This window comes from Piliocolobus tephrosceles, chromosome 1 (assembly GCF_002776525.5).
Source record: "Piliocolobus tephrosceles isolate RC106 chromosome 1, ASM277652v3, whole genome shotgun sequence".
Classification (NCBI taxonomy): domain Eukaryota; kingdom Metazoa; phylum Chordata; class Mammalia; order Primates; family Cercopithecidae; genus Piliocolobus; species Piliocolobus tephrosceles.
In genome coordinates, this window is record NC_045434.1 from 197,445,126 (window position 1) to 197,515,079 (window position 69,954).

A 69,954-nucleotide genomic window follows, 5' to 3' on the forward strand; every position below is an offset into this window, starting at 1 on the left:
GCATTTGTCTTAGTGATAGTTTAAGCCCCTGTACCTGGAACTGTTTATTTTTTGTAACTGCTTCTATAACCAATTAATTTTTTAAAACTTTTTGGCCGGGCGCGGTGGCTCAAGCCTGTAATCCCAGCACTTTGGGAGGCGGAGACGGGCGGATCATGAGGTCAGGAGATCTAAACCATCCTGGTTAACACGGTGAAACCCCGTCTCTACTAAAAAATTTGAAAAACTAGCCGGGCGAGGTGGCGGGCGCCTGTAGTCCCAGCTACTCGGGAGGCTGAGGCAGGAGAATGGCGTGAACCCGGGAGGCGGAGCTTGCAGTGAGCCGAGATCACGCCACAGCACTCCAGCCTGGGCGACAGAGCGAGACTCTGTCTCAAAAAAACAAAACCAAAAAAACAAAAAAAAACTTTTTGCCTATTCTGCTTCTGTAAAATTGCTTCAGTTAACCCCCCCTCCCCTATTTAGACCTTAGTATAAAAGAAAATCTAGCCCCTTCTTCGGGACCAAGAGAATTTTGAGCGCTAGCTGTCTCTCGGTCACCGGCTAATAAAGGACTCCATAATTTTTCTCAAAATGTGACGTTTCTCTATAACTCGCTTGGTTACAACATTGTCACATTCTTAGATGGGAAGATTTGCTATTGTAAAGATGTTATTTCTACCTAAATTAGCCTACAAATTCAGTGCTAGATGTTCTAATAACTAAAGTTGAATTTTTTTAATTAGGTGAGTGGATAGACGCTCAGAGAATAGTGTTTAGAGAAATAAAGGAAGGTGACATCCTTTGCAGACTTTAACTCAGGTAGACCACATATGTTTTTGAGACAAATACACCAGCATTCTGCACCAGGGCTAAGTCATATTTCCCACTGTTTCCAAAATCCTGTTAATATCCAGGATTTGCTGGGCACAGTGGCTCATGCCTGTAATCCCAGCACTTTGGGAGGCCAAGGCAGGCAGATCACTTGAGGTCAGGATTTCTAGACCAGCCTGGCCAACATGGCGAAACCCGATCTCTACTAAAAATACAAAAAAAGTTAGCCGGCGTGATGATGCATGTCTATAAACCCAGATGCTCGGGAGACTGAGGCACAAGAATCGTGTGAACCCGGTACGCAGAGGCTGCAGTGAGTCCAAGATCGCACCACTGCATTCCAGCCTGGGCGCTAGAGCGAGACTGTCTTAAAAAAAAAAAAAATTAGGATTTTTCTGGTCACCATTTTTTAGGCACACATTGACTGATACAATGAACTGTCTACAGAGACTCGTTCCATCCTTTCCTATTCATAACCAAGAGCGCAAGACTGTATCATAAGCATAGTTTAACTTCAGTTCCCCTAACACAGCATTTTTATACTTGTCAAATGTGAAACTCGTGTTATTATTATTATTTGTTTTGAGATGGAGTTTTGCTTTTATTGCCCAAGCTGGAGTGCAATAGCACCATCTCGACTCACTGCAACCTCCGCCTCTCAGGTTCAAGCAATTCTCCTGCCTCAGCCTCCTGAGTAGCTGGGATTACGGGCGCCTGCCACCATGCCCGGCTAATTTTCGCATTTTTAGTAGAGATAGGGTTTTGCCATGTTGGCCAGGTTGGTCTGGAACTCCTGACCTTAGGTGATCCACCCGCTTCGGCCTCCCAAAGTGCTGGGATTACAAGCGTGAGCCACCGCGCCCAGCCTCGTGTTATTTTTCTGTCCACTCACACAGCTTTATGAGAACTTTCGGCAAAAGTTTCTGATGGATGGGCACTGTATCTTTACTGTCTTGAGATTTAGAAAGAAACGGTTAAGAACTACTTCCATCATGATGCATCCTCAGGAGATGTGGATGAACTGCGGACATGTGGGATGAAGATGAATAAGAGATGAGTGAGTTTGTATCTCCCTCTAAAGAAAGTAGCTTTTGTCAAAATGTACTTGTAAAGAAATGTATAGGCTGGGCAAAGTGGCTCACGCCTGTAATCCCAGCACTTTGGGAGACTGAGGCAGGAGACTCGCTTGAGCCCAGGAGTTGGAGACCAGCCTGGACAACACAGATTCCGTGGCTAAAAAATTTAAAAAAATTAGCGTGGTGGTGCATGCCTGTAGTTCAGCTCTTCGGGAGCCTGGGCTGCAGTGAGCCGTGAGGGTCCCACCACACTCCAGCCTGGGCGAGTGAGACCTCGTCTCAAAAAAAAAAAAACCAAAACAAAAAAAAAATTAACCCACAATTTTCAAGGCAATTGATATGCTTTATTACAACAAGAAGTGTTTGAAATGCATCCCATTTGTAGATCCCTAGAAGTAAAATAGTCACCTTTGTTTACACTCTTACACCAAACACAGTTTTTGGAAGAGGTATCTCAGACTTCATACTTATCCCCAGATTAAAGGTCAATTGTGAGTCCTTTTATTTTGTCTCGATCTTATTACCTTCCTAGCCAAAACATGGAAGTAAAACACCTTTTCTACGTTAATACTGCATTTCCAGGGATCTTGGGGTGTCCCGGGGGAGGGCGCGGTCCCCTCTCCGTCATGGCGGGGTGTGGACTCGGTCGCCTTCTCCCGGCGCCGCAGTAACCAGGACAGGAGGAAGAGGCCAGGAAGGGTCCAGGGAGGCTCAGACCGGGTCTGCGACTTCCCGGCGGGTGGCTGCAACGACCCTGTGGGCACCTGCCTGTCAGACGGCACCCGCGCCCAGCCCTCTCCAGCCTGCGGCCGCTCCCCACCACCCCCGGCCCTACTCCAGCCCCGCCCGTGCAGTAAGGCCAGAGTCTGGTGTAGCGCCAGGCAGGACCGTCCCAATCTTTGAAGTTTTCTGCCCCGCAATTATCTCAGACAGGGGAGAGACAGAAGGGGCAAAAAAAAAAAAAAGCCAATGGCAACGGGACACCCGGATGTACCAAGCACCGCCCCCTGGAGCCCCATCGCGCATGAGCACCGTGGGGGCAAGGGCGCGGCTTGGGGGAGGGAGGAGGCAGGGCGGTGGTTGGGCGAAAGGAGAACCACGCCCGCCAGGGAATGTCTCTGCGCATGCGCCAGGGGCCAGCTTCTAGTACTTTCGACGCGTCTGCTGACGCACGCTCTCAGTGCGCGTCGGGACGTTGGAGGTAAAGGTTGTGGAGTTCGCTGTTCGAGAGTGGGTACGAAAAGCCCCTCTTAATCCTACGTTCCGAAGGGAGGGTGTCTGTTGGGCATTTTCTCTCAGTCGTGAGGGAGGCGTCGACGGCCTGCGGTAAGTTTTCTGCTGACGGGGTCTCTCAGGACCGCCGCAGTGGTCTCTCGGGAGTGAGGGACGGGAAACGTGCCGGGCTCGCGTTTGGGGAACGCAGCGTTTCGCTTCGAGGTCGCGGCCTCAGGGCGCCGAGCAGAGTTTTTAGGGCTGATTCCCTTCGCCGCGGCCGCCGCCCGCGCCGTGGCTCCGCCTCCCGGAGGGCCCCAGACTGTGGCTTCCGGGTGGCCAGGCGCCCTCTTCCGAGACTCGACTTGTTTTTCTCCCTGGGATTTTTAGGAAGTCGTGAGTTGAGGCTTGCGGGATCCTTTCCGGAGAAAGCGCAGGCTAAAGCCGCAGCTGAAGATGTCCAACTACGTGAACGACATGTGGCCGGGCTCGCCGCAGGAGAAGGATTCACCCTCCGCCTCGCGATCGGGCGGGTCCAGCCGGCTCTCGTCGCGGTCTAGGAGCCGTTCTTTTTCCAGAAGTTCTCGGTCCCATTCCCACGTCTCCAGTCGGTTTTCGTCCAGGAGTCGGAGCCGGAGGAGCAGGTCAAGGTCCCGTTCCCGAAGGCGCCACCAGCGGAAGTACAGGCGCTACTCTCGGTCATACTCGCGGAGCCGGTCGCGATCTCGCAGCCGCCGTTACCGAGAGAGGCGCTACGGCTTCTCCAGGAGATACTACCGGTCTCCTTCGCGGTCCCGGTCCCGGTCCCGTAGCAGGTCGCGCTCTCGGGAAAGGTCGTACTACGGAAGGGCGTATGCGATGGCGCGGGGGCGGCGCTACTACGGCTTTGCTCGCACAGTGAACCCGGAGGAGCACGGCAGATGGAGGGACAGATCCAGGACGAGGTCGCGGAGCAGAACCCCCTTTCGCTTAAGTGAAAAAGGTGGGTGGGTCATTTACCTTTCTAGTTTTGGTAATGTGTGGTGACAGTGCACGAGGAGGTTAGGGAACCAAAGTTGCTGTGTAGTTTCAATATTAGTTCCTTTGGTGCGGGAAATCTTTTTCGTTGGAGGAAAGAGGGAGGACATTACTTGTAGTTAGTGGACAGCATTCTTTTTCTTCAGGGTTAAAGGTCAATTGGATGTTAAATGGTTCAGGATGTAGGGAACTTTTTTTCCTATTGGCTGACTGTTCTTGGTGGTGGAGCCTTTTAAATGTTATGATTAAGTTAAAGGTTTTAAGTTTATAGATTGGGAAGAACAATATCAAAACACGCTGCCTTTTAGTTGACATTATTACTGAATACAGTTGAATTGTCGAGTATCTTAAATGACGTAGGAGGCCGGCGCGGTGGCTCACGCCTGCGATCCCAGCACTTTGGGAGCCCCAGCACTTTGGGAGCCGGAGGCGGGCGGGTCACTTGAGGCCAGGCTTTTCATACCAGCCTGGCTGACGTAGCTCACTACCTCTTGTAAAAATACAAAAATTAGCCAGGGGTGGTGGTAGAAATACACTTAAGTGTATCAGTATTGGTTCAGTGGTTGTGATAATTGTACCATATAAAGAATGTATTGCAGAAAACCCTGGTTTTCAGAAATAAATCTTTGAAGAAAAAGCAAAATAATACTGCTATTAACTAGAGAAAATTAGCTACAACAAAAAGACAAAATAGTAGGATGCTCAGGCCTTTAGTCAGAAAAACTGAAAACTAATTAAGATTATTTAAGAATTTTATTTCCTATAGCAAGAAGTGAGCTGGAGAATGGTTTTCGCTGAATAAAGTTACACAGTTGTGCCTCTGTTCACTCGGGGGATTGGTGCCAGGACGCATATGGAACCCTCACGCACACTTGGGGTTTACAGTCTCTCAAATACTGTGGTACTTTCTATCTGTATTTAGTAGGGAGAAAAAAATCCAACTATAAAGTCGACCAGCGCAGCTCAAACCAGTGTTAAAGGGCAACCTTACTTTACGTATTATAAACAAGTGACTTAATACATTTAATACCACAAAATAACATGCTTATTTTGTAATTCTGAGTTCTCTTGGGAAAAAACTACCAGATTAATGAATAAATTTTTTTTTTTTCAGATCGAATGGAACTGTTAGAAATAGCAAAAGCCAATGCAGCAAAAGCTTTAGGAACAACCAACATTGACTTGCCAGCTAGTCTCAGAACCGTACATGTAGCCAAAGAAACAAGCCATGGAATAGGTGTATCAAGTAATGGTGCAAAGCCTGAAGTAAGTATTCTAGGTTTGTCCCAACAAAATGTTCAGAAAGCCAACTGTCAAATCTGATAAGCCACTTACTATTTACCTTAGACTATACCTTTTGGGAAGTCTAGCTATGTATATAATGTGCTAAATTCAGAGTAGCACATCTGAAGATAAGCAAGGTCATACCCATGAAAATGGGAGATTAATGAACTTTAGTAGATCTGAAGATAAGCAAGGTCATACCCATGAAAATGGGAGATTAATGAACTTTATTTGGCCGTGCATGGTGCCTCTTGCCTGTAATGAGGCAGATGGCTTGAGTCCAGGAGTTCAAGACCAGCCTGGGCAACGTGGCAAAACCGCGTGTTTATAAAAAATACAAAAATTAGCCAGGCATGGTGGCGCATGCCCGTAGTGCCAGCTTTTTGGGAGGCTGAGGCAGGAGGATCTTTGAGCCCAGGATGCTAAGGTTGCAGTGAGCCAAGATTGCACCATTGTACTCCAGCCTGGGCAGCAGAGTGAGACCCTGACTCAAAAAATACATTTAATTTTTCATTTTCAGTTTTATACTTTTATAACACCGTTAATATATTGTAGCTGGTACTTTGGTGATTTCTATTACCAGATTTTCTAAGCTATTTACAGAGTGTGTGTAGCTTTCATTTGCAGCATTATGTTCCCACAAATCTGTACTCAGCATATACAGTATAGTTTATCTGCTTTATTTCTGTCTTATAGAAATCATGAATGTGGTCTGCAGACATTGATGAAGAAAATCTGTTGGTAATTGATACATGGGCTAAAGCATCAGAGGTTTAATTTGAAGTTTATGTTCACACACTGAAAACTTAGTTTTCTTTGTTGGTAGATACATGTGCATGCTAGAATTTGGGACAGGTACTATTTGCATAAAGTATTAAAGTCAATTTTTGAAGTAAGCAAAGGTACACGTTGTAATGGTGGGGCATCTGTGAAAAAGATGTCCCTTTCATAATATATGCAATATATTCCAGATGTTTTGAGAGATTACAGAAGAGGAGGCCTGCTTCACTTGCAGATAAGTTTATTATAATTCTCCAGAAATGTGCAGGATGTGCGTTAGCAAATTGCACTGTACTTTTCACTCCAGCCTGGGTGACAGAGCGAGACTCCGTCTCAAGGAAAAAAAAAAAAAAAAAAAGATGCTGTATCTAAATGAATCTGTGTAGTTGGGCCCAGATGTGGGTTTGCTCAGTATTAGTAGACGAGGTCTATGTTCAGACGATTAGGTGCCTAACTGGCAAATGCCTTAGCTTCTTAAAGCTAGGTATTTCTGATGTGGCTTTACTTTTCAAAAGTTAACTTGATTCAACCTGAGAAAACGGATTAAAAAACTAGTTTAAAAATTACTTAAATTTGCCAACAGGGAAGTAAAATAATTATGAGAAGAACGTCTTAAGCCTAATATTAAATCACTTTTGTTAAGGGGAAAACTCAATAATTCTGTTACTTCAGCTGTTGAATATATGGTTAGATCCAAGTTGATTTTTGTGTCTACAACTAAATTTTGTATACATTAGATTATTTTTTAATATAGAATTTAGAAACCAAGGGTATGTGTTTTAAAATTACACTTTTTCTTGACCTGTCTAGCTGTCGGAAAAGGTAACAGAAGATGGAACTAGAAATCCTAGTGAAAAACCTTCCCAGCAAAGAAGCATAGCTTTTAGCTCTAATGTAAGTATGTCCAGGCATTGATCACTCAAAAATTGGATTTAGGATGTGTTTGCATCTTTGTGTTTTTATCTTCTTGGTGATAATTGGGGGCCTACTGACACAGTTTTTAAATAGAATTAAAATCGTTTGTTTTTGAGCCACGTTTACAAGTGGCCATATAATGGGTTCATAACCTATCTGACATTCACATTAGTTTTGATATTTTGCCTTTCTTTTAAGTGTCTCCCTTTTTTTATTGAAATATTTTAAAGGGAAATCTTTAGAATATTCCTTAATCACAATGTTTTAAAATACGGTTTCAAAAATGAAGCCCCCAAATCATTATACCTTGTGTATGTCCAGTGTTTCCCTGCTGCCCCAGTATCTTCACTTTACATTTTGAATCAAGCTACAGTTAAGGTTCACACTATGTTTGGTTGATAATATCTTTTTTTTTTTTTTGAGACGGAGTCTCGCTCTGTTGCCCAGTCTGGAGTGCAGTGGCCCAATCTCTGCTCACTGCAAGCTCTGCCTCCGGGTTCATGCCATTCTCCTGCCTCAGCCTCCCAAGTAGCTGAGACTACAGGCGCCCGCCACCACGCCTGGCTAATTTTTTGTATTTTTAGTAGAGACGGGATTTCACCGTGTTAGCCAGGATGGTCTTGATCTCCTGACCTCGTGATCCGCCTGCCTTGGCCTCCCAAAGTGCTGGGATTTACAGGTGTGAGCCTCCGTGCCCGGCCTCTTTTTTTTTTTTTTTTTTGAGACAGTCTTGCTCTGTTGCCTAGGCTGGAGTGCAGTGGCGTGATCTTGGCTCACTGCAGCCTCTGCCTCCTGGGTTCAAGCGATTCTCCTGCCTCAACCTCCCGAGTAGCTGAGACTATAGGCGCATGCCACCACACCCAGCTAATTTTTGTATTTTTAGTAGAGACAGGGTTTCACTGTGTTTGCCAGGATGGTCTCCATCTCCTGACCTTGTGATCCGCTCGCCTCAGTCTCCCAAAGTGTTGGGATTACAGGCATGAGCCACCACGCCCAACGGTTGATATCTCTTAAGGCTCATACACGGGATTATGTAATGTACTTTTTTGTGTAGAAGTGTGTAATTACATGTTTGGGAAGCTGACTGAATTTGTTCTTTTACAGAATTCTGTAGCAAAACCAATACAAAAATCAGCTAAAGCTGGCACAGAAGAGACATCTTCAAGATCACCAAAAATAGATAAGAAAAAAAGTCCATATGGACTGTGGATACCTGTCTGAAAGGAGAAAACTAATGGCTAAGTTTGCATGAAAACTGCACTTTATTGCAAGTTAGTGTTTCTAGCATTATCCTATCCCTTTGAGCCTAGCATTTATCCTATCCCTTTGAGCCATTCAGGGGTACTTGGGCATTTAAAAACCAACACAAAAAGATGTAAATACTTAATACTCAAATATTAACATTTTAGGTTTCTCTTGCAGATATGAGAAATAGCACAGATGGACCAAAGGTTATACACAGGTGGGAGTCTTTTGTATATAGTTGTAAATATTTTCTTGGTTATGTAAAAATGAAATTTTTTAGACACAGTAATTGAACTGTATTCCTGTTTTGTATATTTAATAAATTTCTTGTTTTAATTCTTAGTCTCTATTCTATGTGTAATTACCTAATGGGTCTTTGTAGAGATACAAGGAGGCGTGTGTTGATTAAAGCCTTGTTAATCCCAAGTCCAAGGCTCACTGGCCCAACGTGGGATTTTGAGAAATGCTGAATCTCAATCAAGTCCCTACCCTAGACCTGCTGAATTAGAAACTGAATTTTAACAGGATTCCCAATTGAGGTCAATACTTCAACTTGAAAAATTGCCCTAAAAAATTTATGGAATACTGGGCTTCAAGGCAAGAAACTAAGCCAGAAAGAGGAGAAATAGAATCCCTCATTAAGCTGTAAAATCTGTGTGGTGTAGTTAACATTTATTTATGCTTTTAAAAGTATTCTAAATAATTTTTTTTTTTGAGATGGAGTGCAGTGGCGCGTTCTGGGCTCACTGCAAGCTCCACCTCCCAGGTTCACGCCATTCTCCTGCTTCAGCCTCCCGTGTAGCTGGGACTACAGGTGCCCGCGACCACACCCAGCTAATATTTTTGTGTTTTTAGTAGAGATGGGGTTTCACTGTGTTAGCCAGGGTGGTCTCAATCTGACCTTGTGATCTGCCCTCCTCGGCCTCCCAAAGTGCTGGGATTACAGGCGTGAGCCACTGTGACCCTTCAGCACATAAAATTTTAAGAAGTGGATATTACACTTTATGAACTGGAAAATCTAGACGGTTGGTCTAAATAAGTGGACTGATTTTTATGGATAGACTTTTTAATTTTTAGAGATAGGGTTTCTTGCTCCATCACCCAGGCTGGTGTGTAGTCAGTCACAGCTTGCTGCAACTCCACGGCTCAGGCAATCCTCCTGCCACAGCTTCTGCCATATAGGCTTATGCCACCGCACCTGGCTAATTTTTGGGGGTAGAGATGAGTGGGAGTTCTATGTTACCCTAGGCTGGTCTTGAACTTGTGGCTTCAAGCAGTGCTTCTCTTGTGGCGCCCCGAGAGTGTAGGAATTACAGGTTGAGCCACTGTGCCTGGCCTAAAATAATAGTTTGACCAAATGTTTTAACTTTCTTAAAAGGATATTTGGTTTTTTTGAAGGATGGCATTTTACAGAATGTTATTAGGGATCAGTCTCCATCTCCATGGTTTTGTTCCCATAAATGCACCTGGGCTGTGAAATAGAGCAGGGGACAGGAGAGCACCTGTAATTGTGACCACTTCTGGGGAAGAGGAGGGACTACGGTGAATTTCCAGTAGCCATTGTCACCTTCCTTTCACTACTTACATAGCTTGCAAGAAGAATTAGCACCCTGCTGTTGAAGCTCCCAAGGTCAACTCTAGGCTTCACATTAAACACAGAAAACACAAGTGAAGAATAAGCAGATAAACGTGGAAATAATAACCATTTCGAACATTTCTTTACAAATGTGCATGGGCCTGGCCAGGTGGCAGTCTGAGCTGGTCTCCTAGACTATGCATCAGTTTCCCTAGCAGCACCCAGGATTTGCGCAGTCTCTGCGCTTTCGCCTGAGGAGGAGCGTCTTCAGGTGGGGTTGGCTTGGCCTCGGAGGCCCTCAGCCGACGACCCAGTCCCAATGTCTGTGCCTCCCTCTCCCCCGGCATTGCTTCCGCAAATGCCCCTACCTCGCTACCCCCAGGCAAGTGCCTGCCACCCATCTGGTCAGTCACAGCCTCTGCCCTCCCCTGGCAATGCTTTCCCCCACTTCCGGTAACAACTGGAACCCCGGGCCTCACTTTTCCGGACGAAACGTAACCCGACCCTTCCTGGGGTACCTCTAGAGCGGAGAAGGTATTCCCGCCCCTGGCAGTTCTGGGGTGTGTCCGATTGGGCTAGGCCTGTGCGCAGGCGCATTGGGTGGAGAAACCTGGACATGTGTGGGAGATAGAGGATGCAGTGAGCTGTGATCTCAGCCTGGGTGACAGTGAGACCCTGTCTCAAAAACAAAAACCTAAAGGCAGACGTATCCCCTTCCTTTCTCTGATTTCCTTAGATGCCTGCCTTTAGGGAAGCCAGCTCACCACTTGAAAAGTCAGTTTCTCCTGTTACAGCTCTTCATACATTTTCATCTTTACAGCACTAACATAAATGTAATTAAATAAGTGTGTAATTGCTTGTTTAACGTAGTTAATTTTGGGTTTTTTTGAACCCAAAATTTTGAACTGATCTCGCTCTGTCACCCAGGTTGGAGTGCAGTGGCGCGATCTCAGCTCACGGCAACCTCTGCCTCCTGGGTTCAAGTGGTTCTGCCTCAGCCTCGTGAGTAGCTAGAATTACAGGTGCCTGCCACCACGCCTGGCTAAGTTTTGTATTTTTAGTAGATACGGTTGGTCAGGCTGGCCTGGAATTCCTGACCTCAAGTAATCCACCCGCCTAGGCCTTACAAAGTGGTGGGATTACAGGCATGAGCCACTGAGCCTGGCCTAATGTAGTTAATTTAAATGACATTTCTTAACCTCTATTAAAATAGCAAATATTTGGCCAGGCACTGTGGCTTACTCCTGTAATCCCAGCACTTTGGGAGGCTGAGGTGGGAGGATTACCTGAGCCCAGGAGTTCAAGACCAGCCAGGGTGACAGAGCAAGACCCTGTCTCTACCTCTGACCCTACCGCCCCCCAAAATTGAAGTATTAGCCGGGCATAGCGGCAGGTGCCTGTAGTCACAGCTACTTGGGAGGCTGAGGTGGGAGGATCCTCTAGGAGGCAGAGGTTGCAGTGAGCCAAGATTGTGCCACTGCACTCCAGGCAAGGCAACAGAGCAAGACCTTGTCTCAAAAAAAAGCAAATATGGCAGAGTAACAGGATTGTTTTCTATGTTATAGATGATTTGATAGAGCAATATTATGGGTATTACATTCTTTAAGAAAACAAGAATGTTAATTATAAATCAGGCATGGTGGCTCATGCCTGTAATCCCAGCTACTCAGAGGAAGAAGCTGAGGATGGAGGGATGACTTGAGGACAGGAGTTCGAAATCAGCCTAAATAACATAGACCCTGTCTCTTAAAAATAAAGTCAATTATAAAATTATTTTCAGTAAGATCCCTTATCAGAATTATAGGTTTTGAAAGTTATGTTACTAGCCTTATGTATGCTAAGTAATTACTGCTTACAAAGTTGTAGACTTGGTAAGAAAAACCAACCAAAGTGTGAAGCATGCCGGGGCTAGCAATAGGGGGATCCATCACTGCTACTATCCCTAAAGAGGCAAAAGAAGGGAGCAGCAAGGGGAACCCAGAAAGTGTAGGGTTAGGCCAGGCACGGTGGCTCACGCCTGTAATCCCAACACTTTAGGAGACCGAGGCAGGTGGATCACCTGAGGTCAGGTATTTGAGACCAACCTGACCAACAAGGTGAAACTCTGTCTCTACTAAAAATATAAAAATTAGCCGGGTGTGTTGGAAGGTGCCTGTAGTCCCAGCTACTCAGGAGGCTGAGACAGGAGAGTTGCTTGAACCTGGGAGGTGGAGGTTGCAGTGAGCTTAGATCATGCCATTACACTCTAGCCTGGGCAATGGAGAGAGACTCTGTCTCAAAAAGAAAAAAAAAAAAAAAAAAAAAAAAATGTAGGGATAGAAGATAGTCTTCAGACAGAAGTGGTGCCTACAGAAATATGCCAAATCCATAATCCAGCTAGGGAATAAATACCTTGACCTCAACCTTTGATTTTATGTAGGTACTATGCACTGGCAGGACCCAGGAAGGCAGAGGGCAAGAGAGTTTACTAATGCAGTCCATTCAGGCCAGCACTCAGGGACACAGAACATGGAGACCGGTGGAGAGTAGTTCTAACAGGGCAGACAGAAAATATCTAGCACAATTTTTTTTCAACAGGATATGGCAACAATTAAAAAAATTGGAGTCTTATAAGAAGTCTGTTCAAATTATATTTATACATATTTGTTAACAAAGAACAGAACAAGTGATGTGTCTAATTGAATTTTTCTAGATGCTGGAAGATCTTCCATCGTATATGCTAGTCTTTACAATGTGACATTGGCACTCCTTCAGTCTAGAAGTAGAGTCTGTTTCTCTAATCCTTGAATCTGTGACTATGGAGGGAGTGACACTGTGTGAATTCTGAGACTAAGTCATAAAAAGTGAAACACAGATTCCACCTAGTTCTCTTGGGATACTTGTTCTTAAAACCAGCCCCCATGCTTTGAGGAAGCCCAGGCCAATGGAGAGGCCAGGTGTCAGCGTTCAGGCAGACAGCCAACATCAACCACCAGACTTCTGAGTGAGGAAACCTTTGCAAGGATTCCAGCCCCAGCCCCTAATCTGACTGCAACTGCATGAGAGACCCTGTGTGAGAACCACACCAATTCTCAGAACTATGAGAGATAATAAAGTAATACTTAAGGTACCAAGTTTTGGGGTAATTTATTATGCCACAATAGAGAAATGATACAGTTCATAACAGGTTTGTTTTTGTTTTTGTTTGTTTTTTTGAGCCAGACTCCCACTCTGTCGCTCAGGCTGGAGTACAGTGGCGCGATCTCAGCTCACTGCAATCTCCGCCTTCCAGATTCAAATGATTCTCCTGCCTCAGCCTCCCGAGTAGCTGGGACTACATGTGAACGCCGCCATGCCCAGCTGTTTTTTTTGTATTTTTAGTAGAGACGGGGTTTCACCGTGTTGCCCAGGCTGGTGTCGAACTCCTGAGCTCAGGTGATCCACCCACCTCAGCCTCCCAAAGTGCTGGGATTACAGGTGTGAGCCACTGCACCCAGCCCAGTTTTTAAAAATCATACATTATCATGTTGCACAGAAAAGTAACGTTGAAAGTCCTGTGAATATTCTTAATACATCCTTATAAAATCAGAGTTGTTGAGCAATTTTTACCACACATAATCGTTCCCTTTCCTTTCTATACTGCTTTTTTATCACTTCCAGAAACTTTAATTATGAACATTTACTTTTTTTTAAGGTCAGACTTGCAGATTTTAATTTGCAGTATAAACAAATTGGTAATATAGAGCTCAGTTTTACTGGCAGGAATGGAGAAAAGAATGAAAAGGAATTTTTTTTTTTTTTTTCGAGACAGGGTCTTACTGTGTCACCCAGGCTGAAGTGCAGTGGTGCGATCAGGGTTCACTGCAGCTTCGACCTCCCAGGCTAAAGCAATCCTCTCACCTCAGCCTCCCGAGTAGCTGGGACTACAAGGGCAGGCCACCATGCTTGGCTCATTTTTTATTTTGTAGAGATGAGGTCTTGCTATGTTGCCAGGGCTGGTCTTGGACTCCTGGGCTCAACGGATTCTCCTGCCTTGGCCTCTTAAGTGCTGGGATTACAGGCTTGAGCCACCGTGCCAGCCAGGATTCTTAATAACAGTAACATAAGAAGGATACAAGCACTACTCTTCCCCAATAACTATTGGATTTCCTGGAAAATCCAAGAGTGACAAAACCACATATAATTTTTTTTTTTGTTTTTTTTTGATACAGAATCTTGCTCTGTCGCCCAGGAGTGCAGTGGCGTGATCTGGCCTCAATGCAAGGTCTGCCTCCCGGGTTCACGCCATTCTCCTGCCTCAGCCTCCCGAGTAGCTAGAACTACAGTCACCCACCACCACACCTGGCTAATTTTTTTGTATTTTTAGTAGAGACAGGGTTTCACGGTGTTAGCCAGGATGGTCTCGATCTCCTGACCTCGTGATTCGCCTGTCTTGGCCTCCCCAAATGCTGGGATTACAGGTGTGAGTCACCATGCCCAGCTTAAAACCACATTTAATTGCTTTTTCTTTTCTTTTTTTTTTGAGACGGAGTCTTGCTCTGTTGCCCGGGCTGGAGTGCAGTGGCCAGATCTCAGCTCACTGCAAGCTCCGCCTCCTGGGTTTACGCCATTCTCCTGCCTCAGCCTCCGGAGTAGCTGGGACTACAGGTGCCTGCCACCTCGCCCGGCTAGTTTTTTTGTATTTTTAGTAGAGACGGGGTTTCATCGTGTTAGCCAGGATGGTCTCGATCTCCTGACCTCGTGATCCGCCCATCTCGGCCTCCCAAAGTGCTGGGATTACAGGCTTGAGCCACTGCGCCCGACCGCTTTAATTTTCTTTTCTTTTCTTTTTTTTTTTACACAGAGTCTCGCTCTGTCACCCAGGCTGGAGTGCAGTGGCACAATCTTGGCTCACTGCAAGCTCCACCTCCTCGTTCAAGCCATTCTCCTGCCTCAGCCTCCCGAGTAGCTGGGACTACGGGCGCCCGCCACCACGCCTGGCTAATTTTTTGTATTTTTAGTAGAGACGAGGTTTCACTGTATTAGCCAGGATGGTCTCAATCTCCTGACCTCTTGATCTGCCCGCCTCAGCCTCCCAAAGTGCTGGGATTACAGGCGTGAGCCACCGCGCCCAGCCTGTTTTAATTTTTCATTTCTGGACTTGTGGTGATGTTGTTTTTCCATATTCTATTAGATAAGAAACTGGTTTTGTCTTGTGCAGATTTAGGCCAATTATGCAAGCTCTATTTATTCTATGAAGCATCACTTTTCCACTGAATCTCATTATAAATTTTCTATTCTGTTGTGCTGATTTATGTGTCATTTCCTGTGTATCATATAATATTCATTACTAAAGCCATTTATTAAGTTTTAATTCTTCATAAGGCAAGGCCCTCCTTGGTATTTTTTTTTTTTTTTTAATTTTTGTGACAGGTTCTCGTTTGGTTGACTAGGCTGAAGTGTGGTGCCATGATCACAGCGCACTGTAGCCTCAAACTCCTGGGCTCAAGCAGTCCTCCCACTTCAGCCTGCCAAGTAGCTAAAACTACAGGTGTACACCATCACGTCCAGCTAATTTTTCGTAGAGGCAGAGTCTGTGTTGCCCAAGGTGGTCTTGAACTTCTGAGCTTAAGCGATTCTATTTTTTTTTTTTTTTTGAGATGGAGTCTCGCTCTGTCACCCAGGCTGGAGTGCAGTGTCGCAATCTCGGCTCACTGCAACCTCCGCCTCCGGGTTTACACCATTCTCCTGCCTTAGCCTTCCAAGTAGCTGGGACTACAGGTGACCACCGTGATGCCCGGCTAATTTTGTTTTTGTATTTTTAGTAGAGACGGGGTTTCACTATGTTAGCCAGGATAGTCTCCATTTCCTGACCTCATGATCCACCCGCCTCGGCCTCCCGAAGTGCTGGGATTACAGGGGTGAGCCACCGCGCATGGCCATGGCAGTTCCCTGCTTGACTTTTCCCTTTGGCTTAGTGATTTTGGGGCCCCAAGATTTATTTTCCTTTCACACATGTGTAACTGTATCTGTAACATAAATTCCCAAAATTATGATAGCTGAGTCAAAGAATAAATGCCTTAAGTTTTACAGATACTGCCAAATTGCCTTCCCTAGGGATTGAATCAATCTTCAGTCCTATCAGCAATATGTGTAGGATTCATCTTTCTTCGGTCTTAACAACAGTGTGTTGTTGAACTTTTAAGATTTTGCCACATTATTTTACAGTTCCAAAAAACAAAAACAATGACCCACTGAGATTCTGATGGGAATAACGTGACATTTATAAACTCATTTGAGATACTCCTTTGTGATATTGTTTTTATGATATTAAGTCTTCCAACCAGAAAATAGTTTATCTGCCACTTATTCAGATTTCATTTACTTCAGAGTATTTTTTATTTTTATGTTACTATTTACATTTTGTACCTAGATATCTTTTCATTTTAGGGATTACTTTTTCATTTCTGTATCTAACTAGTAGTTGTTAGTGCAGAAAAAAATAATTTTCATATATTCCTCTTATATCCAGCACCTTACTTACCTTAATAACTTTAGCAGTTAGTAATTCTGGCATTGCCTCTCCACTGAGCATGTACGAGTAAACAAGATGGGTGGACCCTGCTGTTCTCCAGTAATAACGCTGATGAGGAAAATGGAAAATGAACAGACAAAAAGAAAATTTATGCAATTGGAATTAAAATAGTGTCAAATGACAGTACTAAAAGTGAGACGGTAGTCAGGGAAGACCTGCCTCTTTTTAAAAATTTATTTTTATGGCTGGGCACGGTGGCTCACGTCTGTAATCCCAGCACTTTGAGAGGCTGAGGCGGGCGGATCACGAGGTCAGGAGTTCAAGACCAGCCTGGTCAACTCGGTGAAACCCCGTCTCTACTAAAAATACAAAAAGTAGCTGGGCGTGGTGGCAGACACCCGTAATCCTAGCTACTCGGGAAGCTGAGGCAGGAGAATTGTCTGAACCCGGGAGGCGGAGGTTACAGTGAAGCGAGATCAGTGCCATTGCACTCCAGCCTGCGTCACAGGGCAAGACTCCGTCTCAAAAAAAAAAAAAAAAAAAAAAAAAAAAAAAAAAAAAATCAAACAAAAAAACCACACACATAAACAAAAATTCTTTTTATTTGTATTATTTTTAAATTTAGAGACTGATTCTCACTTTGTTGTCCAGGCTGGTCTTGAACTCCTGGGCTCAAGCAGTCCTCCCGCCTCGGCCCCGCAATGTGCTGGGATTGCAGCCATGAACCACCACACCTGGCCAAGACCTGCTTCTTGGAGAAGGTGACGACATGCTAAGCTCTAAACGGAAAGAACTTTCCACTTACGGGAATGAATGGCACTACAGGTTCTTCCTGCCCACTGCAGACAAAACCAATTCACTGAGAAGTGCTACTGCAGTATAGAGTTGTATTAACATGAGGCTGGCCTCAGGGAAGAAAGGTTACCACTCAAGTAAGTTTTCCTGAAGGCTCAGCTCAGAGGTTAGGATTTTTCAGCTGGTTTGGTGTGGGCAGAGCAATAGGGATTGGGTGCTGCTGGTTGGAGATGCAATCACAGGGGTGTGGACTACACTCCTCAACAGCTGAGTCCGCCTCTTGGGGGAGGAGTAGGGCAGAGGAAGCGGGCGGGTCATGAGTCACGAGTCCGGGTGGGGTCAGTTAGTTGCCAGAATGCGAAAGTCTCAAAAATGCCTCAAAAGACCAATCTTAGGTTGTACAATAACGACGTTAACCTACAGGAGTAATTGGGGAAGTTACACATGCGATGTCCTCCGAAACAATGGCTGGTTATCATTTACTACATTTTAGCAGAATTCACCCCTCATATTCCTAACCTCCCAGTCTTTCATTAATTTCATAAAGGCAGTTTCAGCCCCCGAACAAGGACGGGACCTGTTTAAGGGAGGGGCTATGATCATCCTAGCTTAAAAGTTAAACTATACATTCTCCCATGGTGAGCTTGGTTTATGCCCAGAAATGAGCGAAGACAGCCGCCCTACGAGGGTAGAAGCAAGATGGAGTCAGCCATGTTAGATTTCTCTGTCTTTGAAAAGGCGGTTTCCAGGAACAGCGTTCAGAGTAGGGGAGTTTCTATCAGACTCCTTTTGGTCATTTTTTTCTAGTCCGCCGATTCTGAGCGCTTCTCAACCCTTTTCTTGGCGACTCAACTGCCGCTGTTCTTACCCACGCTGCTTCTCGCGGCTGCGCGAGACCCTGCACAATCCAAAACATTTCACAGCTAAAAGGGTCCCAACTTCCGGAGGCCGCCCGGAAGGGGCGGGGCTTATGGTAGCTCATTTGTACGCATCGGCCCGGTTGTCTGAAGGCTGACGGAAGTGCTGTATGTTGTTGCCGGAAGTGGGAAGAGAGAAAGGTTGTGATGGCGGCTGTTGCTGCATCGGAGGTGAGTTCGACCGACTCTACACCGGGGGTTTTGTTGGTGAGGGTTCCGGGGAGCGGCCTGGAGAGAGGTGGAGGCGAAGTCTAGTTTCGCTTTAGGGAGGCTCAGACACTGGGATCAAGTCGGCGGTGGAGGCCCTAGGCCCAGCCTGTGGGGACCAGCGGGGACTCGGCCTGGGCCGTCCTGGGAGAAGCCGCTGGCTCTGCCTGAAGCCAGTTCTCCTTGCCGCAGGTGCTGGTGGACAGCGCGGAAGAGGGGTCCCTCACTGCGGCGGCGGAGCTGGCCGCTCAGAAGCGCGAACAGAGACTGCGCAAATTCCGGGAGCTGCACCTGTTGCGGGTTAGTAGCCTTGGAGGCTGGCTCAGATCCGTCACCTGGCCAAGCCTTTGCGCTTTTGTAGAGGGGACGAGGAGGCCACACTACTGCGTGTGACAGACCAACAGAGCAGGATCATCTGAGAGGAAAGCTCTGTTCGGTGGTACTCAACCCTGGCAGCACATGGGGATCATTGTGAGAACGTTTGAAAATATACCTGTTCACTCCAGCCCCCCTCCTACCCACATCCAATTTAATGTATCTGGGTTAGGTTTGGGAGTCTCCATTACTAACAACTTCCCTGCTCTATGATTCTAACGAATTCTTCATTTTACCAAGGGAAATATGTAGAACTAGAGAGGAAGAAACTTGTGTCAGTAAGAGACCTGGTTCACTTGATTTAAAAAATAATCTTCTGTCAGAATCTGTTTGAAAAGGGAGAAAATAATCATCTGTCTCTAGGGCTTCTGGGGGAAAAGAATAAAAAGAAAATTAAAAAGTAATGGGAAACCTTTGAAAGTCTGTAGCTTGGTAGTTCAGCCAGTTGATAGGGAATCGGATGTTTAAGTGCCCTGGAAGTGCAGAATAGGAGAGATGAATGCAGTTTGTGGGTCTCCAGGGGGTGCCTCATGTAATAGGTGACACCTAAACTACTGTTTGAAAGCCAGACAACTAAAGGAGTTAGAGAAAGAGAATCCAAGCAAAGGGAACAAATTCAAAGAAAGAGAATTTGTATTAGGGATAAGAGTCCAGCAAATAGCTGGCTGCAGTTGGAGCAGAGAAAGAGACAAGCAGACCTTATTTCAGCATGGAGTGACCTGACAGCTAGGCCATGGGTTCACAAAACCCCAGAATCACTCTGATTGTTGTAGTGAGACAAAACAAAGAAGACTTCTCAAATCACAAGAATGACCACATATTTCTTTATTCTGGCTAACACCAGTAACTGTTATTACCAAATACAGCATTAGTCTCACTCTGTTACTTCTGCCTCCTATATAAAAATCTAAGATACCTAATTGTAGAAAGCCTCTGCTTTCTGACAGTACCCAATCCAGATCCTTAACCCTCCCCCTAGTCACCTGATACAAACCCAAATCCTGGAACGAGCCCCTCCTAATGGCCTTTCACTCAAATGCCCACAGTTCCCCATGGTTTGCTCTCTTCTTCTATGCAACAGACTCAACTTTGTTGACCATAGGTGTGTTCTTGGTGTCTTTAATTGCAGGGCTTTTCCAGAGCCAAGAATATACTAGGGATGGTAGTTGGGAGGAGTATCTCTCTTTGCCTAGGGAAAGTTAATCTAATAAACAGTTAAAAAGACATGCTTAAATATTTAGAGTGATTGTGTAAGGAACACATGTTTGGAAATTAGGAGGCAGGGCTTCATGGACAAACTGCCACCAGCTTATGACCTAAGAAATGTCTAACTTAAGTTTTCCTTAAGATGATATACTCATTTTGTTTTATACAATTAGGTTTATTTAAAAATAGACACCTCTCCCCGCTACCCCAAGCTTCAAAAAAAAAAAAAAAAGACTCTTTAATGGTACTTCAAATTCCTTTCATTTTTCATTTGCCAATGTAAACTGTGAAAATATTTTTAAAAGGAGGGGAACTTGGAAAGCGTTAGAGGCATTAAGATAGGTATTAAATCCTCTAACCCAAATTGAGGCATTTTTCTTGAATTAGGATTAAAAGATAATTGAGGCCCGGTGTGGTGGTGCATGCCTGTAGTCCCAGCACATTGGGAGGCCGAGGAGGGCAGATCACTTGAGGCCAGGAGTTCGAGACCAGCCTGGCCAAACTGCAAAACCCTGTTTCTACTAAAAATACAAAAAAAATAAGCCAGGCATTGTGGCACATGCTTGTAATCCCAGCTACTTGGGAGGCTGAGGCAGGAGAATTGTTTGAACCCTGGAGGCGAAAGTTGAAATGAGCTGAGATGCTCCAGTACAGTCCAGCTTGAGTGACAGAGTGAGACTCTGTCTCAAAAAAAAAAAAAAAAAAGAGAGTATCTTTCACATCATGTGATGTAATTTTGTTTTTTGAGGTGTCTTGCTCTGTCACCCAGGCTGGCGTGCAGTGGTGCAATCTTGGCTCACTGCAACCTCTGCCTCCTGGGTTCAAGTGATTCTCCTGCCTCAGCCTCCCAAGTAGCTGGGATTACAGGTGTGCGCCACCATGCCCGACTAATTTTTGGATTTTTAGTAGAGACGGGGGTTTCGCCATGTTGGCCAGGCTGGTCTTGAACTCCTGACCTCAGGTGATCCACCTGCCTCAGCCTCCCAAAGTGCTAGGATTACAGGCGTGAGCCACCGCGCCTGTCCAATTTAATATTAATGCCAAATAAAGTCTACTTAAGTGCCACTATAGTATGGTCCCCAATGTTGTGAAAGCTTGTTCTGATCCAATAAAAAGGGACCACACAACTCAATAGAGGCTAAGCTGATTTTAACCCCTAGGGCTCTGGAACAGCAAACCAGTGCAACTCAACACATTTTTCTTGATTACATAAAAATGTAGACCCTATTAGGCCATTCCCTGGCTTAAAATACTATGATGGCTCTCTGTTGCTTTTAGGATAAAATGGGGTCACCTTATTAATGTGTCCTGCCTGACCCTCCTCAAAGAAGGGAAAATGTATCTGGATTTATTTTCATGCTTTAGCTGACAGACTTCTTGTGTTACGGTTTTAGAATGAAGCTCGTAAATTAAATCACCAGGAAGTTGTGGAAGAAGATAAAAGACTAAAATTACCTGCAAATTGGGAAGCCAAAAAAGCTCGTTTGGAGTGGGAACTACAGGAAGAAGAAAAAAAAAAGGTTAGGAACTATTTTCTCTTCATAAGTGATTTAGTCAATCATTCTGTTGTATCAAGACACTACAACATGGTGATTGAATACACTGGCTCTTAGGGCAAGCTGTCAGAATTGAAATTCTGGTTCTGTTCAGTACCGACTGCAACACCTTGGGTGAGTTTATTTAACTTCTCTGTACCTCTGTTTTTTCATCAATAAAACAGGAAGCATAACAGTAATTATTTGAGTTCATTATGAATTCAGTGAGTTAATGCATGTAAAACATTGAAAACAAGGTCTGACACCTGATTAACACTCAATAAGTATCATGTTCTCACTTATATACCATAGTGTATTCCCAAATTTCCTTTAAATACTACTACAGTGGCTGGGTGCAGTGGCTCATGCCTGTAATCCCAGCACTTTGGGAGGCTGAGGCAGGCAGATCACTTGAGGTCAGGAATTTGAGACCAGCCTGGCCAACATGGCGAAACCCCATCTCTACTAAAAATACAAAAATTTAGCCGGGCAGGGAGGCATGTGCGTAGTCCCAGCTACTTGGGAAGCTGAGACACGAGAATCCCTTGAACCTGGGAGGTGGAGGTTGCAGTGAGCTGAGATCACACCACTGTGCTCCAGCCTGGGTGACGGAGCCAGTGAAACTCCCAACTAAAAAAAATACTATTAAAATATTGGTTAATATTTATTGGATCTTTCTTGATGTAAAGTAGATCAAATTATTGCTTGTATCAGAATTGTAGGTGTCAGCTTTTTTCTTCTTTTTAGGAATGTGCATCAAGAGGAGAAGACTATGAGAAAGTGAAGTTGCTGGAGATCAGTGCAGAAGATGCAGAAAAATGGGAGAGGAAAAAGAAGAGGAAAAACCCTGATCTGGGATTTTCAGGTCAGATTGACCTTTATTGAACTTTACTGACTGGGCTGTTAGTCATTTCCTTCATTGTTTCTGGTTTCAAGAAAGGATGTGCCTCTTGTGCTTCATGGGATATTCTTGATGAGGCCTAAGACCAAGAAAAGTACAAATACGTCTCTTAGGACAGAAGTTAAAAAAAAAGGCTGTGCTTCAGTTAGCCGGGTTTTTAAATACTTGATGGTAAAATTTGTCAAAGTCTGTTTGTCAGCATCTTCAGGATAGAAGCTATGCTTAGAATAGTGTTTTGGGCATATATTACTTCACATAGATTGAGCGTCCCTTGTCTGAAAATCTGAAATCCAAAATGTTGCAAAATCCAAAACTGTTTGAGTGCCAACATGATGGTGTGATGCTCAAAGGAAATGCTGATTGGAGCATTTCAGATTTTGAATTTAAGTATAATGCAGATATTCCAAAATCTGAAAAAAATCGGAAACACTTCTGATTCCAAGCATTTTGGATAAATGATACTTACCTGTGATAATTTAGATTTTTCTCTCAATAGGAAGGTCTAAACAAGGAAATACATTATCTCGGATTCTCATTTTATATTTTTAGATTATGCTGCTGCCCAGTTACGCCAGTATCATCGGTTGACCAAGCAGATCAAACCTGACATGGAAACATATGAGAGACTGAGAGAAAAACAGTGAGTCCTTTTTTCATCCTGGCTGATGTGGATGTATTTGTGTGTGTGTGTTTGTGTGTGTATATGTATATATAAATAGAAACATACTTTAATGCTAAGGTGTGGGTTATTAATAGCTGTCTAAGGGTGGTCTCTGTTTTTTCTGGATTTTTTTTTCCTTTGAGACGGAGTCTTGCTTTCTTGCCCACGCTGGAGTGCATTGAATGGTGTGGTCTCAGCTCACTGCAACCTCTGCCTCCTGGGTTCAAGTGATTTTCCTGCCTCAGCCTCCCGAGTAGCTGGGATTACAGGTGCCTGCCACCATGCCCAACTAATTTTTATAGTTTTAGCTGAGATGGGGTTTCACCATGTTGGCCAGGCTGGTCTTGAACTCCTGACCTCAAGTTATCCATCCACCTCGGCCTCCCAAAGTGCTGGGATTACAGGCGTGAGCTACCGCGCCTGGCCCTTCCTTGCCTGGCCCTTGCTTGTTTTTTTTTTTTTTTTAAGAGACAGTGTCTCGCTCTGTTGCCTAAGCTGGAGTGCGTTGACACCATCATAACTCACTGTAACCTCAAACTTGGGCCTCGAGGGATCCTCCCACATCAGCCTCCCCAGTAGCTAGGATTACAGGCATGTGCCACGATTCCTGGCTAATTAATTTTTTTGTAGAGACGGGGTCTCACTGTGTTGCTCAGGCTGTCTCAAATTCCTGGCCTCAAGTGATCCTCTCTCCTTGGCCTCCCACAGGGTTGAGATTACAGGTGTGAGCCACTGTGCCAGGCCTAGTCTCTGTTTTGACAGCACTGTTTATTGCTTACTTCACAGCAATTAAATTATCACCTGTTTTTTGTTTTTTGTTTTTTTCTTAACTGGGCATTCTAAGACAGGTTGTTGATTGGTTAACACTCTGATTGTTGTAGTTACTTAGATATTATTTTAGGAGGCAGAATGCTTTGGTGCTGGGGTTGGTAAACTTTTTCTGTGAAGGACCAGATAGTAAATATTTTCAGCTTTGTGGGCCATATAGTCTCTGTCACAGCTACTCAGTTGTGCTGCTGCAGTGCAAAAGTAGCTGCAGAGGATTCATAAATGAATCCTCTTTTCATAAACAGGTGGTGGGCTGCTGTAGTTTGGCAGCTTGCTTTAGTGGAAAAGGAAATAACCTCAGGATGGAGCTCTAATCCCAACTCTGTCCCTAGCACTTTGTGACATCTAATAAGTCCTGGAGCCTCTCTGCCTGTTGGCTCTTTGATCTGTAGAGTGAAGGTGTTGGAGGAGTTGATGACTTAGGTTCCTTTCAATTCTGTAATTTTTTATTTTTTATTTATTTTATTTTATTTTTTGAGATGGAGTCTCGCTCTGTCGCCCAGGCTGGAGTGCAGTGGCCGGATCTCAACTCACTGCAAGCTCCGCCTCCCGGGTTTACGCCATTCTCCTGCCTCAGCCTCCTGAGTAGCTGGGACTACAGACGCCCGCCACCTCGCCTGGCTAGTTTTTTGTATTTTTAGTAGAGACGGGGTTTCACCACGTTAGCCAGGATGGTCTCGATCTCCTGACCTCATGATCTGCCCGTCTCGGCCTCCCAAAGTGCTGGGATTACAGGCTTGAGCCACCGCGCCCGGCTATTTTTTATTTTTATTTTTATTTTTTTTGAGACAGAGTCTTGCTCTGTCGCCCAGGCTGGAGTGCAGTGGCACGATCTCGTCTCACTGCAAGCTCCATCTCTCAGGTTCAAGTGATTCTCCTGCCAAGTAGCTGGGATTACAGGTGCCCACCAGCATGCCTGGCTAATTTTTTTATATTTTTAGTAGAGACGGGGTTTCACCATATTGGCCAGGCTGTTCTCGAACTTGTGACCTCAGGTGATGCGCCCACCTTGGCCTCCCAAAGTGCCTGGATTACTGGTGTAAGCCACTGCACATGGCCCTATTTTTTTTTTGAGACGGAGTCTCGCACTGTTGCCCAGGCTGGAGTGCAGTGGCGTGATCTCGGCTCACTGCAACCTCAGCCTCCCAGGTTCAAGCAATCTCCTGTCTCAGCCTCCCAAGTAGCTGGGATTACAGGAGCCCGCTACCACACCCAGCTAATTTTTGTATTTTTAGTAGAGACAGGGTTTTGCCATCTTGGCTAGGCTGGTCTCAAACTCCTGACCTCGTGATCCGCCTGCCTCAGCCTCCCAAAGTGCTGGGATTACAGGCATGAGCCACCATGCCCAGCCTCCACACGGCCCTATTTTTATTCTTTTAATTAAAAAAATTTGTTTTTTGAGACGGAGTCTCACTTTGTTGCCCAAGCTGGAGCACAGTGGGGTGATCTTAGGTCACTGCAGCCTCCACCTCCCGGGTTCAAGTGCTTCTCCTGCCTCAGCCTCTCCGAGTAGCTAGGACTACAGGTGTGTGTCACCATGCCCAGCTAATTTTTATATTTTTAGTAGAGATGGGGCTTTCCCGTGTTGGCCAGGCTGGTCTTGAACTCCTGACCTCAAACGATCCGCCTGCCTTGGCCTCCCAAAGTGCCAGGATTACAGATCAGAGCCACTGCACCCAACATGTATTTTTTTTAAAGAAAAATTAAAGTAGGATCTCACAGTAAATATATGTGTATATTTTCTTTCTTATCATGTATGGTAGTTTAGTTTGAAATTTGAAAATGGAGCATTTGCTGGGCGCAGTGGCTCAAGCGTGTAATCCCAGCACTTTGGGAGGCCAAGGCGGGTGGATCACAAGGTCAGGAGTTATAATCCCAGCACTTTGGGAGGCCGAGGCGGGCGGATCACAAGGTCAGGAGTTCGAGACCAGCCTGGCCAATATGGTGAAACCCCGTCTCTACTAAAAATACAAAAATTAGCTGGGAGTGATGGCGGACGCCTGTAGTCCCAGCTACTCGGGAGGCTGAGGCAAGAGAATCGCTTGAACCCAGGAGACGGAGGTTGTAGTGGGCCGAGATTGCGCCATTGCACTCCAGCTTGGGAGACAGACCGATACTCCGTCTCAAAAAAAAAAAAGAAAGAAAATGGAGCATTTATAGTGTTACCATAAGTTCATTTTGCTGTCTTTTCAGTGGAGAAGAGTTTTTCCCAACATCCAATAGTCTTCTTCATGGAACACATGTACCTTCCACAGAGGAAATTGACAGGATGGTCATAGATCTGGAAAAACAGTAAGCATTCAGTAGAGCAACCTGACGTTGTGAATACTTCATGACAAAATGCACTTACAATATGCACCTAAATCTGATGTGCTTAGAATGAATTCACAGGATAGAAATTATACTTGCTGATTTTTGACCTGTCTATAGTGGTTTAGGGATGGATAGCAAATATGGGTTGAATATATCTGATTTGGAATGGAGATGCAGAATATTGATGAAATTGAATTGTTACTATTGAAGAGGAAAGGTCTAAAAAAAAAATGATCCTTCTTTAAGTGTTTTACTTTAACAACCACTCCCCTGTTTGATTTGAAGAAGCAAGAATGTTGTAGTAAATGTTCCTCACTTAGGTTTGTGTTTCTTAATACTAATAGAGGTGACTATTAGGTAGAGCAGAATGAAAATATATTTTAAGAGTTAATACATGTAAAGTATTAAGAATAGTGTCTGGGCTGGGCGTGGTGGCTCCTGCCTATAATCCTAACACTTTGGGAGGCTGAGGCAGAAGGATTGCTTGAGCCCAGAAGTTTGAGAACAGCCTGGGCAACATGGCGAAACCCTGTCTCTACAAAAAAAAAAATACAAGAATTAGCTGGGCTTGGTGGTGCGTGTCTGTAGTCCCAGCTACTTGGGAGACTCAGTCAGGAGGATCACTTGAGTCCAAGAAGTGGAGGGTGCAGTGAACTGTGATTGCAGCACTGCACTCCAGCTTGGGCAACAGAGCGAGACCCTATCTCAGGAAAAAAAAAAAAGTGTCTGGCACGTATTATGCCCTCAGTATTAGCTGTGGTTATTATTTAATACAATTTTTTTTTTTTTTTTTTTTGAGACAGAGTCTCACTCTTGCCCAGGCTGGAGCTCACTGTCACGATCTCGGCTCACCACAGCCTCTGCCTCCCGGGTTCAAGTGATTCTCTTGCCTCAGCCTCCTATGTAACTGGGACTACAGGCGTGTGCCACCACTCCTGGCTAATTTTTGTATTTTTAGTAGAGACAGAGTTTTGCCATATTGACCAGGTTGGTCTCAAACTCCTGGCCTCAGGTGATCCACCTGCCTTGGCCTCCCAAAGTGCTGGGGTTACAGGCATGAGCCACTGCGCCTGGGCTATTTAATATTGTTATAGTTATCTTCTTTTTTAGAAAATGTATTTAAATTTTTTTTTTTTTATAGTGATGGAGTCTCCCTATGTTGTCCAGGCCCTGGTCTGGAACTCCTGGGCTTAAGCGATCCTCCCAGAGGACCTTTTAGGTGGCCTTGTCCTCCAAAAATAGTGGGATTACAGGCATGGGATTACAGCTGCCATGCCCAGCCAATAGTTATCTTCTTTTAAGTGGTTCTTCAGTACAGTCAAGTTCCCAACAAGGAATAATTGCTCTAGCATTCTGAAGATTAATTTGTTGTATTTACTGGATTTCACAGTTCATATTCTGAGTTGTGCCATTAATTCAGTTTCAACTTGAACTTGGTGAAAACTGGCCTGGTTTCCTCCAGCCCTCACAACGTGTGCTAGTCTAAATGTAGATTTTATTCCTGTTTGGTCATGTTTTATTAAGATCCAAAGAGAAGGCAATTTTGAATGTTGTAAGTTTTCTTCTTTCTCCAGGATTGAAAAACGAGACAAATATAGCCGGAGACGTCCTTATAACGATGATGCAGATATCGACTACATTAATGAAAGGAATGCTAAATTCAACAAGAAAGCCGAAAGATTCTATGGGAAATACACAGCTGAAATTAAACAGAATTTGGAAAGAGGAACAGCTGTCTAATCCCTTCAAGAACTGTTTAGAGAAGCTTGAGAATGGGGTAAAAATTTCTGCTAGCAAAATCAAGTTCTTTTTGAAATTTTATCAGTAATCCAGAATTTAGTAGTCTATGCCTTCGCACTCAGCATTTAGAAATAAAAATGTGATTTCTTAAACGTATATCCTTTCATGTATATTTCCACATTTTTGTGTTTGGATATAAGATGTATTTCTTGTAGTGAAGTTGTTTTGTAATAATCTACTTTGTATACATTCTAATTATATTATTTTTCTATGTATTTTAAATGTATATGGCTGTTTAATCTTTGAAGCATTTTGGGCTTAAGATTGCCAGCAGCATACATCAGATGCAGTCATTGTTGCTATCATTGTGGAATTTGAGAGAGTCTAGACTCAGGGGCCACTTGGGGTTGTGGACTCCAAAGCCAAGGACAGTGATGAGGAAGATGGCAGTGGCCACTGGAGGGCTGGAGCAGCCTCTCCTCATGGCGGCCTGTGACCGAGGTCAGGGAGGAGTGGAGCTATTCTCCCATGATACTGACCATGTGCAGTTCCCTTTTTAAAAAGCAATAAAATGCTTTGGATTAGAATTCCTAACATTTTAAATCTATTATTTAAAACAAATATTTGTGTGTATACATTTGTTCATACACATACATGCTGCCATTCTACAAACACTGAAAGAACGTTTTATTATGGGAAATTCCATACACCCAATACCCTTGGTGAATCCCATATACCCAGTACCCTGTTCAACAATCATCAACTCATGGCCAATCCTGCTTCATCTTTATTTCCATTTACTTTTTTCATGACTCTTATTTTGATGCAAATATTAGATGTATAATTTCATCTATAAATATTTTAGTATGTATCTCTGAAAGATAAAAACTTAAATGACCACAGTACTATTATCACTGCAATAGATACATTTTTATAAAACTCCAGATAGAAAGATTGCTGTTTTTTCTATATGTTGAATTAAATGCTAAATATCTAATTGGGACATTTTAAATTCAAAGAAATCTGAAGCTCAGAAAATTTCAAATACTGGCTGGGTGCAGTGGCTCATGCCTGTAATCCCAGCTTTTTGGGAAGCTGAGGCAGGTGGATCACTTAAGATCAGGAGTTCAACACCAGCCTGGCCAACATGGTGAAATCCCATGTCTACTAAAAATACAAAAATTAGCCGGGCGTGGTGGTGAGCTCCTGTAATCCCTGCACTTTGGGAGGCTGAGGCAGGAGAATTGCTTGAACCTGGGAGGCAGAGGTTGCAGTAAGCCGAGATCACGCCACTGTACTCCAGCCTGGGTAACAGAGCAAGACTCTGTCTCAAAAAAAATTCAAATACTTCAACTTTAGTGTTTAAAGACGGCATAACATATGATGCCACTGGTGATTGATTATTCTCTTTTTAAATTAACAGCACTTTAGAAAAAATTTCTGTTCTCCCTTTGTTTCCTCTCCTGGCATTTCTTTCTTTTTTTTTTTTTTATATCCACCTGCAACGTGAAAAAGGACATAACAGAAGGTTATTTATTTTTCTGTAGAGATGAGGTCTCACCATGTTGCCCAGGCTGGTCTCGAACTCTTGGGCTTGAGCTGTCTTCCTGCCTTGGCCTCCCCAAAGTGCTGGGATTACAGATGTGAGCCACTGAGCCCAGCTCCTCTCCTGCCATTTCTATGTGCATTTAATCACAGATCTATCACAAAGCCTTGATGCCTCTGAAAATACTTTGACTATGTTTCAATCTTTTTATTCCCATTTCCACTACCTTACGTCTTCTTTGATCCTGCATATCACAATAGCCTTAAAAAACACCTTAAAAATATTGTTGAATAGAATATGGCCATGTATTTAAAGGAACAATTCACTGTGACTCAGCAGGGTTTGTTCTAAGAATCCAAGAGTAGTGTGTAGACTATGAGTTGCCTGGTTTAATTTGTTTTTGAGACAGTCTCGCACTGTTGCCCAGGCTGGAATGCAGTGGCATGATCTCAGTTCACTGCAACCTCCACCTCCCAGGTTCAAGTGATTCTCCTGCCTTAGCCTCCTGAGCAGCTGGGACTACAGGTGCGCTCCACCACGCCCGGTTAATGTTTGTATTTTTTTTGTAATTTTCGTATTTGTCCCTGGGGTTTCACCATGTTGGTCAGGCTGGTCTTAAACTCCTGACTTTATGATCTGCCTGCCTCTGCCTAATTTCTTTTTTTTTTCTTTTTTTTTTTTTTGAGACGGAGTCTTGCTCTGCCGCCCGGGCTGGAGTGCAATGGCCAGATCTCAGCTCACTGCAAGCTCCGCCTCCCGGGTTTCCGCCATTCTCCTGCCTCAGCCTCCGGAGTGGCTGGGACTACAGGCACCTGCCACCTCGCCTGGCTAGTTTTTTTGTATTTTTAGTAGAGACGGGGTTTCACCTTGTTAGCCAGGATGGTCTCGATCTCCTGACCTCATGATCCGCCCGTCACGGCCTCCGAAAGTGCTGGGATTACAGGCTTGAGCCACCGCGCCCGGCCTAATTTAATTCTTTATTACCAACCAGCACCCAGATTTTTTTGTGAATTTGTTGTAATATTTCCAGGTAAACGCTTAGTTCCCTAGGCCGACTTACTATTATAGGTGGTCAGATGTTATAATTCTGGCTAATAGGACACAAGCTAAATTTATCTTGAGAAACTTTTTCTTTCCTGATATGGGAAGAGGTGGCTACTTCTCCCTTTCTCCTTCCTTCCTCCTTGGATCACATCCAGGAGGCCTGGAGTTGCAGAAGCCCTTTTGTGTCATGAAGTAGCAAGCATGAGGATAAAAGTCAGCATGAAGAGGAAAGTGGAGCAGAGCTTGGTTTGCAGTGCTGAGCATCTGCACCTAGATGCTCACTTCTTTTACACTTTGCTGTTGAATAAATTTATTAGGTTGGTGCAAAAGTAATTGCGGTTTTTGCCATTACTTTTTTGTTTTGAGGTGGAGTCTCGCTGTGTCGCCCAGGCTGGAGTGCAGTGGCACAATCTCGGCTCACTGCAACCTCCACCTCCTGGGTTCCAGTGATTCTCCTGTTTCTGCCTTCTAAGTACAGGCATTCGCCACCACGCCTGGCTGATTTTTGTATTTTTAATAGGGATGGGGTTTCGCCATGTTGACCAGGCCCATCTCAAACGCCTGACCTCAGGTTGTCTGCCAGCCTCAGCCTCCCAAAGTGCTGGGATTACAGGCGTGAGTCACCATGCCCAGCCTTTGCCTCTACTTTTAATAGCAGAAACCGCAATTATTTTTGTGCTAGCCTACCCAAGGATGGTTCAATTTCAGGGCAAATGTCAACAAATTCAATGTAAATGATAGCAAACAATAATTTTTCTCCACTCTAGAAATGGAGGAGGGGGGGAAATACATAGTCCACTTATAATAGCAACAACAAAAGTGATATTTAGGTACAAATTTAATGAGAAAGCACAGGATCTATGTGAAGAAGATTATAAAATCTGATAGAGTAAACAAGGCCGGGCACAGTGGCTCACACCTGTAATCCCAGCACATTGGGAGGCTGACGTGGGTGGATGACCTGAGGTCAGGAGTTTGAGACCAGCGTGGCCAACATGGTAAAACCCTGTATCTACTAAAAATACAAAAATTATCCAGGTGTGGTGACATGCCCCTGTAATCCCAGCTACTCGGGAGGCTGAAGCAGGAGAATCGCTTGAACCCGGGAGGTAGAGGTTGCAGTGAGTTGAGATTGCGCCACTGCACTCCAGCCTGGGTGACAGAGTGAGACTTGGTCTCAACAGCAACAACAACAACAAAAACAGAGTAAACAGGAGACTGCTGCATCAATCCAAGATGGACTAACAGAGAATGGGTTTATCTTCCCAGTGGAACAACCAAAAAAAAAAAAACAAAAAACAAAAAAGGATGGCATATATGAAACAGCAGTTTTCAAGAGACTGGAAATGAGACGTGGAAGAAGAGTGACGCCCGGGGGAAAGCCAGCTATGATGGCACCAGCTTGCTGTCTTTGGAGAACTTTCAGGCCGTGTAGGCTGTGGTGTGTGGAGAGAACCCAGAGGAGCCCAGTAGACACCCTTAGTTAAGAGCTAGAGCTGAGCCAGGCGCGGTGGCTCAAGCCTGTAATCCCAGCACTTTGGGAGGCCAAGACGGGCGGATCACGAGGTCAGGAGATCAAGACCATCCTGGCTAATATGGTGAAACCCCGTCTCTACTAAAAAATACAAAAAACAAAAGCTAGCCGGGCGAGGTGGCAGGCACCTGTAGTCCCAGCTACTCGGGAGGCTGAGGCAGGAGAACGGCGTAAACCTGGGAGGCGGAGCTTGCAGTGAGCCGAGATCTGGCCACTGCACTCCAGCCTGGGCGACAGAGCGAGACTCTGTCTCAAAAAAAAAAAAAAAAAAAAAAAAGAGCTAGAGCTGAAAGTCTAGAGGAACCAAGGCAAGAGCTCGCAGTACAGAGCACTGGGGAGAAGAGAGCTACAGGGATGTCTTTAGAGGGTCCCCTCAAATACCAGGCAGAGTACTGATCAGCATGGGTATGCAAGGAACTCCGAAAGGCAAGGGAAAAAACCACCTGAAAGGATTAGAGGAGATAGACCTGACACTCATGGCCAGGAATAGTGCTTTCCCCACCAGCCAGAATGGAAAAGTTCACAATTCACGGGGCATTGGGTAGAATACTGAGAAGGTTCTTATGAGAAGTTTCTTGCCTCAGCAGTGGAAAATAATTAGCCCTAGGCTAAACACTGCTTGAGTCTTGCCCAACAAATCTTCAAAGACCTGAAAGAATCCAACTGTTTGCAAATAATTTAGCTGCATTCCAGAACAAAGACCAAGAATAATTATAAAGAAACACAGAAACCTTCAGTACCCAAGAACGTCACATTCACAATGCTCAGCATCTCATAAGAGAAACAGGAAAATAGGACCCATAAGGAGAAGAAAAATCAATCCATCTAACCAAGAACTGACACAAATGGTAGAGGCAAGGAAATTAAAAGTTATCACTGTACTCCATATGATCGAAAAGTTAAAAAGAGACACGGGGCCGGGCGCAGTGGCTCAAGCCTGTAATCCCAGCACTTTGGGAGGCCGAGATGGGTGGATCACAAGGTCAGGAGATCGAGACCATCCTGGTTGACACGGTGAAACCCCGTCTCTACTAAAAAGTACAAAAAAAACTAGCTGGGTGAGGTGGCGGCGCCTGTAGTCCCAGCTACTCAGGAGGCTGAGGCAGGAGAATGGCGTGAACCCCGGAGGCGGAGCTTGCAGTAAGCTGAGATCCGGCCACTGCAGTCCAGCCTGGGCGACAGAGCGAGACTCCGTCTCAAAAAAAAAAAAAAAAAGAGACACAGGATACAAAAAAGACCCACACTGAGATTCTAGACATGAACACCACAATTTCTGAGATAGGAAATGTACAGCATGGATTTGACTGCAGATGACATATCACAGAAGAGATTAATGAACATGAAGATATAGCACAGAAACCATCCAACGTGAAGCACAGAGAGTAAAAAGAATGAACAAATAGGAACAAAGCCTCCGTGAATCGTGGGATCCTATACATGTGATCTGGAGTTCCTCAAAGGTAGGAGGGCAGATGCTGCTCCCCATGGAAGGCTCTGGATCTCAAATCTGATCACTGTTCAAATATGAGCAAATATGAGAGGTGTACAAAAGATATGTTAGCACCAAGTTGAGGCTTTCTCCTGGGCACTGAACGGGCAAGAGTGAGGAAGAATTGCAAAGGGCCTACTCTGGTGTGCCTACCTGTGAGACACATCTAACCCTTTGGAAAATGCTGTGCCCACAGAATGGAGAGCTTTTATTTCAGTCCTTCCTAACCTATCCATGGGACTGACAAAATTGGGCACCTAAACAAGGAAACAAGGCCTATTTGCAGGGAGGTACAGGAGAGTGGTGGAAATGGAAATGGGGGTGTTCTCTCTCTCTTGGTGGATGTGGCTGGAGACAGGGACGATGTTAGGCCACCCTTGACTCTCACCTGACTGCTGCTGGGTCCTTGTCAGCCATTGCTTATTCCAAGGGAAGAAGGGCGGCTCTATTTGCCCCCAACTGCAACAGTCCCAGCTAATTCTGCTCCTCTCATGGTGCTCCCCTCTGCCCTGCTCCTGCCCATCAGGGCAGAGTTGCCTCCCCATAGGCCCTTTTTCTCTGAGGGTGTGACATCTTGGTGAAGATGCCTTCCTCATTAGCCCACTTATTTTAAAGACCTCTTCAGAGATGTGGGGACTTCATTACAACTTGACTCAACACGGTTCTCTCACTCGGAGGCGCAGTTGCACAGCTTTCGGCCAGGTGGTGGAGCTGAGCACAACCAAATGGTCTCATGGTTAGAATGGCTTGCAGTAGAGCATCATGCTCTGGGACGGCTCTGGAGGGAGTGTGCCCCACTGGAATTCTCTTCAGGCCTTGGTGACATGGGAGCGATGATACTACTAACCTCATGGAATTGTTGTTGGGAGTAAGTGGCTAATCCATGGGAAGTGCTTCTCGAGGTGGGCTGGTGCAGAGTCAATGTCCACGAGTGTTGGCGGCTCCTGTGATCATCATCGTATTCTCCAATAGTTCTCGCTCTTACTCTCTCCTTTCTCCGAAGCACTCCAGTAGCTAATTAAAAGCACAGACTCAGGTGCCAAATGGCCTGGATTCAAATGCCAGCTCTTCCATTTGATGGGTGAAAGATCTCCGGCAACTCACTCTGTTAGTCCACTTGGGCTGCCATCACAGAATACCACAGACTGAGTGGCTCAAACAACAGAAATTCATGTTTTCACGGTTCTGGGAAACAGGAAGTTCAAGACCAACGTGTGGGCAGGGTTGGTTTCTGGTGAGATCCTTCTCCCTGTCTTGCAGATGGCTGCCTCCTCCCTGTGTCCTCACATGGCCTGTCCTCTGCTTTCACACTCCTGGTGTCTCTTCCTCCTCTTATAAGAACACCAGTCCATGGCCGAGCGTGGTGGCTCACGCCTGTAATCCCAGCACTTTGAGAGGCTGAGGTGGACAGATCACGAGGTCAGGAGTTCAAGACCAGCCTGACAAACATCGTGAAACCTTGTCTCTACTAAAAACACAAAAAGTAGCCAGGCGTGGTGGTGGGCACCTGTAATCCCAGTTAACTCATGAGGCTGAGGCAGGAGAATCACTTGAACCTGGGAGGTGGAGGTTGCAGTGAGCTGAGATCACACCACTGTACTCCAGCCTGAGCGACAGAGGGAGACTCTGCCTCAAAAACAACAACAACAACAACGATAACAACAACAAAAACAGTCCTATTAGATTAGGGCTCCACCGTCGTGACGTCACTTGACCTTAATTATTACCTCCTGAAAGTCACTGTTTCCAAATACAGTTGCATTGGGGGTTAAAACTTCAACAAATAAATCAGGGGGACACAATTCAGTCCATATCATCACCCAACCACTTTGTGCCTCAGTTTCCCCAGATTTAAAACGTGTTATTAATTCCTACCTCAGAGGGTTATTGTGAGCATCAGATGAGTGTGACGTGTACAGACCAGTGCCTGCTTCAAAGCGGGCATGGTATGAGTTGTTATTTTCATTTTTTTATTATTATTTTTTTGAGACAGAGCCTCACTCTGTCACCCAGGCTGGAGTGCAGTGGTGCGATCTCAGCTCACTGCAACCTCTACCTCCTGGGTTCAAGAGATTCTCCTGCCCCAGCCTCCCGAGTAGCTGGGACTATAGGTGCCCACCACCACGGCCGGCTAACTTTTTTTTTGTATTTTTAGTAGAGACGGGGTTTCACCATGTTGGCCAGGCTGATCTTGAGCTTCTGACCTTGTAATCTGCTCGCCTCGGCCTCCCAAAGTGCTGGGATTACAGGCGTGAGCCACTGGGCACGGTGGTTTGAGTCATTGTAGTAATAATCGCTTGATCTTAGCCAAAAGGCTGAGAAGCCATATATAGTCATAATACAATCAGTAAGTAGTGTCATCCTCATGGACATTTCCTGCATTCCATCTGCTCTTCTTTCCTCACCTCCAAATCAAGGTAATGCCAAATTGAACTTTCAGAAATCATCAAGGGGGGTAGAATTCCCATGTAACTTGCTCCCCGCTCGTGAAAGCGTTGGCCGTTTTCTCAAGGAGAACTAGCAGAGACTTCTTTCTGCTAATCTGATGGTTTGAAACAATAGGACATCCAGGAGTTCAGAAGCCTCCCTTCCCCAAGATCTCTTCTCCTGCAACACTCGGCCAGGTAGCAGTAGCTAAGTGATGCTTTGCAGTGTACTAGCCTTATTCCCCTGGGGATCTCTTTATAAGCTCATCACTTATGCAAGATTAATTTTACACGCTCCCTGGTTGGCTTCTCCAGTCTGAAGCAGTTAGAGTCAAAATCCAGTTTCTGAGAAATGGTGACTCCTTGCAGAACCCAGGGATCTGAGGGCGGGAGGTTCTCCTTGGCTTTTTGCTGGAACAGAAGCAGCACTTCAGGTCAGTTTGTTAAAAACAACAATCCAAAATATCTTTAAAAAATGCTCACATTTTAAGATCAGACACGGTGGCTCATGCCTGTAATCCTAGCACTTTGGGAGGCGGAGGTGGGTGGATCACTTGAGGTTGGGAGTTTGAGACCAGCCTGGCCAACATGTTGAAACCCCGTCTCTACTAAAAATACAAAAATTAGCTGGGTCTATTGGCACATGGCTGAAGTCTCAGCTACTCAGGAGGCTGAGGTGGGAGGATCACTTAAACCCAGGAGGCGGGGGTTGCAGTACTGATATTATGCCTCTGTACTCTAGCCAGGGCAACAGAGTGAGACTCTGTCTCCCCCCCCCCAAAAAAGTTCCCATTTTGGATGAAGTATCTAGCTTTGGATTCAATCTTGTCCCTATGGATGGGGTTGTTGGGTTTTTGTTTGGAAACCTACAGGCTGGGAGCTCTACAGGCTGGAGGAACCACAAGAAATTGGGAGATACTGACATCTCACCTGTCTGGTGCATGAGTGTATGTGAGAGTCAGGGGGCAGATGTGTGTGTTTCTTCGGTTGGAAATGGTCCACTGGGGAGAGATGCAGAAAACACACAGTAATTTCAGAAATACACCCTAAAATATGTGGAAGGTATTCACCACATATATGTAAAGGTTAAATGTAAAACATTTAAAATATATCACAATTTTTAGAAAATCCTGTCTTGGCATTTCTCTTTTTTCTTTCTTTCTTTCTTTTTTTTTTGAGATGGAGTCTTGCTCTGTTGCCCAGGCTGGAGTGCATTGGCCCGATCTTGGCTCACTGCATCCTCCACCTCCTGGGCTCAAGCATTCTCCTGCCTTGGCCTCCTGAGTAGCTGGATTACAGGTATATCCCACCATGCCCGGCTAATTTTTTGTATTTTTCGTAGAGAGAGGAGATGGCCAACATTTCACCATGACAGCCAGGCTGGTCTCGAACCCCTGACTTAAGGTGATCTGGCTGTCTCGGCCTCCCAAATTGCTGGGATTACAGGTGTGAGCCATTTCTCAATCTTATTATTATAGCAGGAATCTTGGAATAAAGACCAGCTTAGTCCTCTCCTGCTGCTCAGAGGCCCTTGTGTTTAGTGACAGAGCATTCCCCTTGGGAATCTGGGAAAAATTAAACAGCTCCTCCAAGTGAGCACAGCAAAGGTTTATCACTCTCTTATGGGATTGGAGAAGCATAGTTTCAAAATCAAATCTTTTTTGTGTGTGTTTGAGACAGGATCTCACTCTGTCACTCAGGCTGGAGTTCATTGGCACAATCATGGCTCACCATAACCTTGAACTTCTGGGCGCAAGTGACCCTTCCACTTCATCCTCCCGAGCAGATTGGACTGCAGGCATGCACCATCATGCCCAGCAAAGTTTTTTTTTTTTTTCTTTTTTCTTAGAGACGGGGTCTTCCTGGTCTTGAATTCCTGGGCTCAGGCCATCCTTCACCTGGGCCTCCCAAAGTGCTGGTATTACAGGCTTGAGCCACCTCGCCTGGCCCAGTTCTGGTTTTTTTTTTTTGAGATGAAGTCTCACTCTGTCACCCAGGCTGGAGTTCAGTGACACGATATCAGCTCACTGCAACCTCCGTCTCCTGGGTTCAAGCAATTCTCCTGCCTCAGCCTCCCGAGTAGCTGGGATTACAGGCATGTGCCACCACGCCTGGCTAATTTTTGTATTTTTAGTAGAGATGGGGTTTCTTCATGTAGGCCAGGGTGGTATCAAACCCCTGACTTCAGGTGATCCGCCTCCCCTAGCCTCCCAAAGTGCTAGGACTATAGCCACTGTGCCTGGCCCCAGTTCTGTATTTTTAAAACCCAAGCAGCAAGCATTCCACCAGAGGTGTTGTTATGGGAGAGCCTTAAAAAGAAAAAGGTATTTTTTCTGAGTTATAATATTAATCTATAGTCATTGTATAAAGTTATTCCTCTGATTCTGAAGAGAGGGATGGAGGTAAGTATGAAGTCTTATTGGTTTATGAAATACTTAAGTATGAGAACCACAGGACTACTTACACCTCTTTTAAAAATACTAAGATAAAAGTTACAAACCATAAACTACACACTCTTGAGTCTATATTTGTTTTACATACTTGTGAATCTGTGCAACCACCAACTAGCTTAAACTGTAGAGGGATCCCTCAGGACATCTCCCAGTCAAACCATCCCTCAAAGGTAACCATTATTCTGACTCTTTTTTTTTTTTTTTAAACAGTCTTGCTCTGTTGCCCGGGCTGGAGTTTAGTGGTGCAATCTGGGCTCACTGCAACCTCCACTTCCCGGGTTCAAGTGATTCTCCTGCCTCAGCCTCCTGAGTAGCTGGGATTATAGGTGCACACCATCACGCTTGGCTACTTTTTTGTATTTTTAGTAGAGATGGGGTTTTGCCATCTTGGCCAGGCTGGTCTCAAACTCCTGACCTCAGGTGATCCATCCACCTTGGCCTCCCAAAGTGCTGGGATTATAGGCATGTGCTACTGCCCCTGGCCCTGACTTCTTTTATAAGCACTCTTTTTACTCTTATTTTTCATAGAGATGGGGTCTCAACATGTTGCCCAATGCCATGAACTCCTGGGCTCAAGTGATCCACCCACCTCAACCTCCTGAGTAGCTGAGACTACAGGCATTTTTTTAAGTGGAAAATTCCAGAAATATGTGCTGACTTCTATCACCTTGGATTCGTTTGCCAGTTTTTGAGCTTCCTACGAATGGAATCCTACAGTATTTACTCTTTTGAGTCTGACTTTCTTTGCTCAGCATTTTGTCTGTGAAGTTTGTCCAGGCTGTGTGTAGGACTAGCTTCAACTTTAAACTGCTTTCCAACTTTGAGACTGTCTGATTCTGTAAGGAAGGAGGAAATGAGGGAAAAATAACATTGGAGAGATCCTTGATGTCATTTTAGAGTTGATGGTTTCAGGTTCTTCAGGAGAATGATGATTACTTTGAAAGGTGACGTCTTCAATGACTCACCCCACGATGGTGTGTGGCTTGTCCGGAGGTGCGGGGAGGGGCAGATAGCTTGTCTCTTTGACATCTCTTTAGATTGAGAGGAGCCGTCTTCTTTAACTGTTCTCTGAAGCCGCAACTTCAGGTGGACTTGATTTAGAGGACAAGATTCTGGGCTGGGCGTGGTGGTTCACACCTGTAATCCCAGCACTTTGGGAGGCTGAGGCAGACGGATCATCTGAGGTCAGGAGTTTGAGACCAGCCTGGTCAATATGGCGAAATCCCATCTCTACTAAAAATACCAAAATTAGCTGGGCATGGCGGGGCGTGCCTGGAATTCCAGCTACTCTGGAGGCTGAGGCAGGAGAATCGCTTGAACTTGGGAGGCAAAGGTTGCAGTGAGCTGAGATCACACCAGCCTGGCCAACAAGAGTGAAACACTGTCTCAAAAAAAAGAAAAAAAGAAAAAAAAAAAAAAAAATTCCGGACTTTGAGCTGATGCTGAAAGAAGGGATGAGACTGGTGGTTTTGAATGAGGGAGGGCGAATGTATTTTGTTTGCATATGGGAGGACTATAAACGTTTGTGGCCAGAGGATGAGCTGTGGAGGACTGTAGTTTCTGAGGATGGCCACACAAACATCTGTGCCCTTCTTGCAATATGGTGCTGATGGTCCTCCATCAGGAAGTGATATAGGAGTTTCCTGGGACTGCTGTAGAAAGGTACCAAGGCTGGGCACAGTGGCTTATGCCTGTAATCCCAGCAATTTGGGAAGCTGATGTGGGAGGATCGCTTGAGTTCAGGAGTTCGAGATCAGCCTGGGCAACAAAGCAAAACCCTATCACTACAAAAATTAGCCGGGCATGGTGGCACGCACCTGTAGTTCCAGCCACTAAGGAGGTTGAGGTGGGAAGATGACTTGAGCCCGGGAGGTTGAGGCTGCATTGAGCCCTAATCACACCACTGCACTCCAGCCTGGGCATTGGAGTGAGACCTTGTCTCAAATAAAAGGGTCTTAATGATGTGAAAAAAAAGTACAATAAACTGGTGGACCAAACAACATAAATGTGTCGTCTCACTGTTCTGGAGGGCAAAAGCCCTAAACCAAGATGCTAGTAGGGTTGATTTTTCTTTTTTCTTTTCTTTTCTCTTTCTTCTCTTTTCTTTTCTTTTCTTTCTCTCTTTATTTCTTCTTTCTTTCTTTTTCTCTTTCTTGCTTGCTTGCTTGACAGAATCTTGCTCTGTTCCTCAGGCTGGAGTGCAGTAGCATGATCATGGCTCACTGTAGCCTCAACCTCTGGGGGCTCAGGTGATCCTCCCACCTCAGCCTCTTGAGTAGCTGAGACTACAGATGCGCACCATCATACCTGGCTAAGTTTTGTATTTTTTGCTAGAGACTGGGTCTCACCATGTTGCCCAGGCTAGTCTTGAACTCCTGACCTCAAGCAATCTTCTTTCCTTGGCCTCCCAAAGTGCTGGGGTTATAGGTGTGAGCCACTGTGCCTGGCTGATATTGTAAAATATTTATTTGGTCTCTGCCCTTGGTTCCTGAGACAGAGGTACTAAAACCCATGTAGAAGAGGCACTAGGAGAATCTTTTGTTTTAATATTTGGTCTTTGACCCCAATTCCTGCCACAGAGTTGCTAACGCCTTTGTAATTTTCTGAGTGATAGAAGCATCTGACACAAAGTTCCTAAATCCTTTGGAATTTCCTGGGCGATAGGAGTAGCTTTTGTTTTAGTGAAGTGACTTGGTGGGCTCCTGGATAGCCTCAGATGGGGGCTGGTTGCCAGGGGAACTAAACAAATGATTGATTAGAGGGTTAGCACTTTCAACTCCTCCCCCTAGTCCCTCTTTCCTTCCTCCCACCCCCAGACCTCAGGTAGGGGAGGGGGGTGAAGGGCTGAGATTGAGCTGATCACCAGTGGCCAATGATTTAATCAATCATGCCTACATAGTGAAGCCTTCATAAAATCCCAAAAGGACAGGGTTCAGAGAGCTTCCCAACAGCTGAACACATGGAGGTTCCTGGAGGGTGGCGCCTGAGAGAGGGCGTGGCAACTCTGTGCCCCTTTCATTACCTTGCCCATTTGGCCATTAATCTCTATCCTTTGTCACAGCCATTATAATAAACTGGCAAATGTGCTCCCCTGAGTTCTGTGACCTGTCCTGGCAAATGAAATTGAACCCAGGGAGGGGGTAGTAGGAACTCCAATTTATAGCCAGTTGGTCAGAAGTGTAGGTGACAACCTATTACTTGCAATTGGTATGTGAAGTGGGGACAGTCTTGTGGGACTGAGCCCTTACCTGTGGGATCTGATGCTGTCTCCAGGTAGATACTGTCAGAATTGGGTTACATTCCAGGACATCCAGCTGGCGTGGCCACAGAATTGATTGGTGGTTGGTGGGGAGAAATCTCCACAGATTTTGGTGACCAGGGTCACAGAATATTATTTAGCCATAAAAAAGAATGAGGTACTGGCTGGACACGGTGGCTGACGCCTGTAATTGTAGCACTTTTGGAGGCTGAGGCGGGTGGATCACCTGAGGTCAGCAGTTAGAGACCAGCCTGACCAACATGGAGAAACTACTGAAAATACGAAATTAGCCAGGCATGGTGGCGCATGCCTGTAATCCCAGCTACTCGGAAGGCTGAGGCAGGAGAATCGCTTGAACCCAGGAAGTGAAGGTTGCAGTGAGCTGAGATTGTGCCATTGCACTCCAGCCTGGGCAACAAGAGTGAAACTCCATCTCAAAACAACCAACCAACCAACCAACTAAACAAACAAACAAACAAACAAACAAACGGAATGAGGTACTGACTCATGCTACAACATGCATGAACTTTTAAAACATTTTAATAAGTGAAAGAAGTCAGACACAAAAGACTCCAAACTGTAAGAGTCAATTTGTATGAAATGTCCAAAATAGGCAAATCCATAAAAGACAGCAAGTCCATTAGTGGTTGCCAGGGGTTGGGTGAAGTGGGGTAGTGACCTCTTATGGGCATGGGGTTTCCTTTTGGGGTAATGAAAATGTTCTAGAATTATATTGTGGTGATGGTTGAACAACCCTGTGAATATATAAAAAGCACTGAACTGTGCATTCTAGAAGGGTGAGTTTTTTTTTTTTTTTTTTTTGAAATGGAGTCTTGCTCTGTTGCCCACGCTGGAGTGCAGTGACGCGATCTTGGCTCACTGCAAGCTCTGCCTCCTGGGTTCACACCATTCTCCTGCCTCAGCCTCCCGAGTAGCTGGGAATACAGCTGCCCGCCACCATGTCCGGCTAATTTTTTTGTATTTTTAGTAGAGACGAGGTTTCATTGTGTTAGCCAGGATGGTCTCGATCTCCTGACCTTGTGATCTGCTTGCCTTGGCCTCAAAGTGCTGGGATTACAGGTGTGAGCCACTGTGCCCAGCCCCTAGAAGCGTAAGTTTTAAAGTAAGTGAATTATGTCTCAATAAAACTGTTATGGTTTCTGTTTGTAACCATACCGTGAAAAGACTTCCACTGAGTTTGGAAGGTCTGCTTGATATGTAGGCTGTGTGGTCTTTGCAGAATTCACTTGGGTATGATTTCTAGGGGGCCCCTTGAGAAGACAAAGACAAAGCAGCCAAAACAGATTCCCAAGAGACATGTGTGATTGCCCATTCAGAGAAAGATCAATAAATCAATTAAATTATTCATTTAACAAGCTATATTGAGCACCCATTATATGCTAGGAAGTGGTTTAGAACCTGGGCTATATCAATGAACAGAACAAAGATTCCTGTCTTTGGCTGACGTTCTGGCACCGGGAGACAGACAAATAAAAAAGAAACATGGTGAATAAGCAAATGATATACTATGCCCGAAGGTTTTAAATGCTATGGCAAAACGAAAACATAGAACTAGGTACAGGAATGTGGCTGGTGTGTTTGAGAAGCAGCAAGGAGGTCAGTGTGGCTGGAGGGGATCCAGATGAGCAGAGAAAACAGAACTTAAGCTTGAGCTTCAAGTAGAAACGCAGCAGCTCTGAATTCAAGGGTTGATGTTTTTAGGTTGGGGGGGATGCAGCTTCTCACATGGGCAACTCTAAATTGCTCCCTCTGGGGCAAGTGGCAGCAGGTATTGATTGAATGATACTAGCAAGAATTTGTGACTTCCTTCCTGCTATTCTAAGGTGTGAGGGAACCAGCCAATCTAAAGGAAAAAGAGGGAGATACAAAGATCTAGCATCTGTAAAAGATTTTGCCATATCTGGGAAAGTCAACAGTAGTAAGGAATGACTTTGGCTGTGAGCAGCAGAAATCTCAATAACAAAGGCTTGAAAACAGAGGAGACTATTTTTCTCACAAAAATATAGAGGTGGGTGATTGCTCAGTGGCTGGACAGGATCATCACGGTCCTAGGCTCAGTCTTTTCTGCTTGGGGATCCTCAGCCTATTGGCCTGTTGCCTTTGTCCTGGTTGCCTGTGGTCACCAGATGGTGACCCAGCACTAATCATTATGTCCTCATAGCAGTGCCCAGTAGGGAGCAGAAGGGTAGGGGTATAAATGTTTCTCTGGCAGCTCTGCTTATTCTGGAAATCTTTCCTGGTGTCATTGACTAGAACAGGATCATGAACTGTATCAGCCCCACGCTGATGTGCAGTAAACACCCAGTGGGTTGGCTGGGGTTTGCTGATTCAGGCTGGGCTCAGTTGTGTGTGGCTCTAGGCTTCAGGTCCGTTTTGGGTGGGCTCCATGGGTCTCATTCTGGGGCCCATTAGCACAAGGAGGGTACACCAATGGCACAAACACATTTCTTTATTTTTTGAGACAGAGTCTCACTCTGTCCCCTAGGCTGGAGTATAGTGGCACAATCTTGGCTCACTGCAACCTCCGCCTCCCGGGTTCAAGCGATTCTCCTGCCTCAGCCTCCCAGGTAGTTGGGATTACAGGCATGCACCAGCACACTTGGCTAATTTTTTATATTTTTTGGCAGAGACGGGGTTTCATCATGTTGGCCTGGCTGGTCTTGAACTCCTGACCTCAAGTGATCCACCCACCTCAGCCTCGCAAAGTTCTGGATTACAGGCGTGAGCCACCACACCTGGCCACAAGCCCGTTTCAACCCCCCACTTGACATTATGAAATGTCCCATTGGCTGGAGCAAGTCATATGGCTAAGCCCAAAGTCAAAGGGGCAGGAAATCCACTTAGTCTTCCATGAAGACATGATAAGGGGTACAGGTATAATTCCCCTACTGGGGACTGAAGGCCAAACATCCTGCCTTTCCCGAGACCAGTCAACAGGATTTGGGATTGCCATGAATAGCTTAGTCCAAGTACAACTTACGAACTTATATGGTGTAGTGGTTAAGAGCGTGGGCTGTAGAGTTGAACTTCTAGGATCAAATCCCAGCTTCTCCCCCTGCTAGCTATTTGTCCTTGAGCAATTTGTTTATGTCTCTGAGCCTCGGGTTCCTCATCTGTAAAATGAGGGTAGTTATGGTACTACCTCTTGGGGTTGTTGTGATGATTATATTAATACGTGCTTCTAGGCCCAGCGCGGCGGCTTGTGCCTGTAATCCCAGCAATTTGGGAGGCCAAGGTGGGTGGATCACCTGAAGTCAGGAGTTCGAGACCAGCCTGACCAACATGGTGAAACCCCGTCTCTACTAAAAATACAAAAATTGGTCAGACATGGTGGCGGGCACCTGTAATCCCAGCTACTTGAGAGGCTGAAGCAGGAGAATTGCTTGAACCCAGGGGGCAGAGGTTGCAGTGAGCCAAGATTGTGCCACTGCATTCCAGCTTGGGTCACAGAGCGAGACTCCATCTCAAAAAAAAAAAAAAAAAAAGTGCTTCTAAAATTGCCTCGCACATAGTAAGGCGCCACAAGTGTTAGCTCGGATCCTCTGGGGTAGCTAAGGTCTTGGTACTTCTGCTGTCCTCGATAGCGATAACATCCTAACCAGCAAGGAAGCAGGGAGGAATGGCAGCTGGACAAGCAGGACCTGTGTCTGCCTCAGTGTGTCCTGCCGGTGGGGGGCCCCGTCCTGCTCTGTGTCTTTCTCATTGTTCACAAACAGCTCCGCAGCTAATGTACCACAATTGCTTTTTCATTAGTGGCCGCAGAATTCACATCCAGTAGCTCTAGACCGCTGAGGTTTGCAGTTAATGGTGGTCTCGCACACTGAAACATGAAGCTGAGCAGTTTACGCCAGCCTTGTTAGGATGGAATCAGCCGCTTGAATAAAGAATGCCGCTTCATGACCTGCTCTTGAGTCAAGCTGAAAGGAGAAAGAGCATCTCACCCGATGTCCCACGTGCCGGGGCTTCAGTGTTCTCAGGGATTCCAAGTGTGTTCATTCCAGAGAATTCTCAATCAAAGCACGAACTCAGGCAGACACATTTTCACACCAGCATGCCCACAGCATGTATGGAAGAAAGGGGGGCTGGATTTGTGTAGATCTAAGTCAAACTAATTAGCTGTCAGCTGCATCACATCTGGAGATCAAATATAAATTTTTGGCCTCAAAAACCATTCCGGTCCCTGTCATTTCCGTTCTCCTGGTACCAGGCCATCTTTTGTAGCATGGCCCTAATGTGTGTCTCCATGCTGACAAAAATCCTGCGCTTGCTAAGCATGGACTCCCAAGTCATCTGCAATTGGTGACTGTAACACCCTTTTACTTCGTAAGAGGTAGAGTTAGAGACTCAGGTCTTTTGCTGGGACAGATAGGTAGGAGTGGGTAATTTCACTTCCGGCACGTCAGAATGCAGTTTTCATGGAGGAAAATAGAAGTGCTTTTGTGGAAATTTTGAATGCATGGTGGAAACCAGTGACAAATTTGGGTTCATGTAAATGTGATGTGAGAAACGAAAACCAGAGGTGAGCAGGAGCTCTCCGCTTTAAGAAGAGGCTTTCATTGGTTTCTACCATGTGTAGCAAATATTTAACAATTGCCTATTAATGGTGTCCTTCACCACTGATACAGTTCTGTGTGTCCAGAGATCACAGACTCTGGGGTCTGACACGAGCTGATTTGGACCCATCTCCTGCTGAATTTCATCAGCTGCCTCAGCTCGGACCCAGTGTGGATTTTGCTTCTCAGGAGAGGTATGTGCGTCTGGCAATGGGAAAGTGGCCAGACAACAGAGCCAGCAGCAGTTTTATTCTATTTAGATTATTTAAAGTGTTTTTCCCCTAGTGGAAAATAATCTGTTTCTGGTTTAACTTGATTTAAAATCACTGCCATGTTATTGTAAATAATGTGACACCTCATTTCTTGAAAGAAGCTTGGAATGTGGTTATGGAATCCCAAGTGTGTGAGTGACAAATTGGTTTTGTGAATTTGATTCTTCTCCATGACAAAAGATAATGCAATTTTTTGTATATTCTAAAATCAAAGCAGTATTTGGCATAAGGTACTTCTAGGAATTATCCACTAGGTGGCAGTATACCTTTAGTTTTTTTTTTTTTTTTTTTTTTTTTTTTTTTTTTTTAAACACGCAGCCAGTGGTTCCCATGGTGTGGTCCTTGGAACAGCAGCACCCAGGAATTTGTTAAAAATGTGAATTCTCTGGCCTCCACCCAGACCTACTGAATCGGAAGCTCTGGGAGTGGGGCCCAGTAATCTGTATTTTTTTTTTTTTTTTTTTGAGACAAGGTCTCACTCTGTCGCCCAGGCAGGAGTGCACTGGCGTGATCTCAGCTCACTGCAACCTTTGCCTCTATTGTTCAAGTAATTCTTCTGCCTCAGCCTCCTGAGTAGCTGGGATTACAGGCGTGCACCACCAAGCCTGGCTAATTTTTTTTTTTTCTTGACAGAGTCTTGCTCTGTTGCCCAGGATGGAGTGCAGTGGTGTGATCTTGGCTCACTGCAACCTCCACCTCCCAAGTTCAAGTGATTCTCCTGCCTCAGCCTTTTGTGTAGTTGGGACTACAGGTTCACGCCACCACAACCAGATAATTTTTGTATTTTTAGTAGAGACAGGGTTTCACCATGTTGGTCAGGATGGTTTCGATCTTTTGACCTCGTGATCTGCCCGCCTCAGCCTCCCAAAGTGCTGGAATTACAGGCGTGAGCCACCAAGTCCGGCCTGTAAATAAAGTTTTATTGGAACACAGCCACACTTATTTGCATATTGTCTGTAGCTACTTTCAGCTTACAGTGGCAGAGTTGACAGATGGCCTAAAATATTTATATCTGGCCCTTTATGGAAAAAGGGTTAGATAGATAAAGAGGTTATTTAGCAAAGCCTTGAGGAATTGGGTCATTAGCTCCAGGACAGTTGAGGGACCCAAGGTGGGAGACATTGAGTAGTGAAGTGGCCAAGAGTGTTTTTGGAGGCGGGGGAGAGAGTAGAGCAGTATGGAGGAGATAAGAGGCTTGGGTAAGGCATAGAGAGGAGGCATTGAGATACTTTCAAATGATATGCCAATACCCACAAATCAAATACCAACCAGCAGACCCACCAATTAGGATCACCTTGACTCATCTGTAAATAACAACTATTTATCCATCTGTAATCAATGAAGATGATTCCTGTTAGGATTTTAATTTACATCTGTTTTAAATTTTCATGCACTTTCTTTTAAAGGACTTGTGAGTGTGCAGATTAAAAGTGCAGAGGAAAAGAAGACATTTGCCAATAAAACAGAATGGACCACATTAGAAAAACCTCTTTGCATTTATTTCCATCTTTAGTACCAGCTACTGCACTGGAATTTCTTTCTTTCTTTTCTTTTCTTTCTTTCCTTCTTTCTTTCTTTCTCTCTCCCTTCCTTCCTTCCTTCCTTCCTTCCTTCCTTCCTTCCTTCCTTCCTTCCTTCCTTCCTTCCTTCCTTCCTTCCTTCCTTCCTTCCTTCCTTCCTTCCTTTCTTGTTTTAAAGACAGAGTCTCACTCTGTTGCCCAGGCTGGAGTGCAGTGATGTGATCTTGGCTCACTGCAACCTCTCCCTCCCGGGTTCAAGAGATTCTCCTGTCTCAGCCTCCTCAGTAGCTGGGACTACAGGTATGCATCACCATTTCTGTATTTTCAGTAGAGACAGGGTTTTGCCTTGTTAGTAAGGCCGGTCTCAAACTTCTGACATCAGGTGATCCGCCCGCCTTAGCCTCCCAAAGTGCTGGGATTGCAGGTGTGAGCTACTGCGCCCCGTCTGGAATTTCTTAAGCAATATTTTCCAAGTGTTTTGAGCCTATTTTGTGCTGGATAATTTTCATATATTGCATTTATCGAATTTCCACAACACTCTGACAAATACACACCAATTCTTCTGTCTTTCAGAAGAAGGAAACAGCTCAGAGAAATTAGGTAATTCTCGGCCGGGCGCGGTGGCTCACACCTGTAATCCCAGCACTTTGGGAGGCTGAGGCGGGTGGATTGCCTGAGGTCGGGAGTTCAAGACCAGCCTGACTAACATGGAGGAAACCCATCTCTACTAAGAATACAAGATCAGCTGGGTGTGGTGGCACATGCCTGTAATCCCAGCTACTTGTGAGGCTGAGGCAGGAGAATCACTTGAACCTGGGAGGCGGAGGATGCGGTGAGCCGAGGTCGAGTCATTGCACTCCAGCCCGGGCAGTAACAGCAAAACTCTGTCTAAAAAAAAAAAAAGGTAACTTTCTAAGGCAGGCCAGCTGGACCCTGAATCTGAACCCCATGAACCAATCTTGGCATTAGTCAGAGCTGAGTCCACTGCTCCAAGCTTCCTCCGTCTTGAATGTCTTCCTAATTGTGCTATTCTTGGTGTTCTTTTTATAGACTGGTAGCTAGTCCTTGCAGTCTTACTTATGTTATTATATTATTATCCTTCCGAGTAGGACCCTAATGAATTAATCATATAGAAATGGTTCCCTATTTAGTCCATTAAGTTTAATTGACGCCTTCAGTGAGAAGAGCCAGAAGCCTTGGCCCAAGTGTACCAGTCCCAGTCCATGGGACTAAACATCTGAGAGACACGGGGCAGAGTGACCAAGGGCGGGAGGCTGCCCTTCAGAACAGACGTACCTGCAGCTTGCCATTGTCGGGCCATGGGAAGGAAACGAGACAAAAAAACAAATTGCATCTTCAGCACAATTTGTTAGATCCAGGGCTAGTTTTTAACTCTCAGTGTTGACCTATAGAGGAACACATTACTCTGCCTAGGAGTGGGCTCATGATCCCACCCCGAGACTCGCTTTGGCAGCTGAAAAAAGGTCCGTTTTGTGAGCAGAGTCACACTAGGGCATCTGGAAATAAATGTGCTGGAGCACGTTGATGTTTTAGTCCCCAGTGCTCTATGTTTGTTGTTTTGGGAAGTGTTGACAGGTGCACAAGGCAGAAGTAATAACAAAAGTGTGTGTGGGTACTCTTGGGGAAAGGTGGGCTAGGCTGTGTGTGTGTGTGTGTGTGTGTGTGTGTGTGTTTTGAGACAGACTCTTGCTCTGTCGCTCAGGCTGGAGTGTCGTGGTGTGATCTTAGCTCACTGCAACCTCTGCCTCCCAGGTTCAAGCAATTCTCCTGCCTCAGCCTCCTGAGTAACTGAGATTACACGTGCCTGCCACCATGCCCAGCTAATTTTTTTCTTTTTGTATTTTAGTAGAGACGGGGTTTTGCAGTGTTGCCCAAGCTGGTCTCGAACTGTGGCTCAGGCAATCTGTCCACCTTGACCCTTCAAAGTGCTAGGATTACAGGCATGAGCCACCGCCAGCTGTTTTTGCATCACTGTAAATGAATACTTGAGGCTGGGTCATTTATAAAAAGAGGTTTAATTGGCTCACAGTTCTGCAGGCTATATAAGAAGCACGGTGCCAACATCTGCTCAGCTTCTGGTGAGGACTTCAGGAAGCTTACAATCATGGTGGAAGATGAAGGGGGAGCAGGCCTGAGAGTGGGAGCAAAAGAGTGAGGGGGGGCCGTTCCAGACTTTTAAACAACCGAAACTCATGTGAACTCATGGAGCAAGAACTCACTTACCAGCAAGGGGATGTCGATAACCCATTCATGAAGGATCTGCCCCTGTGGTCCAGTCATCTCCCACCAGGCCCCACGCCTGACGTTAGGAATCACATTTCAGCATGAGATTTTGGGTGAACAAACAAACATCCAAACCATATAGAAAGATATCCCCTGGGTCTCAACACCCCCCTCCAACTCTCATTTTTTGCAGGAGGTGTGGAAGGTGAAGTAGGGTCGTGCCTTATGAGCATAAGGTGTTGGTAATTAGATCCTTCCTTGGCCTCAAGTCCTCCCCATTTCTCAATTGGCCACACTGTTGGAGAACAAAGGTGTGGGACAGGCCTTTAGGATCACATTACCGAGGGGGAGGAGGCAGTTTCCGAGGACACATTCCCAGGAATTGTTTACCTGTTTACGGGATCGCTTGGAGGGCTCCAGAGAGCCCATTCCCAACAGGTGACCTCCAGCACTGTGGGTGAAGGGCTGAACATGGAGGCTGATGGCCTTGACTGCCAGAGGAGCTGCAGTGGGGTCTACTGGACGGGCAGGCCTGTGTGGGATGGAATGAAGCTCAGGGGAGTGGCAAGTCCAGAAACAATTGTAACAGAGGAGGGACTAAATATGATGGGGTGGGAGGATCAGGAAATGTAGAAAAGATGGAGAGGGGTCAGATATGGTGGCTCATACCTATAACCCCCGTACTTTGGGAGGAGAAGGCAGGAGGATGGCTTGAGGCTGGGATTTTGAGACCAGCCTGGGCAACATAGTGAGATCTCATCTCTATAAAAAGCAAAAAAATTAGCCAGGCGTGGTGGTGCATGCCTGTAGTTCTAGCTACTTGGGAGGCTGAGGTGGGAGGATCACTTGAGCCTGGGAGGTTGAGGGTGCAGTGAGCCATGATCACGTCACTGCACTCCAGCCTCGGCCTGGACGACAGAGTGAGACCCTGTCTCCAAAAGCAAACAGACAAACAAACACATACCAAGCGGGGGCCCTAAGAGCCACTCCACTCACACAGAGAAAATGTCACACACAGGAGCTCATTTTCAGCGCGTGAGAGCCCTATGACTGGGCACTGTGGTTGTCCTTGCCGTCCAGACAAGGGAGCAAAGGCCCAGAGGTTTACACTACGGGTTCCACACCACGCTGCTGTGAGTGGCAAGGTGGGGATTTGAATCCAGCCCTATCGGCTGCCAAAACCCCATTGCTCATCCACCAAGTCACACTTCCTCTCAGCCCTGCCTGCTCATGAAGGCTCTTCTCGGAGGCCCCAGGAGCCCGCATACCCTCTCCCAGTGCCCCTGCCATCTGCCCTGACTCCCTGCCTGTCAGAGCTTGGATACCACATGATATTTGGTCTTCTCCCGTAGATGCTTGTCCCCTACAGACCTGGCCCAGATAGGCAACCCTTTGCCAGCCTGGCCATGCCCAGCTTGGGTGAATGTCGACTCATGTCGTCCTGTGAGCACGCCGTCCCTGGGCACTGTGGTGGATGTCTGGGCCAAAGAGACTGGGCCAGGGTCCTTGAGGGCTCGGACTGGAGCGGGGGCCCTCACATTCCTGCTGCCTGCCAGCACTGTCTCCAAATGCCTGTCAGGTTGTAAAGGCGAAGAGTTGTGCATAACAGCTGCAGAAATCAAGCTGGCTCAAAAGAGCTCAGCCTGCAGATAGAAGAAAATGTGTCTTTCTTCCAGCAAGAAACAAGCTGCAAATAACTCATAATGACCAGAGCGGGGCCCTGCTGGCTTTGCTCTGGGTTTGGTGAAAGGTCTTAAGATATTTTTCCAAAGACCTGGATTTGGCCAAACTGGAAATGTCCTTCGGCAAATGCTTTCTTTGCCTTAATTTTTTTTTTTTTTTTTTGAGATGGAGTCTGGCTCTGTCGCCCAGGCTGGAGTGCAGTGGCCGGATCTCAGCTCCCTGCAAGCTCCGCCTCCTGGATTCATGCCATTCTCCTGCCTCAGCCTCCCGAGTAGCTGGGACTACAGGCGCCCGCCACCTCGCCCGGCTAGTTTTTTGTATTTTTTAGTAGAGACGGGGTTTCACCATGTTAGCCAGGATGGTCTCGATCTCCTGACCTCGTGATCCGCCCGTCTTGGTCTCCCAAAGTGCTGGGATTACAGGCTTGAGCCACCGCACCTGGCCTTTTGCCTTAATTTTTAAAGACAAGACTAGTTGGAAGGCGATCTCCTTTGCTGTTTCAGATTTGTTTACTCTTGACACATCACAAGGAGCCTGCTGGATAAGAGCAGTTTATAGGAGTGGATTTTAGCAATCAGAGGCTAAAGCAAGCAAGGTTTGGTCCACCCCATTAAGCACACCTCCCTCCATCCTCCATGCGGGGAGAAAGCCCTGGAAACAAGGGACTGAGGCTTGGGATCCCTGGTGGGGATCCCTGGTGGGGAGGTCAGGGAGCAGCTCCTCTGTCACCCCTGGGCACCTTAGAGATGCAAAGGACCCTCTCTGGACTCCCAAAGCCTCTTCCCTTTTCTCTTCTCCTGGATTCTAGAAATGCTGCAGAACCCAAAGCCACAGACCCCAGAGACCTACAAGGCTGTGTAGGTCTGATGAGCCTTAGTCTCACGTTGCTCAGGGGGGTCTTCCCTTCCTCTAGCTCCTCCCAGCTTCTCCTTCTGCATGGCCCCTTGGGAGGGCCTTGTGAGTGGCTTCTGTGGCACTGACCCAGGACCCCAAGCTCTGTAATTAGGCCCAGAGCCTCCAGTCTTTCAGCTCTGCCCTGGATGCAGAAATAGAATCCCAAAGGATCTTTGTTCCTGGTTTCTAGGCTGTCTCCCCGGACCCTGCCTTGCCCTCTGTGGGGCTCTGAGTCCCTGGTGGAGGCGCAGACAGTGTGTGGCTGGCTACATTGCTCACTGCAATGGCTACAGGAGGTGAACGTGGGATCAGCCCTCCCGGGTTTCCTCCTTCGCAGTAACGCGTGGCTCTGAGAGCAGCATTTGGAATACACTCAGCCTCTGTATTTTGGCTTCATGTTGGAAAAATCTGCAACAATGCCTTCTGAGTCAATTCTACTGGGGCTCTGGTGACAAACCACTCTAGTTGTGTCTGGTGGTTTTCAGGGTCCCCAGAGCCCTTTGATGGAATTATAGCTGCTCCTCTGGGCCATTGCTGTCTCTCTGCCCCTGTTTCGATCAGCCTCTGTTTCTCTTTCTCTCTGTCAGCACGGAAGGAGCTGGAACCAAACTGGAATGTGTGCTTGGGCAGCCTCAGTCCTGAGTGCCCACGAGCTGGTGTGTCTTGGCAACGGTGGCCCAGCAGCGCCCTGGCAGAGCCAAACAGATGAATGGGTAATTAAACCGAGTACTTCCCTACTGACGCTTATTTCCCTGGTTACAAATTTATTACTTAATTAAAGGGTATTCACAGCCTGCCAAGAGATGCTAGATCTTTCTTTCCTGTGCCAACAAATAGTTCCTCTTATACCCCTCTTTTGCCCTCAGTTCTGCCTCTCTCTTTTTGTCTAGCTCTGTCTGTTTCTCTCTTTCTCTCTCACATACCCACATCCACACCCACGCCCACAGAGTCTTAGATCAAGTAAGAATACTAGCTGTTGGTAATTTCCTTGGTTAAGACTGATAGTTTTTGCCCCAGGACAAGGCAACAAAGTTAGTCCCAGCACTTTTCTCCAATGGCTACTTAGTCCTGTGGGCTTGAGGTTTGGGTCCAGGGAGAGAGGAGTCAAGGGAGTGGTGGCTGAGGCCATGCTAAGACTGGCAGGACCAGTGGGGACATGAGCGCCCCTGACTTCCCCATCGTTGCTTCCAGGTGGGCACTGCCCCGAGGCGGCCTTCTCTCCTCTGCCCCCTCAGCCGCTGCTCCCCGCAGACTTCCCCATTCCTTCTGTTTTGCCCCATCTGAGATGAGCCTGTGTGCTTTGGAACACAGCAGACTATTGTTCCAAAGACAATAAAGAAGATTGGGAAATGCAGTGGCTGTCACTCCCCAGTGCCCTCAAGTTAGAATTCCTCGTGTGTGTTCAGAGGGCCGTGTGGAGATTGCGCCTCCCAAGGTAGGACAAACAAAAAGGAGATAAGGGGGAAAAAAGACGAGCGCTGGGATTAAGCACCCCAAAAAGATGATAAAATAGGCACCTCCTCCCTTAACCTCCCGTGACAGATTTAAAGCTTCATTAGTGGCCCACAAGGGGTTCTCAAGCAGCTACTGCCTCATCATCATGGCCATTAACCAGCGTGCAAATGACCCGCTGAGGGCCCTCGACCTGTCACGGCGCTGTCACCAGTGTGGTTTATGGCTTCTGAGCACCAGGTCCCTGACGGGCAACATGATCCTTTGCTTCCCTCATCAGAACAAATCTGGACTTTGGAGCTCGTAAATTCAGCGGGGTGTCCCAGGGGCTGGCTGACATCTTGGAGGTGCCGGGTGAGGATTTATGGGCCCAGCCATAGTTTTGGGGGAGCCACAGGTTACCAGCGCAGGCATTAGAAGATGCAGAGTGCCCAACACAGCAAATGATGGCCACACTGGTGACTCAAAGACAGCAAGGGTTAGTCAGCATGGGAGATGGCGTGTGGTCCCTTAATGGGACTGGTGGCCGCTGCTGTTTACCCAGGCGTTGGGCTAGGAGTGCTCTATGCTCTGTTTTCCTGCCCTCAATACGCAGGCAGGGGGCTGAGCTGGGATCCTGACTCCCAGGCTGCCCAGTGCGGTGCAGTGAGTCCTCACTGCCCAACAGCTCTTCCCAGCTATTCCATTCCCAGGCTGCCTCCCCCACCCCCGCCAACCCACCCCAGCCTGGGGTGGCTTTGCCCACTTAGAACAACCTCTGGCTTGGTTGTATTAGCAGAGACATGGATCCTTAGGGTTCCTAAATGGCAGGTCTCAGGGCCGGGGCAGGGGCACCGCCTCTCCATCCAGATTCCAACTGCTCCGTGCTCTGGTTAGTCCCCACCACCAGCCCTCCAAATTCCCGTCCCTGCTGGCTCTCATTCATCCTCTGGAGCTAGGCTGCCTGGTTCAGCTTCCTGCTCCGTCACTCACTGCTGTGTGCTCTTGGACACATCTCTTAACCACCCTGGGCCTCATTCTCTCATCTGTAAAAGGCAGGTTTTTACAGAAGTGCCTACATCATCGTAGGGTTGTTGTAGGATTACATGTGATAACCCATGTAAGTGCCTGGCCTGTAGCAAATGGTTGATAAATGTGAACTTTCTATTTATGTTATTATCATCATTGTGCCAGCTCATCAGGCACTACCTACCAGTCCTTTTGGTGAGACAGCCTACCTGGTGTCAGACTTAATGTGTGTGTCTAGCTCTTTTTTTTCTTTTTTTTTTTTTTTTGAGATAGAGTCTCACTCTGTTGCCCATGCTCGAGTGTAGTAATGTGATCTTGGCTCACTGCAACCTCCACCTCCGGGTTCAAGCGATTCTCCTGCCTCAGCCTCCTGAGTAAGCTGGGAGTATAGGCTCCCCCCACTATGCCTAGTTAATTTTTGTAATATCTATAGAGATGGGGCTTTGTCATGTTGGCCAGGTTGGTCTCGAACTCCTGGCCTCAAGTGATCCACCCGCCTCGGCCTCCCAAAGTGCTGGGATTGCAGGCGTGAGCCACCGCGCCCAGCTATCTAGCTTATTTCTGGGAGCCCTTAAAGACCTCCGTGTTCCTTAGGCATTGCATGTAGGAGGAGCATAGACAAGGCTTCAGTGTCAAATTGACCTGGATGTTGGTCCCCACACCTCCAGGTCCCCAGGTTCCCTGAGTCTTGTAGCCTGGGAGGGGCAGGCTGGGTTTCTTGGTGACTTGAGGCCGCATACGAAAGGTTTTTCCTGATACTCTTTCCTGGTTGTTTGCAGGTGGGAGGGCTGTGGCCTGGTGGTTTGAAAGGTGTCTCCCAGACTGTCCTTCTGGGGCACTTGGGCGTCTTCCCTGAGGCCTGTCCTCTGGGCTGTCACGCTACCTGCTCCACGCCTCCCTGACGTTCCCATCTGCTTAGAACCTGTGTGCACCTGCCCCTCCCTTGCCCCCACAGTCCCTAGAAAGGAGGGTGGCCACATGGGCACCAGAGGTGCGCCAAGCTCTGGTTGGGGGTGGCTGGGGTGTGCCTTTGCTTCCGGCCCACTGCTTGCATGCATTGTTTATGTAGACAAAAGAGAATGGATTTTTGGTTTCAAGGTGTGATCCTGCCCGGCACATCCATCAGGTTCCGCTGCCCCCTCTCTCTCTCTCCCCTTCTCATTTCCGCCCTGGGCTGTGGAGGGGAAATAGCAATTGTGAAAGAGCCACTTGTCAAGATAAAAATCACACTGCTCAACAATGCTGCTGCCCTGGCCGCTGGCAGCCTCAGGGATGTGCCGGGGGCAGTGCCAGGGGTCACCACCCAGGGTGGAGGGCGGAGCTGCCCTGCCTGGCTCTAAAGTCCAGCCCTGCCTCCTGTTGGCTGTGCTACCTAACTGTGCCATGCCTCAGTTTCCTCATCTGTCGAATGGGGATAATAACAATTCCTACACTACAGGGCTGGAATGGAGGATTCGGTGAGTTCTGTCACAGAAAGCGTCCAGGACCCTGCCTGGCGTAGAGGAAGCCAGTACTGCATGTTTGCTGTTTGATTAGGAATCAGGATGGGGCGGGGTGGATGGGCCCCATTTTTGTGGGAAAGTCCAGTGTCCGCTGGGAGCTTGGGTGGGACCATTTACCATCTGGGATGGAAATTTCTTCTGAATCACCCAGGAAACTTAAAAAAATTCATCCCACAAATATTAATTGAGTGTCTACTCTCTCATCCATAGGCATGGTGTTGAGCAGCTCGGGCACTGGGCTGGGCTGGCCCGTGCTCAGCTCTGGGCTTTACCACCTGCAGGCTGATTACTGGACAACCGACCCCACCTCGCTGAGTCTCAGTTTCCTTATCTGCAAAGTGGGAGCGGTCCCAGTCCCTGCACTGGGGGGTGCTTCCAGGATGGGATGGGAGGGGGTGCTGCCAGGAGGGGATGGGAGGGGGTGCTGCCAGGAGGGGATGGGAGGGGGTGCTGCCAGGAGGGGATGGGAGGATGCAGCTGAGCTCTGAGACTTCGTTCTTCCCTCGGCTCCTCGGCCAGGTGCGGAGACTGCAGCAGTACCTGCTCTGGAGCTGAGCAAGGACAGGCAGCTGGCAGGGCATCAGAACACAGCCAAGCTTCGGTGTCCCTTTCTGCGGAACGGAAGTTTTGGTGGTGCTGTTTCTCTAGAGTCCGACTAGGCATGACCTTACACCATCTCATGACTCTGGCATTTGTGTAGAGCTGATGTGGCATTTGCCAAGTGGCCTTGGTGTTTCCCCCTGTGCAAGAAGGAGCAGGCCCATGGCTCCTGCGTTTCTCACTGACCGCAGCAGCCTGAGCTGTCACGTGGCCGCCGCAGCCCCAGGGAAGGCATCTGTGGACACGCAGGGATGGGGCCCTGGCTGATGGCGCAGCTCCATTCCCTGTTGACATCCCTTTGTTCCCGGGCCAGATCTGACGCAGGCGGTGACTGAAATGTCAAATCAGGGTTCAGCGTTACCCCAGCAGGGCTGAGTCTGAGCCACAGGAAAGCCAGTTCCCTGAGCCAGATTAGACCCGGGAGGGGGGAGTTTAGGGTGTAGCTGGTGTAGCTGAGGGGGTGTGCCCAGGATGTCTTGGTGGAAAGATTTTGGAGTGTGTGTGTGTGTGTGTGAATGTGAGTGTGGACAGTGTAGACATGATTGTGGGTGCAAGGGTGTGGGTAGGAGTGTGAGTATGGGGTGTGTGCCGTGGGTGCCTGAGTGTGTGTCAGTATGAGTGTGGAGAGAGTGTGAATATATGTGTGAGAATGTTACGAGAGTGGGTGAATGAATATGGCTGTGTGTTAGCACGAGAGTGTGCATATGAGTGAGAATGTGTGGTTATATGACTGTAAGAATGTGTCAGTGCGTGTGACTAAATGACAGTGTTGGCCTGGTGCGGTGGCTCACACCTGTGATCCCAGCACTTTGGGAGGCCGAAGCGGGTGAATCACTTGAGGTGAGGAGTTCGAGACCAGCCTGGCCAACATACTGAAACCCCATCTCTACTAAAAAATACAAAAATTACCCGGGCATAGTGGTGGACGCCTGTAATCCCAGCTACTCAGGAGGCTGAGGCAGGAGAATCACTTGAACCTTGGAAACAGAGATTGCAGTGAGCCAAGATCGCATCACCGCAGTCCAGCCTGGGCGACCGAGTGAGACTCCGTCTCTAAAAAAAAAAAAAAAAAAAAAAAGATTTACCAAAGATCATTTATTTAAAAAAAAAAAAAAAGTGTGAGAATGTGAGACGGTGTCAGTGTGTGTGCGCTAGTGTGAGTGCGGCAGTGAGTACGTGTGAGCATGTGTGTTGTGGGTGTATGAGTGTGTCAGTGTGTATGAATATATGTGTGGGGGTGTGCTACGAGAGTGGATGTGTGTGCGCTAGTGTGTGTCAGCGAGTGTGTGCTAGTGAGTGCGTGTGCTAGTGTATGTGTGTCAGCGAGTGTGTCAGTGCAAGCATGTGTGCTGTGGGTGTATGAGTGTGTCAGTGTGTGTGACTATATGGCATGAGGGTGTGCTATGAGTGTGATATGAGATTGGATATGTGTGTGTGCTAGTGTGAGTGTGCCAGTGTGTATGTGTGTGCGTGCTAGTGGGTGTGTCACCGAGTGTGTGTGAGCTTGTGTGTGCTGTGGGTGCATGAGTGTGTCAGTGCGTGTGACTATATGGGCATGAGGGTGTGCTATGAGTGTGAATATGAGTGGATGTGTGTGTGCTGCTGTATGCCAGTGAGCGTGCGTGCTAGTGTCAGTGAGTGTGTTCTAGTGTGTGCTAGTGTGTGCGTGTGTCAGTGAGTGTGTGAGCACGAGCGTGTGTGCTGTGGGTGTAGGAGCATGTCGGTGTGTGTGAATATATGCGTGAGGGTGTGTTATGAGCGTGTGGATGAGTGTGGGTGTGTGGATGAGTGAATGTGTGTGTGTGTGTGAAGAGGTGTGTGTGTGCACATGTCTGAGAGTGTCCGGTATGAGAGGGACAGAGAGGAATTATGTTGGATCCCTCAGGGCGGAAGGAAAGCTCCTCCGTGGCTTTATCCCCGACTCCTGCGGGCCCCGGAGCTGTCCTCACGCCCGGCCCCCGGCCCCGCCGCCTGGGTCCTGGCAGCAGCACCTCTGTCCGTCTCCTCCAGCCCTTGCCCCCAGCTCTGGGCATACAGGTTTTTAGGCCAAGCTCTCAGGATCACCCCCACGCAGCCCTCCTTACAGGGTGAAGCCCTACTTCTGCTCCCCCGGCCAGGGACAGTGGGGTTCCTCTGGGCCAACCTGTCAACTGGGCCCTCAGGGCGCATCCGGGGAGCAAGGGTTCTGTCCTCGGTGGGTCAGTGGAGCCACCAGAGCCTTTTTGCAAATGGGCCAGTGGTGGTGGATGGGAGTAATTTTCTCTGGAATTCTTGGGGGGGAGGTGAGGCTGAGCCACCCTGAAGCAGACACCGAAGAGGCAGGGGTCCTCCATGAGACCATCCCACTGGGGTGGCGCCGGGACCCTAGGGACTTTCGAGGACAGTCCCAGCCCAAGGGGGACAGCCGAGTCCCTGGCCTTTGGGCTTTCACGGATTTGTAAAAATCCACCTTTCTCAATCTCAGGACAACTTGAGGTGACAGCCTGTTTATTTTGCTGGTTCGAGGCATCATGTCATAAAAGGAAGGACATTTTAAAAAAAAAGCAAGCAACATACGCCAGTTTAAAAAGCAGTATTTTCCAACAAAGAAAAGTTGATAACTTTACTAGAACATTTTTTTGCCTTCAGCCAGTGAAAATGTTTTCAGAGCGGAGGGTGGGGAGGCATCTTTCCAGGGCCTAGGGGTTGGGAGCCACGGTGGGGTGAGCCCAGCAATGGGCAGGGACCACCAACCCTGCGCTTTCCACACCGGGGTGCTAGAACCCTGTGTGAAGCAGTGAGTCCTGTTCTGCGGCAGGAGGAAGGGGACAGAAACTGGGTGGGTGCAGTACCTGACCCTGCTTCAGGAGGAGGGGATGTTGGGCTGGAGTCTGCTTCCGCTGTATATAAGTCCTGAGGCCACCACTTAATTCCTTGCTGTGTGACTTTGAGAAGTTACTCAGCCTCTCTGGGCCTTCATTTTTTCATTTGCATAGTGATAGTAGCCATCTTCCATGGTCGCTGAAATCATTCAGTGTTTTAACACAGAGCCTCAAGAACAGTCCCTGGCACACAGAATTCGATCTCTCTGTGTTATTATTATTACTATTATTAAGAGGGCTGCTTCCACTTTTTGGAGGGATCTCATGCACAGAAGGAATCACACTTTGTGTGGCTTTGAAGGGCAGAGCAAGGACCCCTGCAAACATTCACTGTGACCCAGGCTCTGTACCAGGCATTTCTTTTATTATGTTTTTTGAGACAGAGTCTTGCTGTATCGCCCAGGCTGGAGTGCAGTGGTGCCATCTCGGCTCACTGCAACCTCCACCTCCTGAGTTCAAGTGATTCTCCTGCCTCAGCCTCCCGAATAGCAGGAACTATAGGCGCCACCACGCCCGGCTAATTTTTTGTCTTTTTAGTAGAGACGGGAATTCACCATGTTGGCCAGGCTGGTCTTGAACTCCTGATCTCAGGTGATCTGTCTGCCTTGGCCTCCCAAAGTGCTGGGATTGCAGGTGTGAGCCACCGCGCCCGTCCTGTACCAGACATTTCAAACATTACTTTGCAGCAGGGTCTATCAGCCTCCTTCCACAGGTGAAGAAACAGACTCAGAAGGTGAGCAATTTCCCAGGGTTGCATAGATAGGAGGAGGTGGAGCTGAGAGAAGGCCTGGGGTTGGTCTGACTCTACAGCCCCCCGTGGCATTCTGTAACAGCTGGACAAGACTTTAAGTTTCCCTGTATGGAGGATCACCACTGTCTGGTCAGTGCTAACACAGTGCCTGGCGCAAGTGGGCATTTGAGAAATGCTCTCGGAGAACGAATGATGGCAAAGCAGTGAGGTCCCTGGCAGTGGAAGTTTTCAAGCAAAGAGCTACCATAGACGGCACTCATGCATTAGGGACTCACTGGGCTGTCCTCAGAAGTCCCTGCCTGCCCTGAATCCTGTGAGTCTGTATCCAGACACGCAGAGAAACTTCCCGTGGCTGAGGGCATTTCTGAAGCATATGTTCAGCTGGGAGCCCCTGACTTAACCCTCAGAGTTTGCTGGTCTGTCGCTCCCTGAAGGCCCACGGAGCAGCCAACTAGCTCCTTGTTACTGCACAGCCAGGGATGCCTACCTTAGTACCATGTACAGCACCATCTCCATCTGTGTCTGACAGGTGACTTCTGTCACCTCCCTTGCCACCCAGCTGGGATCGCTGCATCCAACCATGGGACCTTGGGACACGTGGGGACTTTGGATTTGGCCACAGCCTCTAAGTTGGTGTGCTGGAGTTGATAGCAGATACCGAGATCCAATCGTTCAATCTTCAGGCGTTTCATGAGCCAGCAGCATTAAAAATCAAATTATAGACTGGGTGTGGTGGCTCACACCTGTCATCCCAGCACTTTGGGAGGCTGAGGTGGGAGGATCATTTGAGACCAGGAGGTTGAGGATGCAGTGAGCTGTGACAGCAACGTTGTGCTCCAGCCTGGGTGACAGAGTCAGAGCCTGTCTAAAAAAAAAAAACAAAAAAACCCAAAAAACAAATTATATAAGCTTACAGTTGGATTATATTTAAAAAGACAATAAGTGTTCAAAACTCCCCACTTCCTAATGATTTTTCTACATTTTGCTATTTTATACTCTTGAGGTTATTTTACTTAATGTTCAGTGACTTCACATAAGTAGCTTGAAATTGGCTGTGGTGGGAGTATTTACACCACAGAAACTGGCAGACACTGCACATCACCCGATCCACCCCATGAGCTGGTTGTTAGACATTTATGAGCACACCATAGCTTCTGCCTGCACTAACTTTTAGGAATCTTGTTGACAATGGGTGTGTACTATTCCAGAGAAATTATGAGACCAACAGCGTCATGTGCTCAGGAATGGGTCTTCCTAAACAACTGATTTCATTTCTAGCTCCTGGACATGTTAATATCCCTCCTCTTCTTTGCTTTCACTGCTAGAAAACTTAGAAACAAATTTGAGTCCCACCTCCATCAAGTAGCACAGTTTATATTCTGCATCCTGGCGCCATTTCTAGTACCTTGTTTTCCTCCTTGTGTTTCTTCTTTTTCTTGTCATCCCCTCCCCTTTAAAAATTTTTTTTGATTCTTTGGCTGCGACAACAGAGGAGATGATTTGGTGTATATGTGTTACACTCAGCCACCACTGAGAACAGAACTAGTCCAGGCTGTCCCAGGTCCAGGGCAGAGGACCAAAGGGACTGCTTTGGTGACCAAGGGGGATCTCTTAGAGGTGCTCTTGGTGATCAGATGGCGATGGATGTTCTGGATCCATTGAAAGACAAGCTGTAGACAGTAGCATGCAGTCCAACAGTTATGCCAGTGTCCCCAGCTGCTGGCACTCCTTCGGCTTCCATGGGTACACAAGCTGCACCTCTGCCCTATCTTTCTTCTTTTGTGTTTTAGCCTGTATTTGGCTCTCATGGCTCGTAGGTTTCTAAGAAGATGACACTAAGGCTAAGAGAACATTTAAAACATATTATTTATTTATTTATGGCCGGATACGGTGGCTCACGCCTGTAATCCTAGCACTTTGGGAGGCCGAGGCGGGCGGATCACGAGGTCAGGAGTTCGAGAGCAGCCTGGCCAACATGGTGAAACCCCATCTCTACTAATAATACAAAAATTAGCTGGGTGTGGTGGCGCATGCCTGTAATCCCAGCTACTTGGGAGGCTGAGGCAGGAGAATCACTTGAACCTGGGAGGTGGAGGTTGTGGTGAGCCGAGATTGTGCCATTGCACTCTAGCCTGGGCAACAAGAGCAAAACTCCATCTCAAAACAAACAAACAAACAGAACAAAAAACCCACACCATATTATTTTATTTATTTATTTATTTTTGAGACGGAGTCTTGCTGTGTTGCCCAGACTGGAGTGCAGTGGTGCAATCTCTGCTCACTGCAACTCTGCCTCCCAGGTAAGTGATTCTCCTTCCTCAGCCTCCTCTGAGTAGCTGGGATTACAGACACATGCTACCATGCCCGGCTAATTTTTGTATTTTCAGTAGAGATTCTCTCCAGGTTTTAAGATGCCCAACTCTCCCTGGCCTCTGAGCAGTGCTGATGCTGTTATAGGTAGTACAGCTTTTGAAGACATATGTGAACACCTGGCAGCTGGCACAGCCCTTGCTAAGCTGATGCTTTCCTCCTGTGGCGTGTGAAATGTCCTAATCACGTTTCTATACCCCCCAGTCAGCTGGTGACCCCTGTCCCTGACTCAAAAGCAACAGGCAATGTGAAATAACAAAAGCCACCCAGCACCCCCCTTCAACACACCAAAACATCTAACAATTTGCTTAGTGAGTTTTTTTTTTTTTTTTTTTTTTTGAGATGGAGTCTTGCTCTGTCACCCAGGCTGGAATGCAGTGGCACAATCTCGGCTCACTGCAACCTCCGCCTCCTGGGTTCAAGTGATTCTCCTGCCTCAGCCTCTCTAGTCGCTGATATTACAGGTGTGTGCCACTATGCCTGGCTAATTTTTGTCTTTTTCTAGTAGAGACAGGGTTTCGCCATGTTGGCCAGGCTGGTCTTGAACTCCTGACCTGAAGTGATCTGCCCGCCTTGGCCTCCCAAAGTACTGGGATTATAGGGGTGAGCCACCATGCCCGGCCCCTATAGTGAGCATTTTTGCAGAGGACTTGAGACAGGGGATGGGGACTTTCTTGCTTGGGGTGGACTCTGTGGCCCCGTGGCTTTGCTCTGACGTTTTGCTGCTTCTGACATTTCTGTGCCCTGGGTGATGGTGGGACTGTCCTCGGTGAGTCTGTGCAGGTGGAAGGAGAAGGGGGAGACTTCTCATTTGATGTGCAGCAAATGCACGGACTCAGGCCATAGTGGGATTTGGAGAGAATGCGTTGGGGAAGGAGTGGGGAGGCTCCACGGCCTTGCAGGTTGTAGGGGATTCCATAGCAGGCTTTCACTTCTTAAGAAGGGCGCGGGGCCTGCAGATTTTGTTCCACTCTGCTGAGCCTCTCAGAGTGAGTGGTCTTGCTGTGTGCTGGGCAAAGGCAATCCGGGGAGCTAGGAAATGCCTCCTCCTGCCCTTGACGTGTGACAAGCAATGTATGCACCACCGGAGCTCCAGCTTCAGAAAGAAGATTCTGTTCAAGTCGAGTCTGTCCAATCTCTTTGCCTGTACAACTGCAACTCTTCAGTTTCGTACTGGTGATTGGGGTGGAAGGAGGGGCGGGGAAGGAAGGGACCGTGGAGGGAGGAATAACGGAAAAAAAAAAAAGAGAAAGATTTGTGTCAGCAAAATGACAAAGCCAAGTTTTTCATGTGTTTCTGGGGAAATAGAATTTGCAGAGCTTACGCTTGACTGTAAATCAAGGCGTCTGTTCCAGGCTGCTGTCGGCTCTGTGTTTGCTCTGGGGGGCTGGGACTTAGGTGGGATTCAGAGCCAGGCAGGGTCTGCCCTGGCACTGAGCTGTAGATGTGAAAACTGTCCCAGATACAAGCCCTGAAAGAAAACAGAAACTGGCTAAAGAAAATCAGGCTGGAGGTGGGTGGATGGGGTGGGGGTTGCGGTACAGGGCAAAGCTGTTTGCTAAACCTAGGGTAGTTCCCTCTCACACCAAATCCAAACTCAAGCTCATGTTCTTTGCTGTAGGCAGTAAACGTCTGAGCCTTCTCTTTGCCAGGTGATGTGGGAAGCGGTTCGTGAAACCTGGAGGATGGATGGAATGAAAGGGGGAGCAATTTGAGAGAGCCAGGGTAGGGCCAGGGGAAATTTTGCAAGCAAAATTAGATTGTTGGAGGGCTTAATGAGTTTGGAAAATGTTTCACAGAGCCGCTCCAGCTGGAAAGGCTTTCTGGGAGGTGCTGAGATGGGAACTGGACAGCATCTTGCTTCTGTGGAGCAAGAGGTGGGGGCTTCCTAGCTTTCAATTGGATGAGTTATTTTATAAAGTTGAACTGGAAGGAACTAGCAGCCTCTGACCCCTTCTCTTACCTGATTAAAACTCCACCCAGGCCGGGCGCGGTGGCTCAAGCCCGTAATCCCAGCACTTTGGGAGGCCGAGACGGGTGGATCAGGAGGTCAGGAGATCGAAACCATCCTGGCTAATATGGTGAAACCCCGTCTCTATTAAAAAATACAAAAAAAACTAGCCGGGTGAGGTGGCGGGCGCCTGTAGTCCCAGCTACTCCGGAGGCTGAGGCAGGAGAATGGCGTAAACCTGGGAGGCGGAGCTTGCAGTGAGCTGAGATCTGGCCACTGCACTCCAGCCTGGGCGACAGAGCGAGACTCCGTCTCAAACAAACAAACAAACAAACAAAAAAACAAAAAAACTCCACCCATCCCATCCTTCAGGGAGCCCTTCCCCTCCCTTCTACGATCTCAGAGATGTTTGGTGTCTATCAGTACTGACATGTGTATTTGGATTTCAGTCCAACTTTCTTTCTTTCATGTTTTTTTTTTTTTTTTGAGACAGAGTCTCACTCTGTCGCCCAGGCTGGAGTGCTGTGGTGCGATCTTGGCTCATTGCAACCTCCGCCTCCCAGGTTCAAGTGATTCTCCTGCCTCTGCACCCTAAGTAGCTGGGATTACAGGTGCCCACCACCACACCTGGCTAATTTTTGTATTATTTTTTTTTTTTTTCTGAGACAGTCTCGCTCTGTAGCCCAGGCGGGAGTGCAGTGGCGTGATCTCAGCTTACTGCAAGCTCCGCCTCCCGGGTTCACGCCATTCGCCTGCCTCAGCCTCCCAAGTAGTTGGGACTACAGGCGCCCGCCACCACGCCCAGCTGATTTTTTTGTATTTTTAGTTGAGACGGGGTTTCACCGTGTTAGCCAGGATGGTCTCGATATCCTGACCTTGTGATCCGCCCGCCTCGGCCTCCCAAAGTGCTGAGATTACAGGCGTCAGCCACAGTGCCTGGCCAATTTTTGTATTTTTAATAGAGACAGGGTTTTGCCATGTTGGCCAGGCTGGTCTCGAACTCCTGACCTCAGGTGATCCATCTGCCTTTGCCTCCCAAGCGCTGGGATTACAGGCATGAGCCACTGTGCATGGCATCATTTCTCAGTTCCCTTCGGCAAAAGGTTGTCATGAGGGTAACAGTGCTTGGCACTCAGTCAGCGCTCCATCACCATTTTTTTTTTTTTTTTGAGATGGAGTCTCACTCTATCACCAGGCTGGAGTGCAGTGGCGCGATCATGGCTCACTGCAATCTCCGCCTCCTGGATTCAAGCAATTCTCCTGCCTCAGCCTCTGGAGTAGCTGGGACTACAGGCGCGCACCACCATGCCGAGCTAAATTTTTGTATTTTTAGTAGAGACGGGGTTTCACCATGTTGGCCAGACTGGTCTCGAACCCCTGACCTCATGATCCGCCCACCTCAGCCTCCCAAAGTGCTGGGATTACAGGTGTGAACCACTGCGCCTGGCCTCCGTCACCTTTTAGTCATCACTGATAGTAAGACTAAGGACAAACTGAGTCCCAGAGAGGCTGAGGCCTTGCTCCAAGTCCCACAGCAAAGCTGCTAAGTAGTGAGCCTAGGGCAGCCAGTTCATGGCGCCCAGGCACTGGAGGCCTGGGGCTGTGCACCGTGTGCTCAAGAGGGTGGGTGTGGGAGAGGCCAGGATATAGCCCACACACCTTTCTTCAGTTTCTCCATTTACCACATGAAGACAATGGCCCATGTCCACCCCCCACCCTGGGGCAAACATTGTTGCCTGCTCAGGTGGGAAAGCAGTTATTTTCGTGTTTAGGGGCCCTCCAGGTGGCCCTGGACCCTTCCAGAAGCAGCAGTAGCAGGAGCCTACCCCTATCATATTCCTCTTCTCGAATTTGCTCTGGGCACAGCACCAGGAGGCCTTGGGAAACACACACGCACGCACGCACGCACGCACGTCCCCCTTTCTGGTTCCCATGAAACACATCTCCACTGGCACAGTCGGCCGAGGGCGCATGGCTGCATCCCGGGGTCTGCCTTCCTAAGGGAACCTGCTGGGGAAAGGGACATGGCTCACCCTCATGGGTGGGAGGCTCGAGGAGGCTGCTTGAGAGCCTAAAGCTTTTCCTTTGCTGACTGGTTCTGGAGTGAGGGCAGCATGCTTGCTGGGCAGTAATTAGTAGCTGGGCTATGAACGAGAAAAAGCACAGCAGAACCTGGATCTGGGCAGAGAGGCAGCACAGGCCGGGGCTGGAGCAGGAGGCCCACGGCTGTCTGCGAGGAGGCTGCAGCTTGGGTGAGCACAGCCCTGACCACGTGAAGACCCCTCGTGGAGAGCCCCGGCCCGGAGGCTGCCTCCAATACAGCTGCTTTTGTGTTAAGATAACTGGACCCCGGTCTCAGGAGAACAAGCTGACACTGCGGCGAGAAAGGGTGGAGAGATGAAGGAGGGGTGCAGCAAGGCTCGGGAAGGCCTTCGCACGTGAGGCCGGGCGGTGAGGGTGGTGAGGAAGGTGAGGACCGTGGGAGGGCATTGTGCAGGCAGCTGGGGTGGACCTCAGGGGCCTGCCAGGCTTTGAGGCTACATGCTCATGGCCAAAGGCACTTCACCTTGCTGGGCCTCAGTTTCTTCTTCTGTAAAACAGGAAAATAAAATACCCACCTCATGAGGTGTTGTGACGGTTCATGAAATGGTGCAGGCCAAGACTCAGCATGGTGCCTGGAGGGCGGGAACGCCATACTAAATCAGCTCTGTGTGTGGAGACTCTGCCATGTGCCAAGTCCTCCACTAAGAACTGAAACCTGTGTAGTCGCATTAAATCCTCACAGCCGCCCAGGGAGAAACGTGTAATTATCACCGACTATGTTTTACGCATAAGGAAACTGAGGCACAGATCACTGGCTCAGGGTCACATGAGGCCAAAGATGGGCTCCTGACCATTGTCCCCTGCTGCTCTGCCTCCCTGGTAAGTGGTTGAAGGATGAAACTATTGATGTTTTTGCAAAGGCGAGAGATGGAGGATCAGCTGGAATCTGTCCTCTGGCTTCAGTAGGTGTCCATATATTTTCCTCATGTCACATTCTCATTAGATGGCGTATTCTACCGCCTTCCGGAAATGCGGTGAGGGCCTGAGGTCCTGTTTCCTTCTGCCAGTGAGCTCGGTTCTCAGCGGGAAGGATGGGCAGACGACCGTATTTTACACCAAGTGATAGTGGGTTGACCTCACTTATGCTTAAAAATTTATAACGTTCCCATCCAGATCTTTCCACCAATGGCACATTCCTTCACTAGACAGTTCACAAAAATGACTCATGCTTTCATGCCACAGGCGGGGAAAAAAATCTTCCCTAGAACTCCCAAGACCAGTAAAGCAGCAGCCCCAGCTGGAATGCTGCAGTGGGTCCAGCCCCGAGTGGTGCAGGATTCATGTTCCTGTAGATTACTCGCACCTCGCCATGGAGCCCTCTCCTGCAGGTATCGGTGACGGTCACTGGCCTTTCATCTGCACAGTTACCAAACGACAGCAGTGATGTAGTGAAGTCTTTCTTTTCTGAAATGATGTTTTAGACAAAGAATAGAATACTCTAATAGTATTAATTCTAAATTATAATTTAGAATTATGCATTCTGATATAATTTTTTTTTTTTGAGACAGAGTCTTACTCTGTCACCCAGGCTGGAGTGCAGTGGGCAGTGGGCAGTGGCGCAATCACAGCTCACTGCAGCCTTGACCTCCTGGGCTCAAGTGATCCTCCCACCTCAGCCTCCCAAGTAGCTGGGACCACAGGCGTGCACTACCACGCCTGGCTAATTTTTGTATTTTTGTTTGTTTGTTTGTTTGTTTTGTGGAGACGGGGTTTCACCATGTTGCCCAAGCTGGTCTCAAACTCCTGGGGTCAAATGATCTGCCTGCCTCTGCCTCCCAAAAGGCCGGTATAATTCTATATCTAATATAATTTAGAAAAGTGTAGTTTCCAGATATTTCAAAAATTTGTTTCTAATACTCTTAAATATTTCTAAGAGATGCAAATTTCCTTTCCAGGCTCAGTATGGCTATCCTTGATGGAACAGGACCAATTCTCTTCTGACGGCATTTAAGTGTCACCCTGAATCTTGATTTGGATGGAAGGTGGTGAGCAGCTGGGAGGTTTTGTACATTGTACCAATGCTTTACCCTGGAAGTTGCTTTTACAAGATAAGTAACGAGAACCTTGCTCTAATGCAAGTGGAGGCAAGGACTGTGTTTCAGTCCACGGAACACTGCTGCCTTTTAGCAAATGTATTTAATTTCAACAGTATTTTGTATTGTAAATAGTGCTTAAATCTTACATTTTGGTCAAGGTGGCGCTTTCTAACTTTTTAAAGAATTACTAGGTTGTGATGATTTATTTGTCCGTTTTTCCTACTAGCCAGCCAGCTCCTTCAGGGAAAGCTTCTGTCTTCTGCCTCCTTTTATTCCCACAAGTTAGCCAGGGCCTGCCACAGCTCTAGGATAATACAAAAAACACCCACTGGCCAGGCGCGGTGGCTCACGCCTGTAATCCCAGCACTTTGGGAGGCCAAGACAGATGGATCACCTGAAGTCAGGAGTTTGAGACCATCCTGGCCAACATGGTGAAACCCTGTCTCTACTAAAAATATCAATATTAGCCAGGCATGATGGCGGGTGCCTGCAA

The 69,954-nt window shown here is 47.1% G+C and overlaps 2 protein-coding genes across 9 annotated transcripts; both read left to right on the forward strand.

Moving 5' to 3' along the window:
- The first annotated feature begins 3,004 nt into the window (after positions 1-3,004).
- On the forward strand, positions 3,005-8,684 carry RSRP1 (arginine and serine rich protein 1). 5 transcript variants are annotated; one of them, XR_002733191.3, is made up of 6 exons: positions 3,005-3,215; positions 3,492-4,083; positions 5,233-5,384; positions 6,099-6,143; positions 6,374-7,076; positions 8,202-8,684. XR_002733191.3 is itself a non-coding variant. In XM_023219614.2 (5 exons), exons 2-5 carry the CDS (start codon positions 3,558-3,560, stop codon positions 8,316-8,318), a joined length of 879 nt encoding a protein of 292 aa, XP_023075382.1. In that variant the 5' UTR covers positions 3,005-3,215; positions 3,492-3,557; the 3' UTR covers positions 8,319-8,684. The 5 variants fall into 5 exon arrangements, 2 of the variants coding, with proteins under 2 accessions (XP_023075382.1, XP_023075383.1); XR_002733190.3 differs by having other exon boundaries at positions 6,099-7,076; XR_002733192.3 differs by lacking the exon at positions 6,099-6,143.
- Positions 8,685-17,067: 8,383 nt separating this feature from the next.
- Positions 17,068-28,483, forward strand: SYF2 (SYF2 pre-mRNA splicing factor). Of its 4 annotated transcripts, XM_023219616.2 has the most exons (9): positions 17,077-17,343; positions 18,014-18,294; positions 18,523-18,630; positions 21,306-21,431; positions 21,525-21,581; positions 22,194-22,311; positions 22,897-22,987; positions 26,030-26,128; positions 27,724-28,483. In XM_023219616.2, exons 2-9 carry the CDS (start codon positions 18,271-18,273, stop codon positions 27,887-27,889), a joined length of 789 nt encoding a protein of 262 aa, XP_023075384.1. In that variant the 5' UTR covers positions 17,077-17,343; positions 18,014-18,270; the 3' UTR covers positions 27,890-28,483. The 4 variants fall into 4 exon arrangements, with proteins under 4 accessions (XP_023075387.1, XP_023075384.1, XP_023075385.1 ...); XM_023219619.3 differs by lacking the exon at positions 26,030-26,128 and having other exon boundaries at positions 17,068-17,343; XM_023219617.2 differs by having other exon boundaries at positions 17,077-18,294.
- Positions 28,484-69,954: the final 41,471 nt, after the last annotated feature.

What these genes read in the sequence shown, in the direction of transcription:
- SYF2 (XM_023219617.2), top strand. Translation starts at nt 18,271, where the DNA reads ATGGCGGCTGTTGCTGCATCGGAG. An exon ending in AGGAAGAAGAAAAAAAAAAG is followed by an intron (nt 21,432 to 21,524) that starts GTTAGGAACTAT and finishes ACTGGCTCTTAG; the next exon opens with GGCAAGCTGTCAGAATTGAA. An exon ending in GAGAGACTGAGAGAAAAACA is followed by an intron (nt 22,988 to 26,029) that starts GTGAGTCCTTTT and finishes CTGTCTTTTCAG; the next exon opens with TGGAGAAGAGTTTTTCCCAA.
- RSRP1 (XM_023219614.2), top strand. Translation starts at nt 3,558, where the DNA reads ATGTCCAACTACGTGAACGACATGTGGCCGGGCTCGCCGCAGGAGAAG. An exon ending in GTAATGGTGCAAAGCCTGAA is followed by an intron (nt 5,385 to 6,992) that starts GTAAGTATTCTA and finishes TGACCTGTCTAG; the next exon opens with CTGTCGGAAAAGGTAACAGA. An exon ending in GCATAGCTTTTAGCTCTAAT is followed by an intron (nt 7,077 to 8,201) that starts GTAAGTATGTCC and finishes GTTCTTTTACAG; the next exon opens with AATTCTGTAGCAAAACCAAT.